Source organism: Nicotiana tomentosiformis, chromosome 11, assembly GCF_000390325.3.
Source record: "Nicotiana tomentosiformis chromosome 11, ASM39032v3, whole genome shotgun sequence".
Taxonomy (NCBI): Eukaryota; Viridiplantae; Streptophyta; class Magnoliopsida; order Solanales; family Solanaceae; genus Nicotiana; species Nicotiana tomentosiformis.
In genome coordinates, this window is record NC_090822.1 from 122,631,483 (window position 1) to 122,703,571 (window position 72,089).

Below are 72,089 nucleotides of genomic sequence, written 5' to 3' on the forward strand. Positions count from 1 at the left end.
GAATTCAAGAATTAATATTTGACAAAGAATAAGAGAGAAATAATTATTATAATAATTAATTTTTGATTAAAAATAATTTATGATTTTTCAAGTAAGCAGGCAAATAATTAATTTGACGATGTATAGACACTCGTCACCTCGCCTATACGTCGTTCACATGCATTTCACATAACAAATAATTTAAGGATTCTATTCCCTCAAGTTAAGGTTAACCCCGACACTTACCTCGCTTTGCAAATTTCAATCAATTATTCAACCACAACGTTTCCTTTTAAGTATGCCTCTAAAAGCTTCAAATCTATTCACAAACAATTCGATATATTCAATACGAATCATAGGAATTAATTCCATATGAATTTACAAATTTTTCGGATAAAAATCCGAAATTTATTAAAATATTTGGCAGTGGGACCCACATCTCAAATTTCAGAAAAACTTGCGAAATACGAACACTCGTTCTGATACGAGTTCAACCATACAAAATTTGTCCAATTCCGATATCAAATGGACCTTCAAATCTTAATTTTTCATTTTTGGAAAGGTTTACAAAAATTCCAATTTCTTCCATCTAAATCCGAGATAAATGATGAATATAGACATGGATTTGTGAAATATAATCACTTTTGGTTAAAGAACACTTACCCAATTCAAAGTCGTGAAAATCCCCCTTGAAATCGCCCAAATCCGAGACTTAAAATTCAAAGATGAGTAAAAATGGCGACTTCCGAATTTATGGGTTCTGCCCAGTCATTTTCACATCTGCGGACTCGCATTTGCGAGACAAAGCTCGCATTTGCGATGCCAGGCTGCCAGGTGAAGTTCCGCATCTGCGGACACCCCTGTCGCACCTGCGACATCCGCATCTGCGAAAAAAGGCCGCACCTGCGAAGACCCCAGGCCAGCCCAGTCCCGCATCTGCGATGGAAGTCTCGCTTTTGCGAGCTTGCACCTGCGGTCAAAAATCCACAGGTGCGATTACACCAGAACCCAAAATTTCAGATTTCGCTTAAGTCCAATTTTTGTTCCGATTTCGATTCGAATCACACTCGGGTACTCGAGACCCCGTCCGAATATGCCAACAAGTCCCGTAACATAATACGGACTGACTCGGGGTCTAAAATCATGTCAAACAACACTGAAATTACAATTCACACCATGATTCGAACTTTGAGTTTTAAACTTTAAATTTGCAAATCTCGTGCCAAAACATATTAAATGAATCCGGAATGACTTTAAATTTGGCACACAAGTCATAAATGATATAACGGAGCTGTTCAAATTTCCAAAATTGGATTCCGGCTCCGATATCAAAAATTCAACCCCGTGGTCAAACTTGGAAATTTATAGCCTTTAAATTGCTAGTTCCGTTAAATGGTAATAACTTATGCCAGGGACCTCCAAATTAAATTTCGGGCATACGCCCAAGTCCCAAATTATGATACGGAGCTACTGAAACTGTCAAAACACTGATCCGGTTCCGTTTTCTAAAAATGTTGACCAAAGTCAACTCACTTGAATTTTAAGGCTCTATTTCACATTTTAATCCATTTTTCACATGAAAACTTTTCGAAAAATTTTACGGACTGTGCACGCAAGTCGAGGAATGATAAATGGTGCTTTTTGAGGTCTTAGAACACAGAATTACTTGTTAAATTTAAAGATGATATTTTGGGTCATCACAATGTAATGCACCGACTACCTTTCAGCGGTGTATGATGGCAATATTAACGGATATGGTGGAGAACTTCCTCGAAGTGTTAATGGATGATTTTAGTGTTGTGGGGGACTCATTTGAAGAATGCTTGGATAATATTGACAAAGTGTTGGCCCGATGTGAAGAGACCAACCTAGTGCTTAATTGGGAAAAATGCCACTTTATGGTCGAGGACGGCATTGTCCTCGACCATAAGATCTCAAAGAAATTGAAGTGGGAAAAGCGAAGATTGAGGTTATTTCAAAACTCCCTCCTCCTACTTCCGTCAAGGGAGTTAGGAGCTTTCTTGGGCATGCGGGGTTCTACCGAAGGTTCATCAAGGATTTCTCAAAAGTGGTGAACCCTTTGTGCAAGCTGCTAGAAAAGGATGCCAAGTTTTTGTTCAATGAAGATTGCATGAAAGCTTTTGAGCTTCTCAAGTATAAATTGACAACCACTCCCATCATTACCGCATCCAATTGGAGCTTACCATTTGAGCTCAAGTGCGATGCTAGTGACATTACTGTAGGAGCGGTTTTGGGACAAAGGGTCAACAAGATATTTCATCCGGTCTATTATGCAAGCAAAATGATGAATGACGCCCAAGTCAATTATACGGTGACCGAGAAAGAGTTATTAGCCATTATATTTGCCATGGAAAAGTTCAGTCCATATCTCATGGGTGCCAAAGTGATTGTACACACCGATCACGCGACACTCCGTTACTTGATGACCAAAAAGGACTCAAAGGCTAGGTTGATGAGATGGGTTCTTCTGCTTCAAGAGTTTGACCTTGAAATAATTGATAGAAAAGGAAGTAATAATCAAGTGGCGGACCACTTGTCCCGCTTAGAAGAGGAGGGGAGGCCCCACGATGGCCTTGAAATTAATGATTCATTCCCGGATGAACAACTCCTCTCCGTGTCTTTGAATGATATGCCTTGGTTCCCCGATGTGGCTAACTTTGTTTTGACCGGCATTGTCCCGAGTGAGCTCTCTTCTAACCAAAGAAAGAAACTCAAACGGGACAACTTAGATTATTATTGGGACGAGCCCTATCTTTTCAAGATTTGCAATGATGGTGTGATCCAGATATGTGTCCCGGAAGAGGAGCAAATGAATATTCTTGATGCTTGCCATTCCTCGCCTTACGGTGGTCATCATAGTGGGGCAAGTACTGCTTCAAAGGTTCTTAGCTGTGGATTTTATTGGCCTACCCTGTATAAAGATGCAAGTGAGCTTGTTAAGAGGTGTGATGAATGCCAAAGAGCTGGTGGAGTTTCCACGAAGGATGAAATGCCTCTCACCATTATTCTTGAGATCGATATTTTTGACGTGTGGGGCATAGACTTCATGGGGCCATTTGTGAGTTCATGTGGTAACACTTACATTCTGGTTGTTGTTGATTATGTTTCCAAGTGGGTTGAAGCTGTAGCTTTGCAACAATGAGGCACGGAGTGTGGTGGCGTTCTTAAAGAAAAATATCTTCACAAAGTTTGGCACTCCTAGGGCGATCATCAGTGATGTGGGCTCTCATTTCTGCAACAAGGCCTTCGACACTTTACTTTCCAAGTATGGTGTCAATCATAAGGTGTCAACCCCTTATCATCCCCAGGTTAGTGGACAAGTTGAGGTCTCCAGCAGGGAGATAAAGAGCATATTATCAAAAACTGTCAATGCAAACCGGGCGGATTGGTCAAGGAAACTTGACGATGCTTTGTGGGCTTATAGAAATGTGTACAAGACTCCAATTGGTATGTCTCCGTACCGGTTGGTATTTGGGAAAGCATGCCATCTTCCGGTTGAGTTAGAGCACAAGGCCATGTGGGCGCTCAAAAAGTTAAACCTTGAATGGGATGTAATAGCCAATCTCCGGGTAGAGCAACTCAATGAACTTGATGAATTCCGGTTTCATGCCTATTCCAGCCCGTCCTTGTATAAGGACAAGATGAAGTACTTACATGACAAATATGCCTGGAACAAAAAATTCAAGGAGGGTGACTTGGTTCTTCTTTTTAACTCTCGGTTACGACTGTTTCCGGGAAAGCTCAAGTCAAAATGGAGTGGCCCTTTTGAAGTGGTGCATGTAACTCCGTTTGATACTCTTGATTTGAAAAACAAAAATGGTGAAATCTTCAGAGTTAATGGGCACCGAGGGAAGCACTACCTCGGGAAGTTTGATGACAGCCACATGGTGGCCTTGATAAATTTCACATGATAATGGTAACATGCGTCGTGCCGCGACGTTAAATTAGGCACTTCTTGGGAGGCAACCCATGTGACGTTTTCTTTTTCTTTTCTTTCTTTTTAATTTTCTTCTTAAATTAGGCATTGTTTTGGACTAACTAGTTGTGAAGTTTGTGTAGGCATTGGTTGTGCAATGTAGGATTTTGACAGGGAAAAATCTGACTAAGTGTGGGAATTTTGCGGAGCGCGCTTAAAATTTCGCGGTCAGCGTTAGCATTTCGCGGTGGCACATTTTATCCGCGGACGCGTACTTGAAGAGCCCAAAAATATCAACTCTCTGAAGTTGAGTTCGCGTCCGCGTTCATAATTTGGCGGACCGCGGTGACATTCGCAGCCGCGCCCAGTTTTCCGTGGACCACGCCTAGGACTTTGCAGCAGCTCTTCGAAAGGTAAAAAGCGCGAACCGCGGTAGAATTCCGCGGACCGCGCTAAGGTAAGTCGGTGGGTCCCCATCGATTTGGCATATATAGAAAGTTCTTAGGACTTTTACACTTATCGAACCTCAAACTTCACCACATTAGAGCACTATTCATTTTCCTCTTCTTTGACTGTCAATCTCATTTCATATCAATCAAGAATCCATTTTCCTCTACAATTTCACAACTAGTATGCTCAAATCTTTGCATTGATTTGATCTCTTTCTTTTCTTTTCTTCTAGTTTTAATTTTTCTTTTTAGTTAGGGTTTAATACATGCCACAATCTCAAAATCATGCTTAGTTGATGCTTAAATTCATGTGGGTAATTGTTTTACAAGCCTAATGGGGGATATGGTTATTAGCTAGGCATGTTAATTGCATTAATTTTTGCACTTAGTGAAAATCCTAGGTTTCAAATGTTCCAGTGCCCATTTTGTTTGAACTCCGCGGACCGCGGTCCATTTTACGCTGTCCGCATTCTTTAATTTGTGAGAGCTGAGTATGGTTGCATGTTCGCGGACGCAGTGATTTTTTCGCGGTCTTCATTTGAACTTACATGGCCGCGTCCAATATTCGCGGTTCGCGTTCATGAGTTTGAGAGAGTTTTGGCAATTGCTTCCGCGGCGGCGTCCATTTTTACGCGGTCCGCGTTTGATCTTTCGCGGCCGTGTCCCAAATTATGCGGTCCGCGGAAGACCATGCTCAAAGAGTTGGTAGTCTGAGTCTAACCTCCTCGCAGCCGTGCCTATTTTTATGCGGTCCGCGATGGCCCTTCCGCGGTCGCACCTATTTTTCCGCGGTCCGCGGTGCATTATTTTGGGAAGCATTGTTTCATTTCATCTACATTTCTTTAAGGATTCATTGAACCACAATACTAATAATCTTTCACTAATTGTGTGTGCAGATAATGGTGCGATCTCGTGGTGGTCCCGGCAAATCAAAAGGGAGGGGAGAATCCTCCCGAGGCCGAGGCAAAGGGAAGCAGACTACACCCTTAGAATCTTAGAAGATTATTAGCAAAAAGGCCCCACCTGTGAGACCTCAGGCTGACTTCTCGGACACTAGTGAATACCTCCCTTCCTGGGAGATTTTTGAGGGAGAATCTGCACAACAACCCGAGGTTCAATCTCAACCTTTCCATCTCGTCAATTAACCCACCTCCTCATTTGAGTCGTCTGATAGCTCAGAAGGAGGTAGTGAGACTTCAACACCATTTCCCCCACCCACTGCAACTCCGGCCTCAACAACTGCTCCTATTGATATTGATGATGAAGAAGAGGTTTCGGATGGCGGGAGAGGAGGTGATACCCATGGGGGGGGGGGGGGTTGATTAGATCAAGGAAGCTAGCAGTTTGGTAAGATAGGTTCGTGAGTGAGAATGCCTACCACAAATTCTGGGAATGGTGGCCACAAAGGTCGCTCACCCTTGAGCGACATTTCATAGAAAGAGACTTTCTCCCTCACAACCCGAATGTGAAGAGACAATTTGATGAAAGAGTGGGGTGGAAATTCTTCACTAGAAAGTTGCCGGAAGCAAATGAGTACCTAGTCAAGGAATTCTACGCCAATGTTGCCAACATAAAAAACGGTACCTATGTGACTAAGGTACGAAATAAGAAGATCCGGTTCGATGGCAAAACTTTGAATACATATGCCAGGTTTGATGATGTAGACACTGCTCTATACATACAGAAGTTGGTATTAGATGAAGCGGCCCGTCCATGGGTAGCAGAGGTGATAGCCATACCAGGGATAACACTGGCCTGCCTTACACCAGGAGTCTCAATTACCAGAAACACCCTTAGCTTTGAAGCCAAAGGGTGGTGCACCTTCGTCTGCAGCCGCCTTGATCCGTGCCAGCATGGCAGTGACATTCCACTCTCCCGAGCGATCCTCATAGCGTCCATCATGGCGGGGTACCCAATAAATGTAGGGAACCTCATGGCCCAGAACATATCTAAGGCAACCGGGAAGGAAGAAATATCCTACCCTTACCCCAATTTCATCACTATGTACCTAGAGGACCAGAGGGTTGAGGGGAGATACTTTGACATGAAGGTGAAGCCGAAAAGGCCCTTCTCTTGGTATAACCTTCAGGGAGAAGACAACCCGAAGTCCAAAGGCAAAGCCACTACCTCCACTGGCCAGTCTGAAGAGCCAAGGGTAGTGGCCACTGGTTCTGAGCTTTCCGCTGCTATGCCACTTCCCTCATCCAGGCCATTTGTCACAGCCCCACTATCTGTGCCCTCATCTTCCGCATAGCCTCAGACTTCACTGCGGGTCTCTCAGACTCTATCCAGCGTCAACAACTGGTTGCAGGAAGCTACATCAAAGTTGTCTGTCTTATCCAGAGCAGTCGCAGCACAGGCAGCCCCAACACAACTTGAGGTACCTCTATCAGTGGAGGATTCATTGAAGGAGTTTCCGGACAACCAGAAGAAGCTCCTAGACAAACAAAAGAAAATCCTGGAGATATTAGATACTCATGGGAAGGTGATCAAGGAGCTGGGCAAGCAGGTCAAAAAGATGAAGAAGACTCAATCTTCAAAAGAGTCAGTGGAGCTGTTGAAGAAGGAGGTAGAGAAGTTCACTTCTACCGGAGATATTCCACTGGACCTGCTTATGGAGGAGACTACCCCTGCAGCACATACAACACAGGCATCAGACCAGGAGGCTGACAGAGAGTCGGTAAGAGGATTTGTGGTGCCCCAGTCAGAGGACCTAGAGATACAGTTGGAGGATCCGGAGGGAGTTGATGATCCTATGCAGTCCGAGGTCCCCACTAGTGAGCCTGACCACATGTAGACAGAGACCACATAGGGAGTTTTCTTTACTCTCTATCCCTTCCCTAATCGTATTTTTGCTTTTAGCATTGAGGACAATGCTATCTTTTATTTGGGGGGGGGGGGGGGTATTATTTTGATTTGATGACTGGCATGTAATAATTATGATACTATTTTCCTTTATTTTTACTTATCGTTATTTTCACATTCATTATTTTTCACTTTCGTTATTTTTCACTTTTAGTATGTATATAACTTTACCATTCCATGTATATATTCATCTCCATTTTATATATATATTCGGTTCACTCCGTTATTGTACATATTCATTTTACTTTCCATAGTTTACTTTATAACTTCTTTTGTATTTTCCTTAATAGCTTAGCTTCTTATTTCCTTTAGTAGCTTCTTTTTGAGTTTTTAGCTTCTTTTCACATTTTTGCGTGATCAATAAGCCTTTGGTTTTCTTAATGCCAGGTTCTTTCCAAAGGTGGATATTGTGTGAACCGGGTGGCTCTTCCCAACGATGGATGGCGTGACAACCTTCTTAAGGTATTGAGTCTGTTTTTCTTTTTCCTCTGATATGTAGTAGTAATGAATAAAAGTGTCTCAAGTAGGCTTCACTTGGTACTAACACATTTACACATTTACCTTCGACCTCATGGTTAGAAACAAGTTGATTGACAAAGAATAGCTCTAGTTGTGACCTTTAGACTCTTGAGTTGACTAAAACTATCATCAAGTGGTTTCTTTAAGCCATCTGTGATCTTCAATCTTAGCTAGGGTTGTTGTGGGCCCTCGACTCTGTTCTCTTTAACGATCCATTAGCTTGAGAGAGAGGTGAGGTATTGAATTACAAGTCCAAGTCCCGTGCCAATAAGTCTAGAACTTTCCCTGAATGTTTGTCTAGGCAAAATTCTAAGTGTAGGTCGACTTGAGAAGTGATTGTAGGCTCTCCTTGGTCCCATTTGAACTGTGAAAGCTTCTGTAGCCTACCAATATGATATCCCTAGTCAACCCCTTTGAGCCTAAGCCTTTTTCATTCAATAGCCACATTACAAGCCTTCATCCATTTTATAATGACCTTCTCTTGGCACCCAATCGTTTCTTAGCATTCATGATGAGCAATTAGCAAAAACATAAGTTTAGGGGAGAGACGAGGAATTTCAATGTGATGAAAGGTACAAATAACAAAAAGATTTGATTAAAAGGAAAGGCAAAGAAAAGGGTGAAGAGTTAAAAAGAAATATGTCAAAAAGAAAGAAAAGGTTGAAGGGATTCAAAGAAAACAATGTTGAAAGGCATGTAATGATGAGAAAAGGAGAAAAATGATTGTCATGAACAAGAAAGAGTGACAATGTGTCTCTCTAGTTCCCCTGAGGAAGAAGAAAATGACTCAAAGAGTCAAGAAAGTATGAACCGAAATGAAAAAATGGAGTGCTTAAGGAAAGATGAAACCATCATAGTTCATTATGTCATACCTTGATCCAAAAAGCCTTCATTACATCCCGCTAAAGCCCTATATGATTTCAAGTTGAGTGAGCTTATATTAGTGGTGATTTACATAAGGGGCAAGCTTATGGTACTTAGAGCCGGACTTGTGGCATTCTTTTGAGAGTGATGAGCGCACTTCTTTACAATCCTTGTTTTGAGTGTCACATTCTATAAAGTGAGATTTGCTCATGGAGAGTAGAGGAAGAGGAGTTTGGGATCCACAATGACCTACGTGAGAGAGCGAGCTTCCTTGATGAATTGAGTCAACTCTTAATGATTTTGTGCCACATTAGAACTATGGAACTCAAAAAGTCATAGCATGATGTTGTTGATAATGCATTTGTGTTGAGGGTAATTGTTAGTCGCAATTGATGCTTGATGAAGTCACCTTAGGACAGCTGAAACTTTTATTTTGTGGAGGTGGGAATTACCTTATTTTCTTGAGGACAAGCAAAAACTTAAGTTTGGGGGAGTTGATAAGTAGAGATTTTAGCCTATTATTTGCTCTCTTTTACTTAGGTTTTGGGCAAAAAATGTGTGAAGATATTTTCAGAAACTAACTTAATGTACTTGCTTACAGGGTTTTGTTCGAAATGAGCCAAATAAGCCATAACCAACTCATAAAGGAGTCAAACTTGAACAAAAACCAAGTCTAGACCAAAACTGTGGAACGCGGACCGCGATAAACAAGGGCAGCCGCGAAATTATCATCGCTGAGACGACCATTATTCCGCGGACCGTGAAATAGAGATTTAGAGAGGCTGTTATAAGCACTAAAATTGAGCGCTGAGATCGACAGAAAGACGCGACCGCGAAGTTACTGGCGGGGCCGCGGTTGGAATTTAGCGGACATCATTTGTCAAGGTTCAGAGACTTTACAAGATGGGCATAAATGAAGAAGGCAGTCCGCCTCCAAATTACGCGGCCGCGAAGGAATCTCATGCGGACGCAGTAAACATTACGCGGTCTGTGAAACAAAGATCTACCCAGGCCCAGATATGAAGAAACACGGACCGCGCTCACTATTACGCGGCCGCGAAAGCCCAAGCACGGACGCGGTCAGAATTATGCGTCCGCAAAACCTCCGCAGGGGCATTTTTGTCCGAAATTTTTAGCCTAGTATAAATAGATCCTTTTATCAATTTTAGGTTAAGTTTTGTTTAGCAGAGCACGTGAACGGCTAGTTTTGGCCTTTTTGGGCAATGTTAGAGTAGATTTACCTTCAAACTTTAGATTTTCATCTTGTACTTTAATATTATGGCTTATATTTCATCTTTATCTTTGATTTCTGCTGTTATTATGAGTAGCTAGACCTCATAGCTAGGGTTGTGACCCAACCCTATTGTGGGTATTTAATGGGACTTGAATTTTAGGGCTTAAGTTTTATGGGTTAGTGATATTTAGCCTAATTCATGCTAAAATTATAGAATTAGTGGTTGCAAACACTGACTCATGCCTTTATGACTTAGGATCTTCTTGAGAAAGAGGGACTAAGTCTAGGAAAATTAAGCTAACAAGGAATTGGGGTGAACTCAAGAGATTGATAACCCAATTAAAGGGTTAAACCTAGAGATAGTAATACCCGACTTGAGCCAATTTCACTTGTATTGTATGAACACCCATTTGGGCTTGAGAAAGCCTAATCGGGCAAAGTCACTCAAACTACCGAGAGGTATAGGGTGAGCACTTATGTGTGATGGTTATATCACGACCCCAATCATAACAATATTATCCTAGATTCTTGATACTCATTAGATATTCACCTAGGCGGAAGTCACTTCCCTAGTGCCTTTTAACACTTGAAAACTTTCACCAAAAAATATTGTACTTAGCTTACACTTAGCATACAATAGTATAAAATTAGAATAGAATCAATCGCAACAATGTTTGGAAGTGCAATTAGGAACAACACGCACATCTAGATTAGTTAGATACCCAACTCCAAGCCAAATTAACTCCCTGTGGAAAACGATCCCGACCTCATTGGGTAAAACTGCATCGACCATCCTCACTAATCTATAGTGGTGTAGGTTTGGCCTCGATCAAATACACACTAAATAGGCATAGTCGATTGGGGGCTCTTCAACCAACCACAATATAAACATAGTTGAACAAATAGAGAAAAACTACGACAAATCTATATTAACGTAACAGGAAAATCATCCTCCAATAGGTTCCATCAAAACCCTAGATTAGAAGTTTAGATACTCCTACTCATAGTAACAATATGCCAAGTATTTTTCATAAATAAATTACAAAGTAAAGATGAAGGAATGTAGAAATCGATGATTCTATCCCCCAACGGGTGTTCCACGAGCTATTCTTGCCTCCGGTCGTAAAACTTCTTCAAAAATGGTGTTTAGTGTCTATTTATATGTGTAGGAAAAGACCTAAATGACATAGCCCAAGTCCTAGTCCAACAAGGAGACGAAATAAGCCTTCAAAATCCGGATCAGGCTTGCCTCAGACCGTGCCTCGCGATGTAAAACGCGAAGTGCATCTCTCCCCAGACCGTGCAGTGCCAGGCATTCAGCGTGCTCATACTCGCCTTACCCCTCGTGTCGCCTGCTCCCACGCGAGCTCAGAGGCTCTCCTCGCCAGCTCTAACACGAGCTCCATAGCTCGCTTCGTCAGCTTCTTCATTTTTCCGCTGCTCACTTCTTTCTTTCTTCTTTCCAACTGTTTTCGAGCAATCTTTATACTTTAAATCTTCCTTTTGCTCTAATTTCATCTCTAATGTACCTACACATAAAATAGACTCCATTACGCACAAATAAAGTATAGTTTGGCATTGAAGCACCTAAAATGTAAGGTGAATAATGTACTAAAATATGAAATTATAGCCGAACATCAATACCCCATACTTAAACGTTGCTCGTCCTCGAGCAATCAAACTACACTTATAGACATGACCTTTTTAAGCAATTCCCTTAACTCGTCATACCAAAAATCTTTAAAATATACTAAGAACAAAGGTGTAACATCCTCACCTCAAGATTTGACTCACAAATACCATGAATTATTCATAATTTACTTACTTACTCTAACATGGAGGTCAACGACATTACCTCTCCATCATGAATCACGTGCCCTCACACAACAAAAGAGATTAGTTCCACACACAATAAGTTTTAAGATTGTAGGAACTCAAGATATGAAGAATTCACTCGCTCTCAGAAATAACATTCATATGCCATAAATGATGCACCATAGGCTTGCCCGTAGTGTAATACTCTACTAATCGAGCTCATTCAGTCTAGGATCAAGTAGGACTTTAACTGGTTGTAATGTAGGTTGCGGGTCGGGTAGGATACTTTTGGATATGAGTGACTACACCTCCCTTAAGCACTTTAATACATATACTTTAACACTCAAGCCCATACTTATGTCAAACCAAAACTCCACCTTCACATAAACGTATATTACCCCATACTTTTTTAAGCACAATTACATCACTAACCACCACCATCAAGAATTATTCTTTTTATACAATACAACTATATGTATTTTTTTTTTTTTCAAGTGGCTTTTATTGAAATATTTTTTTCTTCTTTCTTTTCAAAACGGTGCACCTTTCTCCTTATTTCATTTGTTCCACTCAAAAGCCAACCACCACCCCACACTTTAAGTTTTACATAATTAATCACAATTCAAGTGCTCATGAGAGGTGACAAGGTTCAAATATATGGCCAATTCAAACAAAGGGTAAGGCTTGTAATATGGTTACAAAAGAAACAAGATTATAGGCTCAAAGGGGTTAACTACGTTATATGACATTTAGGCGGGTAAACTATATATATATCTAGCTCAACAAAAAAATACCTATATCACTTCCTAGAATGAACAAGACTACTATTTCCCTTTACACACACATGGGGTAAGTTCTAGACATCAAATGCCATGCACAGAATACATACAGACCTCACACACACATGGCACATAACTCACTCAGGATTGGTTTTATCACGACACTCTAGTCAAAGCAGTTAAGCAAATTTAAGAATCTACGATTTAAGATACTTATACTAGAGTCAAAACAGTGAGCCTAAGTGTCACAACCAGAGTACTCACTATTCTCAAGGCATAACAAAGTCAAGAGATATCGCTGCAATTCAATTCATAGCACAGTGGTTTCTACTCCTAAATATTAAAACGAACTACACCTGGTTCAACTAAAACCCTTGGAAAAGAACCGTGGTATATAGAAAAACCAAGGGGGCATTACTACACTACCTACAAGAAAAAGTTTTTGGTTTTTTTTCTTTAGACTTAATTCCCTCAAGAAAATTGTCTAGGAGATCTATCGCCGAGAAGAGTACAACTTTTCTATTTTTATTTTATTTTTTTATATCAGGCTAAGAAGACACTAACTCAAAAAAATAACTAAAACAAGACTAATATTTACAAGCTACCACCCCACCCTTATTTCATGCAATGTCCTTAGTGCATACTCAAACAGACAAAACAAAAAAAAATAACAAGTAGGGTGTATGAAAACTCCCTGATCAAGCTTCATCATCGCCTTCATCCTCGAAGGCTGCACATTCCTCATCTTCCTCTTCATCATCATCATCCTCATCCGACTACTCCGGCTTGGCCTCGAACTGCTCAGCTGTGTTGACATCCTCATCCTCTGGGAGTCTGTAGCCATCACCAAGCCCAACCAACTACTGAGCATGAGCATTGAGCGGGAAACGCTCCTCCAATATGGCCCTCTCCTCTATAGTGGCCGAACGTCCCCCAATCTGAAGCTGCAAGTCCATCATCCCATATAAATGGGCCATAAAGCTGTCATCACGAGCATTGCACTCGGCACCTGTCATTGATGGCATGTCAGTCTCCTCCTTAACCCGGACGCTTGTAATATCCATTAGTCGTAGGGGCTGATCAATGATGTGATCGAAAGCTTTCTCCTCCTCCACCTCTTCTTGTCTCAAATACTCTGTTAACATATTTGCAAAGGGCATTCGATAAATTCTCTTACTAGTTCTTACTTGAGTCATCTGGTAGCAGATCAAATGACCCACCTTCACCCTCTGGCAAGTCATGAGGAAATATAGCACACACGTCCTCTCACAGTTAATAAGAGTCTGATGATTGCAAGGTAGAAGCCATGTATTAATCAATTTTAGCCATACTTGAGCCTCTGCCCTCATCTTCTTCTTGGGGAATTTCCTATGACGATTGGTTTTCTTATCCCGAACCCACGCCGCCATAGAATTGACACCACAAAGAGTGTCTCAGGTCTCGATATGTAGGACGGGTGATGAAATTGTCCAAGGGTTCCTGAGGAACATCTGGAACACCTAAGAAATTGCATATTGCTGAGGCTGAAAAATCTATCAACCTTCCCTGAATGGGCACCATTTGCTCAGGATCCTTTGGATCAAAACCGGCATAAAATTCTTGAACCAGATTGACATTGATATCCCCGGTATTTTTGAACACATAATGCAGGCCCAACTCATTAATACCTCTCCAGATTGCTTGGTACTTGGCTTGTAGGCGACGCTCATGAATAGCAGATTCCGGATGTATATATCTCGGCCTATAACATTTGTACCAGTCCTTAACATATGGAGGTATGCTCTAGAGTCCAAACTCCCTCTGTCCTTGAGATTGTGGGCGAGTGGCTGCTATAGCTGCCACTGCTTGCAGTCCTTTAACTTGAATTGAAGTGGCTTCACCCTTTTTCTCTTCTTCGGTAGAGGTGCGGAGGGAGCCTTAGCCTTAGACGGAGCAGTGGATGTGGCCTTGCCTTTACCGGTGTCCTTCCTTGGAGGCATGTTTGTATCTACACAAGTGAGCATTAATTAGTTTAGGACGCATTGCAAAATTCAAAACATGGTCTTGCGACCCCACACTTAAGAATTCAACACGTGATTTTCAACAATTTCTGAGGTTACTCAGACTTCACCTTATCTTTTCTTAGTATGAGAATCAAGCAATGACACATGGGTGCTTCCCCCAATTTCGAAGCATCGGGCTACCAGTGAGCCACCCCAAACTTCAAATTTTAAAGTGGTGCACGACTACATAGCACCAGTCTTACAATCTTGGAGACTCGATATTACATACCGTACCTTTCTACAGAGGATTTGTGACCATAAGACCCCGTAAGTTTAATAACCTTGATACCATTAGATACATTTTGATATGGTATTTATATTGAGTGGAACATTTTTGTAAAAAGTTTGAAAAATATGATTTTATATAGTTATTAATATTACTACTTTCGAATATATTTTAAATTATACACATAATATGAGAAAGTTTATGAGATTTTCTTTATTGTAAAAGTTAGAAATTATTTTCTCACAACAAAAGAAGGTTATCTTTTTACCATTTTAAGAATTAAGCGTACGAAAATTTGTACTCTTTATATGAGATTAGAAAAATTAGAAGTTGAGAATATATATATATTTTTACATGGATATTTTAATAAAATAATAGTATATATATATTTACACGGATGTTTTAATAAAATAATAGTGTATGTATTGATTTTATATGGTACCACATGACCACGATAGTAGGGTATATATAAAGTGTGTTAAAAGTGGGTAGTGTGTTAACTAATTTGAGATAGTTCTTAATTATGTGGATAATTAGTTAATTAATAATTTTTGTGAAAGATTAATTAGATAATCATAAAATTTTGGATCAGTCTTTTACCCCCCCCCCCAACGTGGCAGCCATATAAGTGACACTTTGATGGGTTTAAAGTATCTTAGATTCATGTTTTGATGATCTAACAAACTTATTGTTAAGAACCAGATAAAGGACCTGATGTACACTTGGTATATATCTCTATCAACGGACTCAAGCTAATGTGTGCTGTATGACTTCAGACAGAAAAGAATCAACTCAGGGACCTGATCCCTTTGAGTTTTCCTGACAGCAGTACGAAGTCAACTCTACAGTTGGAAAGTGACTGCCTGCACTGTACCATATACAGTGCAGAAATAGTGCAGCAGTCACTTCCCATTGGGAAGGGATTTTTTCACCAACCAAGTGTTTACATCATCCAAGTGATGTCATCCAAAGGATATTAACAAGAAGCCTTACAACAAAACATCACTTGGAACACTTGTGAAATAATTCAAGCATTCAAGATCTGATAATCAAGCATTGAAGTCACAAGTGCATCAAGAATAAAGTACAACACTACTACGGACCAGTTCCTACACTACTACGGACCAGTTCCTATAACAAGTCTTTTGTATGTCCTTAGTTGAGTTGTATCTTTATATTAGTTTTTCATTATAATTCATACTTTGCTTATTTAGAAGCTTTAACTAGGAACCACCAAAAATCATAAACCCTTAGAATTTGTGTCGTGACTAGAATTAGTCATGAGTTGAAGTCTTTGTAATAGGTGTATTGCAAAGTGGCTTGTAATAGGTGTATTACAAGTTAGTGAGGGATTAAAAGTTTAATTCCTAAGTTACAATAGGATGTAATCTAAAGATTGCTAAAGTAGTGAAGTTTAAATCCTACAAGTGTAGGTTGTGATTTTTTATCCCCTCGAGCAGGGATGTTTCCACGTAAAATCTCATGTGTCATTTACTTACTGATTCATTAGCTATTTCTGTGGGAATTGGTATAGGACCAGGTCTCTATACAGTTTGGTGGACTCATACATTCTATTAATTGGTATCAGAGCAGGTTCTTTCTAAAAGGTTAACACCTAGAGAGGATCCTCACCATGGCTGCTCCACCAAACTTCGAGGAAGGACAATCAACCTACAGGCCCCCGAGATTCAACGACCAATACTATGGCTGGTAGAAAACTCGAATGCATGACTTCATAATAGCAGAAGTCTCCGAGTTATGGGATGTTATTTGTGATTGTCCATACGTCCGAACAAAGAAGGTAGGAGAACCTGCTGTAATGGTGCCTAAAACCAGGAAAGAGTACAATGATGCCGACAGGAAAACTGTAGAAAAGAACTTTCGCGCCAAATTGTTTTTTGTGTGTGGCATAGGACCTGATGAATATAATAGGATCTCAGCCTGTCAATCCTCCAAGGAGATATGGGAAGCTGTACAAATGGCACATGAGGGAACCACTCAAGTAAAGCAGTCCAAGATCGATATGCTCACCACTGAGTATGAGCTCTTTAAAATGAAGGATGATGAATCCATTCAAGACATGCATACTCGATTCACTTCCATTATAAATGAGTTACACTCTCTTGGAGAAATCATTCCTAGGAACAAGCTCATGAGGAAAGTTCTTAGAATTTTACCCAGCTCCTGGGAGAGTAAAGTGAACGCTATTACTAAAGCCAAGAATCTGCAAACACAGACTATGGACGAGCTGGTTAGAAATCTGAAGACCTATGAGATGAAGAGAAAGAAGGATAGTGAAAGAAGAGAACTAAAGAAGGAGAAGAACCTGGTACTCAAAGCTGAAAACAATGATTCAAGTGAGGAGGATAGCGATATGGCATACCTTACCAGAAGGTTTCAGAAAATGGTTCAAAGGAATGGAGGTATACCAAAGGGAGGTAGTTCTAGCAAACCAAAGAATTATGACCTCTGTCATAAGTATGGAAATCCAGGGCATTTCATCAAGGACTGTCCTCTTCTGAAGCAAGTAATAGCAGAATAGTCATATTGTGATCAATAATTGATTGTAGAAACATATTAATATTATAGTTTGCGGTTGTTTGTGACAAGTTACACTTGAAAATTGATTATGAACTATAGCATAATGAATTATAATATAGTATATATTGTTACAACACAAAATGTTATAAAATATGAATTTGATTATAATATATCGTTAGATTGTTGTAGATTTATTTTGAAGTAATGATTCATGCATAATAAAGGTTTATAATGCATTTTTATTTAGTTGTATAGGTAGTTTGACGTTGTGATATGTATGGTTGTATAAATACTATGATGAAATTCATTCAACTTAATGTAAGACAATTACCACATATTGTCATGACTAATAATTGCACTGCTAACAATGGCTATCGTGATAACTTTTGGGATACTAACATAAAAGATATACGATTGTGTATATAGTTTAATATAGTATAACTATAATGTGTTAAGGTTGTATGATATTGATGAAATTAGGTGTTTTGTGGTGTAGTTTTAGATAATTGATTTTGATTAATTGTGATAGTAGATAATGACGTGTAATAAGTAATATAATTAATGTTATGTAATAAATATGATTAAAATGTTGAATGAAGTTGTGTATGGTATATGATAGAGAAGTTAATATTTATAATATAGTGATACATGTACATGCATCTTTAAGCATTTACCACCATGCTACGGCCGGTCGGGCAGTTACCACCGATTGGGCAGTTATGTATCATTGTTTACCGTCGGTTGGGCAGACATGCATATTCATTTACCACCGAGCTACAGCCGGTCGGGCAGTCATTCATTTACCACCGAGCTACAGCCGGTTGGGCAGTTATATATTTACCACCGAGCTATGGTCGATCGGGCAGTTACCACTGATCAGTTGGGCAGTCATGCATCATACGATATGGATAATAGTCTCAAAGAGAAGCATTGTATATATGTAAGTATAATAAGTATGCATATACGATGGCACTTCAAAAATTCAGGTTGATTCTTATATGTTTTTAATTAGTGTTGACTTACTGTTATGTTTCAGTTCTGCCTTACATACTCAGTACGTTATTCGTACTAACGTCCTTTTATTGGGGACGCTGTATTCATGCCTGCAGGTATAGATAATCAGTTCGACGGGCCCTCATAGTAGACGGGATTGGCATTCAGCGAAGGATCGGTAAGACTCCACCTCAATCGGAGTGCAACCGAGTCTATGAGTCATCGTGTCAAAGTTTTACCACAAACTTATGGGTAGGCCAGTACCCTATCCCATTTGATGTCAAATAATCTTAGAGGCTTTGTAGACAGAGGTTCATTTTGTACAGTATGTCAGAGGCCTTGACGGCCCATATGTATTCATGTTTTAAGAAAAATTGTTCAATGATACAGTGTTGCCCACTTACACTTGTACATTATGAGTTGTGGCCATGTTGGCCCATGATAGTTACAAAAGGAATGAGTTTAGCCAACTCGACCTATGTATGTTCTAGTTTTGGTCGAATGATCATGAGTTACATAGTGGTTCGCTCAGGCCAGCTCGGCACCGAGTGCCAGCCACGCCTCCCCAGGTTTGGGGAGTGACACTCGGGCTCCAATGGGGACAAAGAATTCCTTTGAGGCATTATGACAAATACTTAGCATGCACTAGTGCCATGGGAGTGCTTGTAGGGATGAGGAATTGCCTCACCCTCCCAAATCGGATTGGGAGTTCCATGCTACCACTTGTTCACACAATAACAACACCATTCCGATGGGGTTCATGGGGTTGGTACACACAAACACATTGTTACAATGAAGAACAACTCCAAAATTTGTATCCAATGACAAGGATTCACCCAATTCGAAATTGCCAAAGAATGGATGTAGAAATCATACCTTAGATGTTTAAGAGGAGGAATTGCCCTTGAATTGCTGTTGCAGGTGAAGGAAAGAGCAGAAAATGCTTGTCTTCAAAGGGTATGTGAGGGAGGGTTCTTGAGGCGTGAGTGTGTGAGATTGTTATGAGTGATGTTTGAGGCGTTTAGTTTATGTTTTAAGGGAGGGGTTTTAAAAGGAACAAAACAAAAGGATTAAAAGAAAACCGGAAAAAATACTTACCTGGCGATGCGAGGCTAATGGCGCGCTATACCCCGTGCGAAGCGAGCTCCAACGCGAGCTGTGGGGCGCGTGCTGCGAGATAGTACACGCATTGCACCTCGCTGTAACCCATTCCCATGCGAGAAATAATGATGGCGACGTGAGGTTTTCCGCCTGGCCAAGCTCGCTGGGGACCTGGCGATGCGAGGTCCAGTGCACGATCTACCGAAATTGCCTTCAAACATGTTAGTTCCTACAAACGAAAAGATAAATTCTAATTACTCTGAAAATCAACTACGAATTGGGTTGCCTCCCAATGAGCCCCTGATTTAACGTCGCGGTACGACGTAGGCAATCGACTTAAGGCTCGTTCAACATTGTTGGCTCTAGCAAATGAGTCACCGATACTACTTTCATCTCATCGATGCCCAAATAATGTTTTAACCTGTGACCATTGGCTCTGAACTTACGAGAACCATCTTCTGAAGCAATATCTACGGCTTCGATGGGATGAATCTCTAGCACACAAAATGGTCCTGACCATCTTGACTTCAATTTGCCCGGAAACAACCTCAATCTCGAATTGAATAATAATACCCGTCTCCCGGCTTAAAATTTTGCTCAAGAATGTTTTTGTCGTGCACCGGTTTCATTCTTTCCTTATATAACCTTGTACTCTCAAAAGCATGATAACGGAACTCATCAAGTTCATGCAGCTCTGTGACTCTACTAGTTCCAGCGGCCTCCAAGTCCAGATTTAATTGTCATAACGCCCAGAAGGCTTTATGCTCTAACTTTATCGGCAAATGACATGCCTTTCCAAACACCAATTTATACGATGACATACCAATCAGAGTTTTGAATGCAGTGCGGTAAGCCCATAGTGCATCATCCAATTTTCTCGCCCAATCGGTCCGAGTAGCATTTACAGTTTTGGTCAAAACACTCTTGATTTCTCTGTTTGATACCTCGACTTTCCCACTTGTTTGTGGGTGATACGGAGTAGAGACTTTACATATTTCTCCAACAACTTTGCAAAGGCTCGGTTGCAGAAGTGGGTGCCCTGATCACTGATGATAGCTCTTGGAGTGCTAAATCGGGTGAAGATGTTCTTTCTCAGGAAACCAATAACTACCTTTGCATCATTCGTTGGAAGTACCACAACTTCTACCCATGTCAAGACATAGTCCACCACTACAAGTATGTACTTGTTATTATATGAGCTGACAAATGGTCCTATAAAGCTGATTCCCCATACATCGAATACTTATACCTCTTTAATTGGGTTCATGGATATCTCATATCGACGAGAAATATTCCCCGTCCGTTGGCACTCATAACAACTTTTCACCCAGAAGTGTGCATCATTAAACAACGTCGGCCAATAAAAACCTGACTTCAACATTTTAGCAGCTGTCCTTACACCTCCAAAATGTCCTTCATACGGTGAAACATGACATGCCTACAAAGCAGAAGATTGTTCTATCTCGAGAATGCATCTTCGGATCATGTTATCAAGACAAATCCTAAACAAATATGGTTCATCCTAGAAATACATGCGACAATCACGAAAAAACTTTTTCTTTTGCACAGAAGACAAGTCATAGGGAACAATACCGCTTGCCAGGTAATTTGCAATATCTGCATACCATGGTGTAGCCTCAAGGCTCGTGGCTAAAAGTTATTCATCTAGGAAAGTCTCCATGATATCCTCCACCTCAACCTTCTTTTCCGCTCCTTCAAGCCTGGACAAATGATCAGCAACTTAGTTTCCTGTTCCCTTTCGGTCCCGGATTTCCAAGTCGAACTCTTGTAGCAGTAGCACCCATCGAATTAGGCACGTCTTTGACTCCTTTTTCTCAATTAGGTACCCGAGGGCAGCATGGTCAGTATAAATAATTACTTTTGAGCCTATCAGGTATGACCTGAATTTATCAAATGCGAACACCACAGCTAGCATCTCTTTCTCTGTCACTGTGTAATTCAGTTGGGCGCCGCTCAAGGTTCTACTTGCATAGTATATCGGATGCATAACTTTATCTTTTCTTTGCCCAAGAAATGCTCCCACAGCATAGTCGCTTGCATCACACATCAACTCGAAAAGTTTCCCCTAGTCGGGGGCCACTATGATTGGTGCAGTCACCAGTTTCTTCTTTAACTCCTCAAACGCTACCCTGCAGTCATCAAAAAACACAAAAGGGTGATCTTTTTCAAGCAGTTTACACAAGGGGTTAGCAATTTTGGAGAAAGCTTTTATAAAACCGTCTGTAGAAACCGGCGTGGCCAAGGAATCTTCTTATTTCTTTGGCGGAAATGGGTGGTGGTAGCTTTTCTATTACATCAACCTTTGCACGATCCACCTCAATGCCCTTACCTGACACTAAGTGCCCCAAGACTATACTTTCATGTACCATGAAATGGCATTTTTCCCAGTTGAGCACTAGATTAGTCTCCACACATCTTTTCAGCACTCCTTTCAAATTCTTTAGGCAATCATCGAATGAGTCTCCCACCACTGAGAAATCATCCATGAAGACCTCCATTATGTCTTCTACCATATATGTGAAGATGGCCATCATGTACCTTTGAAATGTGGTGGGTGCATTGCATAGGCCAAACGGCATTCTCCGGAAAGCGTAAACGCTATATGGACAGGTGAATGATGTTTTCTCTCTATCTTCCGGGGCAATAGAGATCTGATTATACCCCAAGTATCCATCCAGAAAGCAGTAGCAGGACTTTCCAGCCAATCTATCTAACATCTGATCAATGAACGACAAGGGAAAATGGTCTTTTTGGGTGGCCTTATTAAATCTTCTGTAGTCCATATAAATTTGCCATCCCGTGACTGTTCTTGTTGATATCAGCTCGTTGTTCTCATTTTGTACTACAGTCATTCCACCTTTCTTTAGCACATATTGAACTGGGCTAATTCAGTTGCTGTCGGATATGGGGAAAATGATCCCCGCATCTAACCACGTTATCACCTCCTTTTTTACAACTTCTTTCATGTTGGGCTTTTGCCTTCCTAGATGTTCTCTGGAAGGCTTGTGGCCATCTTCCAGTAACATCTTATGCATACAAAAGGCTGGGCTGATACCCTTAATGTCTACAATGGTCCAACCAATTGCAGTTTTGCACTCTATTAGTACCTGCAAAAGTTGTTCTGCCTGCACATCTAGCAAACCCGATGAGATAATACCAGGTAAAGTTGAGTTAGGTTCTAAGAAAGCATACCTGAGGTGAGATGGTAGCCGTTTCAGTTCCAACTGCGGTGGCTCTTCGATCGATGGCTTAGCTGGAGGAGTCTTTCTTTCTTCTAAGTGCAAAGACTCAAATTCGAGCTCTCTTTTCCAGAACCCTTGTCCTTCAAGAGCCAGCACCCACTCCGCCAAGTCCTCTCCATTTACTTCTTCTATGTTCATGAGATAGGCTTCTAGAGGGTCTTTAGCATTCAGAGTCTCATCTTCATCATCCAAAATTATGTCCACAACTTTTATTAGAGAGCAGTTAGCAAATTCACTTGGTCGCCACATAGACTTCTGCACATTGAATGTTATCTCTTCATAGTTCGGTATCATTTTTAGCTCTCCAGTTTCACAATCAATTATAGCTCTCCTAGTGGAAAAGTGTAATGACCCGACCGGTCGTTTTGAGATTTAGAGCCCTGATCCCCTAATATCTACTTTCCCCATATTTGTTTCTACTTTTGGGACTTGCCGGAGTGATTGGTTATGAGATTCTGAGAGTTTTGGGACACTTAGTCCCTAGTTGTGAGTTTAAGCCTTAGAGTTTGGACCGTAGTCAGAACTATGTGAAGACGGATCCAGAATGGAATTCCGTCAACTCCATTAGCTCCGTTGAGTGATTTTGGGGTTAGGAGCGCATCCAGAATGTCTTTTGGAGGTCTGTAGTAGATTTAGGCTTGAATTTGCAAAAGTTAGTTTTTCAGCGATTTCAGACGCTAGTGAAAATTTTGATATCGAGCTCGGAATAGAATTCCGAAAGTGGCTGTAGGTTTGTAGTATCATTTGTGACCTGTGTGTAAAATTTGAGGTCATTCGGACTAGATTTGATGTGGTTTGACATCGGTTGTAGAATTTGGAAGATTTTAAATTCTTAGGCTTGAATCCGTGCTTAATTAATGATTTTGGTATTGTTCGATGTGGTTTGAAGGCTCAACTAAGTTCGTATGATGTTTTAGGATTGGTTGGCATGTTTGGTTGAGGTCCTGGGGGCCTCGTGTGTGTTTCAGATGCTTAACGGGTGAAAGCTTGGACTTAGAGAAATTTTTGATTTTTGCTAGTTCTGGTGTTTTCGCACCTGCGGTGAGGAGTCTGCAGGTGAGGCCTCGCAGAAGCGAGAAAGTCGAGAGTTGGCCTGGGGTCGCAGGTGCAAGGAAGTTCTGCATTTGTGATGCCCGCAAATGCGCAAGATGCGCAGAAGCGGAAGGGATGTCCGCAGGCACGAGCGCGTAGGTGCGGCCCTTTCATCGCAGGTGCGAAGGCAGAGGGGGAAAGTGAGTTTTGCAGATGCGCACGTTTTCCGCACAAGAGCACCCGCAGGTGCGAGCCCAGGTTCCGCAGGTGCAGAAATACTTGGGTAGTGATTAAAACCGAAGGGTTTCACATTTTTTATCATTTTTGGCTTTGCAAACTCGGGTTAGGGCGATTTTTGAGAGCATTTTTGAGGCATTTCCTGAGGTAAATTCCTTGTGCTTATTTTTGATCAATAATCTTGCCTTGCCATGTATTTTCCCACCTAGTTAATATGTATTTAAGGTGGAAATTGGAAGTTAGAGGCTAGGGATTTGGAAGTTTAAATTGTGAATTGGAGGACCATTTGGTGTCGGATTTTAGTAAATTTGATATGGACTCGTGAGTGAATGACCTTTCTAATTTCGTGAATTTTTTCGGGTTTCGAGACGTGGGCCCGGGGGGCGGGTTTGAGCTAATTTCGGATTTTGGCCTAATTTTTGTAGCTTTTCTTGTGTGATTCATTCCATTAGCGCGTATTGATGGTATTGTACTGTTTTGAATAGATTCAGGACATTTGGAGTCGGATACTCGTGGCAAGAATGTGATATCAGGTTGATTTGAGCGGTTCGAGGTAAGTGGCTTGCCTAACCCTGTGTTGGAGACTTTTTCCCTTAGGATATCTTGATATTATTTGGTGTGTGGGCACTGTGTACGTGAGGTGACGAGTACGTACATGGGCTGTTATTGCAAAAATCTTATTTATCCTTTTTAAATCATAAATTGTCTCTCTTATTAAATTGTACTAATATGTTTAATTGTTTAGTTTAGACTAGAAAGGCATGCTTACGTGTTTTAACTGCCTATTTGACATTTTGTGCGCCATGCTTAGTTAAATCCCTATTTTCCTTATCTGTGTTCAGTATAAACTGTATAACTCGATGCCATACATGCCATTTCATCTTGCGTTGCATATTTAAATTGGGACTACGGACGTATTCTGGGAGATCCCTCAGCATTGCATATTTACTTTGGGACTACAGACGTATTCTGGGAGATCCCCCAGCACTGCATATTTACTTTGGGACTACGGATGTATTCTGGGAGATCCCCCAGCACTGCATATTTACTTTGGGACTACAGACGTATTCCGGGAGATCCCCCAGCACTGCATATTTACTTTGGGACTATGGACGTATTGCGGGAGATCCCCCTGTACTGCATATTCATTCGGAACTACGGGACGATATCCCGGGAGATGTTCTCACTGTGTTTACCTCGTTTTGAGCCGAGGGCTCCCTTAACTGTTAAATTTTCGAGAATTTCTTTAACTATGTTACCGTAAATTTCACTTATATCTTTTACTGTTTAATTTATTATATTTACTCCGATAGGGCCTTGACCTGACCTCGTCACTACTCGACCGAGGTTAGGCTTGGCACTTACTGGGTACCATTATGGTGTACTCATGCCCTTCCTGCACATGTTTTTGTGTGCAGATCCAGGTACGAGCTATCAGCCTTGGGGTTAGTGCGTGCTGCTGATTCTAGGAGACTCCAAGGTACTTCTGCTTGCGTCCGCAGATATTCAGAGTCCCTTTCTACTTCCTCGCCTAGAGACTTTCTTTATTATCTTCAGACTTTTGTATAGAGCTACATAGATTATAGCAGCTTGTGACTTAGTGATATTCCGGGTCTTGGGAAACTATTTTGTATATGCCGAGTGGTGCTACTCTTGGCTATTTATAATATGTTTTTTATCTTTAAAATGTTGTGTTTTATTTATATTTTTCGCAATATTAGGCTTACCTAGTCGTAAAGACTAGGTGCCATCACGACACCTTACAGAGGGATAATTTGGGTCGTGACAACAAGAATGGTCTTCCCAAAGTTATGGGAATCTCCTCGTCAACCCTGCAGTCCAGAATGACAAAATCTACTGGAAACACAAACTTTCCAACCTGCACTAGTACATCATCAAAGATACCTGATGGCCTCTTCACTGTCTGATCGGCTAGCTGTAGTAACATGGATGTGGGTTTTTTCTCTTCCAATGCCTAACCTTTTGTAGATAGCCAGGGGCATCAAGTTTATATATTCCACCAAATCACACAATGCTTTAGCAAAAGCATAGCTGCCGATTATGCATGGGATTGTGAAACTCCCTGGGTCTGACAACTTCTCAGCTATGGGTCTCGTCACGACAACACTACATGTCTGGGTTAGTGTAACAATGGCCAAGTCTTGAAAGTCGAACTTGCGAGACATTAAATCCTTCATCATTTTGGCATACCCAGGCATCTCCCTCAAGGCGTCAATCACTGGAATGTTCACCTGGATGTTTTTCAACATCTCCATGAATTTCTTATACTTCTCATCCTTCTGATATTTGGCTAATCTCTGTGGGAATGGTGCTGGAGGTCTCTTCCTTCCTGTGATTTGAGTTTTATCATGCTCAAGCAGTACTTCTTCTGTCATTTCTTGTGCTACCTCAGTCTCCTTCGCAACCTCTTTTTGTTTGCTTCTGCTCTCTTATGAATGTTGTATCGGCACCTCAGTTTACCTTGTTGAATCATCTACCAGAATGGGTACTGGCACAAGGGTTTCAGTTCGTCGGCTTTCGTGAGCAATTTCTTGCTCTAGATCTAGGTCTCTACCATTTCTTAGACGCAGTGCCATAAGTTGTTTCAGGCCCTGCGCTTTTAGATTGACTTGTGTGTCTGCAGGTAACGTCCCTTGGGGGCAATTATTCAGAGCCATTGATATCTGTCCTAATTGAATCTCAATGCCTTTTATCGTTGATTCGTGTGCGTCCACTCTCTCTTGCATTTTTCCATTGGACCCAATCAGTTGTTGCAACATTCCTTTAATTTCCGACAACCCATGATCTTGTCTCACTATTTGTTGTTGTTGAGGCTGTTGATAAACTAGTTGCTGATTTTGCTGGTTTTATCCCTATTGCCTTTGTTATGGCACAACTTGAACCTGTGGTCGCATAGCTCTAGGATTGCTACTATTATTGTATTGCTGTTGTACTGGTCTATATTGTTGATTCTGTTGCCCCCAATTCTGACCACCTTGCCTCTGTCCTCCATAGTTGGCCACATAGTTCATATCTTCCTGATAATGTTGGTTGTCAGTTTCTGCACTCCAAGAGCATACATATGGTTGGTTAATGCATGGTGTACATAAGCCCCCATTAGTCGCATCAACTATGTGTACCTGCTGCTTCTGGCCTGATTCATCGATCTTTTTGGTGAGGATAATCATTTGCGTCATCAGAGTGGCCATATTTTCGGCTATGGAGTTGTTTGGGTCCAAAGCCACTGAGTGAACGATATGCGTGATCATGGAGTCTCTTGTCATCCATCCTGAGTTTTGAGCCATTTTATCAAGTAGGATCTTGCATTCTCTGAATGATTTGCTAAATAATTCTCCACCTGCTGAAGCATCAACACTGGCCTTTAAGTTGTCTGCCAATCCCATGTAAAACCTCTGCCCCAACATCTGATCTGGAATGCCATGATGTGGACACTTTACCAACATACCCTTGAACCTCTCCCACGTTTCTTGTAGTGTTTCTGTTGGCCTCTGCCTGAAGCTCAATATCTCATCAATTTGTTTGGCAGTCTTATTGGGTGGGTAGAACTTGTTCAAAAATTGCTTTACTAATTCCTCCCAAGTAGTGATGGAGTTTATGGGGAGTGAATTAAGCCAAGTCTGAGCCTCTCCCGTCACCGAGAATGGAAACAATAACAACTTTATTGCTTTCGGTGTCACATTAGGTTGCCTTTGCGTGACACATATCGACAGGAAATTTTTCAGATGCTGTTGTGGTTCTTCAATGTAAGACCCTGAGAACAGTCCCTTGTCCTGCAACAAATTTAGTATGTTGTTTGTGATTTGAAATGATTCCGCTTGTATCTGAGGGACTGCAATTGTGGTTGCCAGATTTTTGGTGGTGGGTTGTGCCCAATCATACAATGCTGCTTCTGGCACAAAAGGCACCACACCTTGATTGTTCGGGCCATTTGCATTGTTTCTATTGTTTGGATTTTCTATTCTGTCATCCATGTCTGGTTCGATTTGTTCTGTTGAGTTCTGTTGCTGTTTGCCCTTCTTGTTTGCACGATTCAGTGCCTTGAAAACTTTCTCACAATCTGAAAATGCTTTAAATAATTCACTAGTTCTTGAGGAGTTTCTAGGCATGCACCTGTAACACCCAAGACTACAAACGTTAGAATTTCAATGTATTTAGTTTAAAATTAAGAAAATTGAATACTCTAAAAATTCTAGCACTTATTGTAGCTGCAATTAATAACACCATTAATTCCCCGGCAACGGCGCCAAAATTTGATCACGCCCAATTATGCCTTATAAAAAAGGACTAAGTGGTCGTTGTAAATATATTCCGGTTAACAAGTCCGGAGTCGAATCCCACAGGAAATTAACCTATTAAGCACAGCTACTAGACTCAACCAAATTCACGCAATCAATATTCAAAAATATGTAAATAACAAATTAGATGTTTACTAACTAAATATCACGTAATGAAAATGCAATAATTAATAACTAACTACGAACATGTTGTAGAAAAGAATTGGAATGGTCTAAGGTTCTGATTTCCCCTATTGTCGGAATCCTTTCCGCTACGTTTCCTATAAATTTTCCTAAGTTTTCTCTACCGATCATGAGCTCTCTGAGTGTTGTAATTCTCTCCCGAGTAACTACCACAATTTACTAGACATATTCTTCCAAATTACACTAGCTGGCACTAAGTTACGGATCACTCGGATCACACCAAGGTTTCGTTATTCCTAATCCCACCTTTAAACCCTTCGTATTGATCCCTCATATACGTTAGGAGTGATGTTGTTCAATAACTACCTAAATATGAACTCTCTTCCGAGTAATACACACTAAATAGGCACAGTCGATTGAGTGCTCTTCAACCAACCACAATATAAATGTAGTTGAACAAATAGAGAAAAACTACGGCAAATCTATATTAACGTAACAGGAAAATCATCCTCCAATAGGTTCCATAAAAACCCTAGATTAGAAGCTTAGCTACTCCTACTCATAGTAACAATATCCCAAGTATTTTGCATAAATAAATTACAAAGTAAAGATGAAGAAATGTAGAAATCGATGATTCTATCCCCCAACGGGTGTTCCACGAGCTATTCTTGCCTCCGGTCGCAAAACATCTTCAAAAGTGGTATTTAGTGTCTATTTATATGTGTAGGAAAAGACCTAAACGATATAGCCCAAGTCCTAGTCAAACAAGGAGATGAAATAAGCCTTTAAAACTCGGATTAGGCTCGCCTCAGACCGTACCTCGCGAGGTAAAACGCGAAGTGCATCTCGCCCCAGACCGTGCGGCACCAGGCATTCAGCGCGCTCATCCTCGCCTTACCCCTCACGTCGCCTGCTCCCACGCGAGCGCCATAGCTCGCTTCGCCAGCTTCTTCATTTTTCCGCTGCTCACTTCTTTCTTTCTTTTTTTCCAACTGTTTTTTAGCACACTTTATACTTAAAATCTTCCTTTTGCTCGAATTTCATCTCCAATATACCTACACATAAAATAGACTCCATTACGCGCAAATAAATTATAGTTTGGCATTGAAGCACCTAAAATGTAAGGTGAATAATGTACTAAAATATGAAATTATAGCCGAACATCAATTTACCTGAATGTTTTTTTGTCTTTCTTTTTTCGTCCCCCGGCTAAAGAAGACTCTTCTCTTCGGCCCCATATCTTCTTATATATTTATTTTAGCCCTAGAAATAATACAGACCAACGTATATCAAAGTATTCTCCAGAGTAAAAATAATGAGTAGTCGTATACTTTTTATTATATGATGCCTACTTATATATTAGTCATAAAAAATATAAAATACAAAAGTGTAAGTTATTGAAAATAAAATAAATAATACTCCAATAAAGAGATAATTTCACTTTTAGCCGGTCGGCTGAAACTTTTGACAAACTCTAGCCCACAAATCAATTATGCAATTTGAAGTCAAAAATTAATTATAATAGCTAGCCAAAAATCTTAAAGGTAGGCACACCTTTTTCCTTTTACAGCTTTTGTGTGTACCATCACAAGCCTTTCGTACCTCTTGTGCACTGCCTTAGCATTAAGCTCATCGACCGAGCCTCTGTCGCCGCTGACGGTACCACTGTCCTCAGCACATCATATAGCACACTTGCAATTTGATAGATCTTAGCCATCTCTTCTCTAATAAAGCAACCAATTATGATAGAAGGTTAGAATAGAAGGTTAGGTTATGTTTTTTGTATTCTTAGATTGCTAAATTTACAAGGTTATGACCCTTGATAAGAAACCGACTACCTTAACCTTCTACCCTAACTTCTGCTCTTTGTTTATCAAACACGTAAATTCTACAACTGATTCACCCTAACAACAAAAATCTTATGGAAACAAGAATGGCAAACAAAATTGACTTTACCCTGTTGGTTGCCATGAAGTTATCAATGGACTAGCATCACAAAATTGAGGTATAAAGTAATACTTGCATTAATTGAGGGGTCGTTTGGTAGGATATATAAGAATGGTATTGAATAGGATGTATGGTAATGTTGAGATTAGTAATATTGTGATTAGTTATGATGATTTTTTATCGATTGTTTGGTTTGGTGTATTAAACAAAACACACATTACATGATTTTTTTTTTTAAAACTTGTTAATATTCTCCAAAAACGTTGGAAAGGATTTCGAAAAGGTTTTGAAATGGCAGTTCTATCTTTATATATGCTTATTCATGTATTAAAAGTCATGGTATTGCTAATATCATGGTTTGCTATGTATAAGAATAGTACTAAATAAGGTGTATAACTAATACAATGTATTAGTAATACATAGGTTGAAAAACACTACCAAACACGGGATTAATTATCATGACCCAAAATCCCACCCAGGCATCGTGATAGCACCTAGTCTCTAAGACTAGGTAAGCTGATTTCAATTACATCTTGAAGCCATTTTTTAAATATAAACCAACAACGGAAATAATTACAATATACAACCTCCCAAGACTGTAGTACTGAGTCACGAACTCTAACTGAATACATGGATTGATCACGAGGACCGAATATACAATACTGCTTGATTAAAAATTAACAGTACAATGAAATGAAAAGACTCTAAGGGACTGCGACGACCAAGCAACTCTACCTTAAATCCTTACGATCCCGCTTTAACTCTGCTCAAGTCCGATATCTCCAATACCTGGCTCTGTACAAAAATATACAGAAGTGTAGTATGAGTACACCACGGTCGGTACCCAGTAAGTGTCACGACTAACCTCAGTGGAGTTGAGACGAGGTACAGTCAAGACACTCACTAGTCTAATAACCTGTGCAATATAATATACAAAATAATAGGAAACAAATAACAATAAGGCCAACATAAAACAACCAGTGATATGCACAGTAAGACAATAAAATCAACATTAATATCGCTCAATAATTGATAAATACAATTACACTCAGTTAAATCAAGTTCTTCAATTAAATATCTTTCGCATATAATTCTTAAGAATAAAACTCTTTTTCAAATATAATTTCCTCAAATAAAAATCTTTCGAATATAAAATTCTTTCACTAAATCTCTTCAAATATAATTTTCTCAAATAAATATCTTTCAAATACAATTCTTCCATATAATTCTTTTTGAATAAATATCCTTCCAAATAAATATTTTGAATATAATTCTTTCAATTAAAAAGTCACCATGTGACACCTCGTTTCATAATCATAAAAATATGGGTCTCAGCCTATTTTCATATTTTTCAAAAACACGTGTCGGCCCATTTTCATATTTTCACGGCACTTCGTTCCCATAATTAAATCATCATATTTTTCCGGCACCTCGTGCCCACTTTTCATATCACAGCTGCACGGACAGTTCACGTGCCAATATTATTATCATTTAATCACAGCACCTCGTGCCCACAATTCATATCACAACTGCATGGACAATTCACGTGCCAATATCTTCATTATTTACTCACGGCACCTCGTGCCCACATTTCATTTTATAATCCTTTTGGCAATAGCCACAGGCTCTCAATTTCAACATAAATCAGATTGTTATCAATTTACCAACAACAAGACAAATTGCACAAGGTATAAAATAAATACAAGAAAATCACAACATCACATAAAAATCACCAACACCACAACTCCACATCATAACATATTGTCCCTCACAATAGCCACCCTTATCTCTCCTATAGCCGACCTTATCACTCCTATAATAGCCACCCTTATCCCTCCGCCCTGACAATATCAATAGCCACCCTTATCGCTCCTATTATCACCTTTATCCCTCCTATAATAGTCACCCTTATCCCTCCGCCTTGACAATATCAATAGCCACCCTTATCGCTCCTATTGCCACCCTTATCTCTCCTATAGCCACCCTTATCGCTCCGCCCAAACAATACTCCAACAAACACAACGATAATGAAATGCCACCCTTATACCCATATAATATCAACAGTGGAATGACACCCTTATCTCCTCAAATTAACAACTCACACAACACAACAATTTAGACGAGAAATTATCATGGCAACATAATAAAAATCAATTCACATCACAATTTGCCCAATGGCCACAGTCAAATTCCAAAGATTCAACCAAATCAACTAATTTCACAACAAATAGTTGAAGGCTCCATACAATGTGTATAACACCACAAAAATAATTAACAGAGATAGAAATTATTCAGCATAAGCAAAGCCTTCAGTAATCCAAATTTAGGTAATTATGTTAGCACATATTCTTAAACTTGCTTAATTAATTATTTGCATAGGGAAAATTCATAAATGAAAATTAAATTCCAAGAATATCAATCATCAAACTCACGGAATTCACATAGATATACAAGTAATAATTACATCAAATTGTCATATAAAAATAAATTCAATAAATGTGATTTGAGGCATGGCAACTAGATAATTAAATATATGCCAACAATTATTCAATTTACTAAACAATATTTCCAAAACTTTAAACCAATAAAGTTTGCACATATAAGCCTGAGTACGTACTCGTCACCTCGCGTACACGGCTTTTCACATTTTACAAATGGCACATAAGACTTGATGCCTAAGGGGTAATCCCCCCACTCGAGGTTAAGCAAGATACTTACCTTTTTGAAGTTAGGCCGATATTCCAAAATAGCCTTCTTGATTGAATTGACCTCCGGACAGCTCAAATCTAAAATTCGCCCCTTAATAATACTACGATGGTCTACCACACTAAAACAAATTTCAATCTACAATAATGCAACACAATCGCACCAATATTAGTAAACAGATTTTCAAATTTTTGGTCATTTAGGCATTTTATCAAACACCTAGAGTACATAGCATTTTACTACCTCTAGTAATAGTATTTCTTCATCCAACAATCCCTCCCTCCCACAAACAAGAGATAATAAACCATCCTTTGTCTACAAACAACCTACTTTAGCACCATTAAAATCATCAATGAACTCGCATCCACCCAATTATTGCTAATTAATTCATTACAAAATCTCTACAACATCCAATAATCTAGTTTATGTATTTTTGGCTTCCAAGCACCATCCATTAAGTGTTAATACTTATTTCTTGCTCACATACTCATAATAAATCCATACATGTAAGTCTAAGAGTGAAGGATTACATTTTTGGAAGAAATCTTGCAAAAACCCTCCTTTGAGTTCTTGAAGAAATTTCTTAAAGATCTAAGTATTTTATGTGTAAATTTCATCAATACTAGTGTAGGAATGATGGAAATTCATACCAAGATAATGGGGATTGCTTATCTTGAAGAAGAGAGAAGTTGGTGGTCTTGAGTGAGTGGAGAAGAGCTCCGAAATTCGTCCAAATAAAGTGGGGAAAATGAACCCCGAAATTGTATCTATAGGCCTAGAATTTTGGGTTTCGGATGCTGCCCCGGATGCTATGGCAGCACTTCACTGCCAGTCCTTCACTCGGATGCTGCCCCGGATGCTTTGCATCCGCAGTCTCCTCTGCCAGCCTTTGGTAATTTGGTTATAACTTCTTGTAGGAATGTCCGATTGACGAACGGTTTAAAGAGTTAGAAACTAGACTCGAAGATCTTTCATTTGATAGGTGTTACATCACATAACTCCTTATATATATGTAAATACTCTCATCCTAAGTTAGGTCTTGTGCCGAAACATAACAAATCGATCCTGAATGACCTCAAATTTTGCACACAAGTCGTAAATGACATAACGAAGCTATTCAAATTTCCGGAATCGAAGTCCAAGTCCTATACATCAAGGTAAACTCCCGGTCGACATTTTTCTTAAAAACTTTTATTTTTTAACTTTCGCCAAAATACGTCAAATTGTCCCACATACTTCCAAATCCAAATCTGGACATACGCCTAAGTCCGAAATCACCATACGAAACTATTGACATTATAAAAATCCAATTACGGAGTCATTTTCTCAAAAGTCAAACTCCGATCAACTCTTTTCAACTTAAGGCTTCCAACATGGAATATATTCTTCCGAACTAATCCCGAAACACCTAAAAATAAAAACCGATGATTCACACACGTCATAATACGTCGTATGAAGCTATTCAAGACTTCAAATAGTTGGAAGGAGCATAAATGTTCAAAACAATAAGTCGGGTCATTACATTCTCCACCTCTTAAACAAACGTTCGTCCTCGAACGTGCTAAGACTTATTGTGAGGTTACCAAATTGATGATTTTAATTTTACACATATACTCACGGTTGATTTCACGTTACCGCATTCGACATAAGCCCGACAACACCATCTCAATTTAGATTATTCCTTTTATCCATATTTGTAAACTTGAAGACCAAATCTCTTACACTCCAAACATTTTCTAAAAGTCCGATTTTCACATCAACGCACGGTATTAGTCTCGACTGGCTATAGCTACTCGTGCCTATGCACACATCGACTTTCTTAATAGCGCTTAACTACTTCAAAATTTTTCAGGGTGTTATATTCTCTCCCACTTAGGATCATCCGTCCTCAAATGAGAAGTAGAGTCCGCCCTCAAACACATAACATAACTTATCTCTTCTTTCGCACTTCTCAATCTCCCAAATTTTTCTAACTCCCAAATTTTTCAGAAATTTCGGCATAGTCTCCCCTGTAATTGGGCCTATCCACCTGCCAGAGTAACACCAAAACAACTCCTAACAACACATCCACAATCCAACAAAGCACTACAATTTATATATTAATAACACTAATCTCAATATTATAAGCACTGCATTATCATAATGATATCTGAGCATGAAACACATCATATGTATGCCAATAACCACATCTCTGGTCTTAATAGTTATTCATAATTGATTACAACATCGCCAATTAACCTCATGTTAACAAAAATATTGTTTCAAACCTCCACTTTACTAACAATGAGACACGAGGCATGAAGACCTCATAATTATTTATCCGAATTAACGAGTCACATTTTACGCCACCTGGGCACTTACCTCGTAGGCTAAAACTCAATAATTTCAACACTAATTTGGCAAATTATGCACAGAGAAATTCATACAAGAATTTTCAAATAATCCTAACAGGCATGACTCCCTATAAGTATTATAGTACAAATTTAATTTCACAAAGGGAGAATTTAAACTCATAAATATTTCACCACAATGACCTCGTCCTTATATAACTTCCACCGCGGCTTGTAGCCCAGTTTAAATATTTTACATTATATAAAAATACGAGGATCTTGTCCTCAATTTCGAATCGCAACTATTTTGCACATTGTGCCAATTGAAATATTTTCATTCCCGTTCTTTCTCTCTTTTTTTTAAAGAAATTCCGTGAAACAATTTCACAACAGAAAAATGAACCCCCATACAGGTAGGGCATATAATTCACAAATTTTAATCAAACTATCCCGAATATATTTCAAAACCCATTGTAGTGAGCAACAGAAAGTCACTTTTGGACTTTTAGCCCTCAATAGTGAACAAAATAAAATGCTAGACACAGACTAACACCATCAAATCTCCCAACATGGATAAACACGTGAGTGGTGTACAAAATCACTAACTCACCATACATGGAGCATGATAGGAGGTTTCACCTCGATAATTGGAATTGAATCGAACTAAGAACAATGCTCCTCTATTATGAATTAAATCATACCTGTAACGACACCATCTGGTGTAGCGGCCTCAATCATACCATATAAATTATATCAATGGGCCGGGCCTCCACCTATTGGACGCCCTCTACCCGCCTGTCCTCCACCCCTAACTGACTATGCACGTGGGGTAGTAACTGCATTGGGGCCCACAACCTGAGTGTTCTGATAAAATCCGCCTCTCCCAAATCCGGGACAATCTCTCATGATATACCTAGTATTACCACACTGATAACAACCCCTCTACGGGTTCAGCTGCTCATACTGGGCTGTGCCAGATAACTGCAATAACCATTATAGGAACCCTGTGTCGGTGGTGCATTAAAAGAACTTACTGGAGCACCCCGAGTATTCCAAAATTGTTTTCATGACCCTGCTGATACTGAAATGTAAAATTATTAAAGATGTGGGAATACCGCAAGTCCCAGCATCATCCCATACAAATCTCACCTCTTAATCATATACAAGTTTCGGAGAACCTTTCAATACCACATAAATACTTCTCAGGCCAAAACTGATATAACACATGACCCCGCAATCTGATTGTTGATAGTGGACTCCCCTCACTTGGCGCGAAGCCATAGGACATATTCCGATGATCCACAATACTAACCTTCATCGCTCATAGGACACCGGTCATAAGACACCTCAAGCCATTTATTTGGTGCATGTCATCCTCGTGACAGTTAAACTCTCTTTCTACAGTGCCTTGGTTGCTAGTATGTACCCTTCGCTAAATAGAAATCCCATACGAACTAAATATTCTCTAATACCACCAACTATCTTCATATCTACATCCACCTCATGACCCTACCACGATTGTGACGATTAGGCAATTAATTAAACCTTCTTAAGATCATACTTATCAACCAGATGTCAGAACCCGTTGCACCCCCATGTGCATAACTGAATGATCTCTCAATACTTCCACATCCTTGATATGGATTACACATGGTAACAATGGTTGAGCAACCCTGGCTTCCTTATAACCCCTCTATAGTATCACGAACCGTTAGCGCATTGTTGATACTGAGTGCACAATTTCATACATGAGTGGATGCAAAAGAACATAAAATATATGCTTCAAGCTGAAAATAAATGCCGCACGATAAGGAATAAAAGAAGTGAAAATTTTCCTACTAGCTCTATAAACTCTCGAAGATAAGTACATACGTCTCCGTATCGATCCGCAAGACTCTATTAAACTCGTTCATGACTCGTAGAACCTATGAACCTAGAGCTCTGATACCAACTTGTCACGACACAAAAATTCCACCACAGGCGTCATGATGGCACCTAGTCTCTAAGACTAGGTAAGCTGATTTCAATTACATTTTGAAGCCATTTTTTAATATAAACCAACAGCGGAAATAATTACAATATACAACCTCCCAAGACTGGTAGTACTGAGTCACGAACTCTAACTGAATACATGGAATAATCACGAGGATCGAATATACAATATTGCTTAATTAAAAATTAACAGTACAATGAAATGAAAAGACTCCAAGGGACTGGGACGACCAAGCAGCTCTACCTTGAATCCTTACGATCCCGCTTTAACTCTGCTTAAGTACGATATCTCCAATACTTGGCTCTGCACAAAAATGTACAGAAGTGTAGTATGAGTACACCACGGTCGGTACCCAGTAAGTATCAAGACTAACCTTCGTGGAGTAGAGACGAGGTGCAGTCAAGACACTCACTAGTCTAATAACCTGTGCAATATAATATACAAAATAATAGGAAACAAATAACAATAAGGGCAACATAAAACAACTAGTGATATGCACAGTAAGACAATAAAATCACCATTAATATCGCTCAACAATTGATAAATACAATTACACTCAGTTAAATCAAGTTCTTCAATTAAATAACTTTCACATATAATTCTTACGAATAAAATGCTTTTTCAAATATAATTTCCTCAAATAAACATCTTTCGAATATAAAGTTCTTTCACTAAATCTCTTCAAATATAATTTCCTCAAATAAATATCTTTCAAATACAATCTTCCATATAATTCTTTTTGAATAAATATCTTTCCAAATAAATATTTTGAATATAATTCTTTCAATTAAAAAGTCACCATGTGACACCTCGTTTCATAATCATAAAAATGCGGGTCGTGGCCCATTTTCATATTTTTCGTAAATACGGGTCTCATCCCATTTTCATATTTTCACGGCACTTCATGACCATAATTAAATCATCATATTTCCCCGGCACCTCGTGCCCACTTTTCATATCAAAGTTGCACGGATAGTTCACATGCCAATATTATTATCATTTAATCACAGCACCTCGTGCCCACATTATATCACAACTGCACGGATAAATCACGTGCCAATATCTTCATTATTTACTCATGGCACCTCGTTCCCACATTTCATTTTATAATCCTTCTGGCAATAGCCACGAGCTCTCAATTTCAACATAAATCAAATTGTTATCAACTTACCAACAATAAGAAAAATTGCACAAGGTATAAAATAAATACAAGAAAATCATAACATCCCATGAAAATCACCAACACCACAACTCCACATAATTACATATCATCCCTGACAATAGCCACCCCTATCTCTCCTATAGCCGCCCTTATCACTCCTATAATAGCTACCCTTATCCCTCCGCCCTGACAATATCAATAGCCACCCTTATCGCTCCTATTGCCACCCTTATAACTCCTACAATAGCCACCCTTATCCCTCCGCCCTGACAATATCAATAGCCATCATTATCGCTCGCTCTTATTGCCACCCTTATCTCTCAAATTAACAACTCACACAACACAATAATTTATACGAGAAACTATCACGGCAACATAACAAAAATCAATTCACATCACAATTTGTCATGACACAAATTAACCCTCCATAAGGTGTCGTGATGGCACCTAGTCTTTACGACTAGGTAAGCCTAATATTACGAAAAATGTAAAGAAAACACAACATTTTTAACATAAATAGCATATTGTGAATGACCAAAAGTAGTACCACTCGGCATATAAAAAATAATTTTCCAAGACTCGGAATATCACTAAGTCACAAGTTGCTATAATCTATGTAACTCTATACAAAAGTCTGAAGATAATAAGGAAAATCTCTAAGCGAGGGAGTAGAAGGGGACTCCGAGGATCTGTGGATGCAAGCAGAAGTACCTTGATGTCTCCTAGAATCAGCAGCATGCACTAACCCCGTGGCTGATAGCTCGCACCTGGATCTGCACACGAAAACATGTGCAGGAAAGGGCATGAGTACACCACAATGGTACCTAGTAAGTGCCAAGCCTAACCTCGGTCGAGTAGTGACGAGGTCAGGTCAAGGCCCTACCGGAGTAAATATAGTAAATTAAACAGTAAAATATATAAGTAAAGTTTAAGGTAACATAGTTAAAGAAATTCTCAAAAATTTGACATTTAAGGGAGCTCTCGGCTCAGAACAAGGTAAACACAATGGGGAATCTCCCGGGATACCGTCCCGTAGTTCCGAATGAATATGCAGTACAAGGGGATCTCCCGGAAAACGTCCGTAGTCCCAAAGTAAATATGCAGTGCTGGGAGATCTCCCGGAATACGTTTGTAGTCCCAAAATAAATATGCAAGACAGGGGGATCTCCCAGAATAAGTCTGTAGTCCCAATTTAAATATGCAAGACAAGGGGATCTCCCGGAATACGTCCGTAGTCCCAATTTAAATATGCAACGCAAGATGACATGACAGGTATGTCATCGACTTATGCAATTTACACTGTTCCAAATGTACCCAATCGTAATAATGACCCAAATAGGAGAACTGTTCCGCAAGCTCGACGAGTACCACCCCGACGCAATGCTAATAACCCATCACACACCTCAGAACCATAACATACGAATCTTACACAAGGGATCATATTTCCACATAACCCTGCTGCAATAAGCGACCCTATCCAAATACTGGTCCATATGAAACACCTCAAGCCACCCTGCTAAAATCAATAACCATGCGCAATTCGACATCAAGTACCCAAAGTACATTACTATAACCACAGAGAAGCAAACGACACCATGCCACATAAAATCTGAAAGAACGTGACCAATACATCATCAACCAAGCAATATCCAATACTATTCTCGCTCAAATTCCGCTATAAGGCCATAATAGAACCGCACCATATGTGCATACAACCAACGAATCACAACTCTTTGTAGCATAGAAAAGTAACTCACAGATCATTCCAGAATACGAATAAGCTTCACATCAACCGAATGGCACATCCTTCAACAATAGCAGTACGGAGCCAATCAATCCGGCTCGGTATAGAATACACATCCTAATTGGGCCTACCAATGGGCCCCGAATCAACTATGGTCAGCCACCAATAGATAAACAACCTCCGAACGTCCACAATGACGGAATCATAACACCTTCTATCATCTGGTTAGCTCTGGCCACAACTTCACAGTCCACCACCATGAAACAATCTACTCATGAGAACTCCCAATCTTCAATTCCATAGAATACATGAATCACCCTATTTGATTCCACCTCCATCGCCCGAATGCCTAACACCTCTCTCATACACAATCCCCCCACGAGAAATACTTTGAAACTTCTTCCGTGCCACCTAGTCATCGGAAACCATTCATGCTGCCTAAGAATTTATGTCCTTCCCTTCAAAACTGAACTGTGACCTGGTACATGTAAATCCTATTCCCGCACAACACACCACATCTGCTATGCCATCATGTGACAAGCATAAGAATTCCATTATCAACTCTGAGTCACTAGCAAATTACATACATTATTAGTTAGAAACCTCTTTCTTGCTTCTTTCTAGGAGAATATCATAACACACAACACGCTCCGTATATCGGTAGAAATTATCTGGTTTAAACCATGGTAGAACCCATCATGAACACTTTGAAATCCATTTGCACATAATCAAGCTATCTGAACCGAATTCCTCTAACTTTATGAAGCCACACAAGTTGCCAAATCCGGGAGCATTGCCACGAAGCACCTGTAGATACTAGTCACGTCATAAGTACACAAATAACCGATCATACCCATTACTGTGCTACCCTAACCTACTTCCAAACTGTCCTTTTTCCCCAAGTCCTTTCCAAATTGCCTTCAAATTGCTATTTTATTTCCTTATTAGAACACTACTATCCTTAACTAAAACTTACCCCACGAACTCTAGCATAGAATCAGGTCGTCCTAAGGCTTATAAGCCGTCGAATTTCTTTTTCTTTTTTTTTTTTAATCCCAAAGGTTCCACAACCAAAAATTCTTACTCTGCAGAGACTTTATGTGAACCTAAAACTGTTTCCTTCGCCTTCTTGATACTGAAATGCATAATTCACAATGATATAAGATGCCACGAGTCTCAACACCGTTCAATGCAACTCCCAGTTTTCTAGCCATATTTATAAATCTTGAATCCATTGGAACCATTCTCGAGAATCATCCACTCTACTCAATTCTCGAATTAACCGACCAAACGGACTGAAACGACCTGTGCCCCATTAGCACACCAACACCTAAGGGAATAAAGAGTAACCCGCACTCCTACGCAACCGAGCAAATTCCCGCTCCATGTACACTACATTCTCTGCGAATAACCACTCAATTATTTTATGGTCCTCCTATAACCATAGAGCGTAATACAACTTATGTCCAGAAATTTCTTTACCCGAGTCATCCTCGACCTCGACCTCTGCAAGTCATAACTGATTCACCGGTATACCCCGAACCGAAACTAATACGACCCATAACCGTGCAATCAACTCGTCGATAGCAGACTCCCCCACTTAGCCTTAAGCTGCAATTATATAAAATTAGAATCTGTAAGGATTTCTCCTTCTCAATTACCAAGGTCTCGCACTGTTAACCTGCCAGACTCCTCGAAGTCTTTTATTAATCCTTTCATGAACATTCTGAATCTCCAACCAAAATCACATACGCGAACTCCTACCGGGTAGCGAGTAATATTCCTCGCAAATGCTTCATCAACATCATGCCACCGCTAGCTGCACACAGGAGATAACCTACATGTGGAATTCCTTATCGACATCTTCCAATGACACTGTATTGAGTGCAACAACCACTAAATCCGTAAATTCTCCTGAGTTCATGCTCGCCCACCATCCGTATAAGTCTGCACTTTCCCTATTGACATCAACTGTACGTCAACAATACCTTCCGAACTCAAGTCATATTGCATCTGACACGATAATCAGATCTTCACGCCTCTATTCATTTCAAACACACTCCTTTCTGCCATATTCAATTTACCTTTGTACACTTACCATCACTCCAAATAGAGTATGCATGCCTATTCACATACTAACATGATTCCAAGCCATTCTACACATCCTCAAGGCGCACGACTACCCTACTAGTGAATTCATATGCTAATTTGCCACTCTTACTTTGGTTAAATCATCTCTTTTAAGAAACCTCTCAACCTCTACTTTTCCTACTTGACCTGTTAGTACTTCAACCACCGCGAAATATTTCTCGTCATGTCTTCCCTCATAATTTGCTACCCAACTGCTGCATCAAATCGAAATGTATCTCTGTCGCACCTGAACCAATAAAATGTTATCGACTCTAAGTCTCTTCGAAGATCATCTTTATCGAGCCATCAACATCAAAAATACCCATTCGCAACCACAATACACAATCACTTACTCTTCTTGAGTCCAAACTCATTCACAAGACGTGAGAATTTAATTTTCCCCAACATTTAACAACGTGAAAGATCCTTCAAACACACGAGACCGTACGTCACATCAAAACGAAAATCAAGCGCCCAATGGCCTTTCTTTACATTTCAAGGAAACGCTTCTCGACACATTCAAATCGTCTTTACATATCCCGCAGTTACATCATACTCAACACAAAGCCATTCCACCGCTCATTGAGCCACGAATTACACTCGTAGGGGCATTATCGGACATATGAGTCCAAATGTATAGGTTACAACTGAAGCTACCGAGCCAAAACTACGGTTTAAACCTGGCCTCAAGTCCTCCAGACTAGCCCATCACCAAAACACATAATACACATCTCGAACCTCGTTCATAGAATCAAAACCGGCGATGCACAACTGATACCGAGCGCTCATGTGCACATACGAGATACGTGGAATGAATTCAAAGAGTTATGTCTCAAGCTGAATCGTTTTCGCACGATAGAATACAAGAATGTGAAGTTTCCTAAAGGTTCTGTAGCCTCTCGAAGATAAGTACAGACATCTCTGTACCGATCCGCAAGACTCTACTAAACCCGCTCATGACTCGTGAGACCTATGTAACCTAGGCTCTGATACCAATCTGTCACGACCCAAAACTAACCCTGTCGTGATAGCGCCTATCGTGGAACTAGGCAAGCCAATTCATTTCCAAAACAAACCGATATATTCATTTCAAAGATAATTTTAAGGTAAAAACCTCCATTTAAAGCGTTCAAATCAAATAAAAATAGAAGTGCGGAAAAGAAAAGTCCGTCATCGGGGTGTCACTAGTCATGAGCAGCTACTATAATCTGTCTAACAATATCAAGGCTAACTTAGCCGGAAAATAGCTAAATACAACTAAAGGAAGATAAGAGGGAGAAGAGCAGGGGCTGCGATCGCCAAACAGCTACCTTACTATCTCCAAGAAAATCTGTAACCAGAACACTCAATAACCGCTACCGTGTCCAGCTACACCTGAATCTGCACACAAGATGCAGGGAGTAACGTGAGTATGCCAACTCAGTAAGTAACAACAATAAATAAAGACTGAGCAGTAGTGACGAGCAACAAAGCATATAACGTTCATATCATGAAATCTCAATAAAGTACAACATGCTTAAAAATCAGTGTTTGAATCAAATCTTCTCGTTTAAACCGGGTTCCAGTAAAAATCATTTAAAGATATTTTTCCAACAGTTTTTCAAACAAAGGCTCAGCAAATGTGAGTAAAAATGATGAAATCATAAACAGCTCCTCGAGCAAACCTCACAGTCACTCTTGCCACTCGGGTATACCTTACAATCACTCTTGCCACTCGGGCATTCTTCACAATCACTCTTGCCACTCGGGCATACCTCACAATCACTCATCACTCGGCACTCGCACTCAGTAGGTACCTGCGCTCACTGGGGGTGTGTACAGACTCCGGAGGGGATCCTTCATCCCAAGCACTATAATCTGCACGGACAACTCACGTGCGATAATAATAAAGTATGCTGCAGGAGGGCAGCCCCGATCTACACTCATCCTCACAAATCAGGCCCTCGGCCTCACTTAGTCACAAGTATGCTGCAGGCGGGCAGCCCCGATCCACACTCATCCTCACAAATCAGGCCCTCGGCCTCACTCAGTCACAAGTATGCTGTAGGCGGGCAGCCTCGATCCACACTCATCCTCACAAATCAGGCCCTCGGCCACACTCAGTCATAAATATTTCAAGCCACTCGGGCATTTCAGTAAAACAGGGCATTCGGCCCAAAATATTTATATGCATCAAAATAGAGTCATAAGACTGAGTTATGCATTAAACAAGTATAACCATGACTGAGTATAGATTTTCAATCGAAAACAGTGAGAGGATGATACAAAACAGCCCCTAAGGGTCCAAACAGCATTGGCGCAAGGCCCAAACATGGCATTTAGCCCAATTTATAGAAATTCTTTCTAAAACATATAAGTATCAAATGGTTTCAACAAAGTATGCAACTTTACAGTTGCCATGGGACGGACCAAGTCACAAATCCCCAACAGTGCACGCCCACACGCCCGTCACCTAGCATGTGCGTCACTTTAAAATAATAGAATGATACGAAATCCGGGGTTTCACACCCTCAGGACTAGATTTACAATAGTTACATACCTCAACAGGATGATCCCAACATCGAGCAAGCTAATCAATACTCAGGAAATTTTCACTCCGTGCATATCCACCCCTGAATTCCTTCTTGTCTCCTCAATTCAATGCCAACGATTCGAAACTAAAATTCACCCCTTAATGATAATACAATGATCTACTATACTAAGCAACTTCAATCTACAATATCAACATCCATTGGACCAACATTAGTAACCCATTCCATAGTTTCATTGTATTCATAAATTTCATCGCCAAGATTACCATTCACCTTCTCTCTTATTTTCTCAAAAGTACTATTCATGCCATGAACTAGAGTTTTATAATCCAATCTTTCAACCATTAAAACTTGTAACAAATGCTTCAAATACTTCTAACTACTCATAATAAACGAGTTTGAAGCATTGGAATTACCTCTAGTAGATCAATCTTGAAAAATCACAACTTTGGTGATTTTTGTGTTCTTGAGGATTTGATGATGAAATCTTATATTTGGATGTAAGAATGATGTTAGAAATCATGTATATTGAGTAATAATCAACCCAAAACATCATTAACAGCTTACCTTGGTTGATTGGACTTGATTTGAGCTCAAAATCATCCCTTCACCTCAAGAACCCTAACCCCCAAATACTCAAAATATCCCCCTTCCCCGACCTTGTATTTATAGGCCCAGATTTCTGGGTTTCGGATGCGGCCCTGGATGCTTCGCATCCCCACTTCACTCCTCTTTGAAGGTCGGATGTGGACCTGGATGCTATGGCAGCACTTCACTGCCAGCCTCTCTTTCGGACGCGACCTCGGATGCTTCGCATCCGCAGGCTCCTCCCCCAGCCTTTGGTAATTTGGTCATAACTTCTTGTAGGAATGTCCAAATGACGAACGGTTTGAAGAGTTAGAAACTAGACTCAAAGATCTTTCATTTGATTTTTAATAAACCATATAAAACTTCGTATAATGAGAGTTATGCTCAATGGAATTTAGGTCTTATGCGATCACTTGAAACTTTAATCTTATGAAATTTCCAACTTCCAAACTTCTCATTAACCATACGAAATCATCCCGAGCCCCTCGGGACCTTAACAAAATATACCAACAAGTTCTAAGATATCATATGGAGCTATTGGAATCATCAAAATTAAATTCTGAGGTCGTTTAAGCATAGATCCATATCCTGTCCACTTTTCTAACTTAAATTTCTCAATTATGAGACTAAGTGTCTTATTTCACTCCGAGTTCCTTTCGGACCCAAACCAACTAACCCGATACAACTCAACACAGCTGAACAACATATAAATAAGAATAGATGGGGGAAACGGGGCTATAACTCTCAGAACGAACGACCGGGTCGTTACATGGCATATCCTTCTTCGCGTCCGCGAAAGTCCTCTCACTAATGGGAAGAGTAATCTGGTGAGGCTGAGAATTTCTTCTTCGCGAACACAAAGGCCTGGTCACGAATGCGAAGTGATGGGGGATTTACCCTTCGCGAACGCGACCTGACCATCGCGAACACGAAGCACTTGGGGACCTGGGGGAGGGTTGGTCATGTTCTTCTACGCGAACGCGTCCAATGGGTCGCGAACGGGAAGGCTAGGGGGGAGTTGCCTTATGCAAATGTGAAGGAATACTCGCGAATGTGAAGGCCTTAGGCCGTTGTGCATCACGATCGTGACAGGCCTCTCGCGAACGCGATGAAGGCCTGTCCAGTGACTTAAAACAGACTCCAAACACGGGTTTGAGCCATTTCTTCAACATTTTTCAAGAACCAAACGGGTAGAGGCGATTTCCAAGAGTCCTTTTCTTCCCCAAATTGTTGGTAAGTGATTCTAAACCATTTTCTTTCAATTACCCATTACATTTCTTGAATTTTTAACCTAAAATCTAGAGTTTTCATAGTAGAATTAGGGGTTAGGGTAGAAACTAGGGATTTCTGGAATTTGGGAATTTCGACCACAATTTGAGGTCGGATTCCACAACCAATTATATATTTAGGCTCGAGGGTGAATGGGTGAATGGATTTTGGTTAGAACCTCGAGTTTTGACCAAGCGGGCCCGGGGTCGATTTTTTGACTTTTTTGAGAAAAATTTGGGAAATTTAATTTATGCAATATAATTGATTCCTTTAGCAATATTTGATACTATTGAGTCATTTTTGAATAGATACGAGTGGGTTGGAGATAAATTCCAAAGGAAAAGTTGTGATTGAGAATTAAGTGGCCTTCGGAGCGAGGTAAGTGTTGTGTCTAACTTTGGCCTCAGGGAATAGGTATTGTGTGAGTATTTGCTACGTGTTTTGTTGTTGAATACGACGTATAGTTGAGGTGGCGAGCATCTATACGTTGTGGTCGAGTCATAGCATGCGAGTGAAATTCCATTTCTTGCAATTTTGTAGCCTTAAATCTTGCTATCCATGCTTATTGTTGTTGTTGAAATGTTGGAAGACTTGTATTCGGTTCCACCAAGGTCGATAAAATTGTGAATAATGATTCGAGGTTGAGATGCTAAATTGTGAAAGTAATCATTTATGAAATATTGATTTCTTATGAAATTTCTCTCTATCCATTGTTATTGATTTTGTATATTGTGAGGAAGAGTGTAAAGCACGAAGGGTGATGTCGTGCATAATTTAATTATATTGTGAGGAAGAGTGTAAAGCACGAAGGGTGATGCCGTGCATAATTTAATTATATTGTGAGGAAGAGTGTAAAGCACGAAGGGTGATGCCGTGCATAATTTAATTATATTGTGAGGAAGAGTGTAAAGCAGGAAGGGTGATGTCGTGCATAATTTATTTATATTGTGAGGAAGAGAGTAAAAGCACGAAGGGTGATGTCGTGCAGTCTTATTTGTTATTTGGTGAGGTTGAGAGTAAAAGCACGAAGGGTGATGCCGTGCAGTTTTCCTTGCTGTCTTGATTGCTCAATTCGTTTAAGGATTTTCGATTGAATTATGTCCTTTCAGTATTCTCACTCATTATGTTGTATTCCTCCATTGTATGTTCCCCTTCCATTATTTCTACATTATTGTTTTACTTATTGTTGTTGCCTCTAGCATGATTATACTGTTCAGGTTATATGTGGGTGTCTTGTCTTAGCCTCGTCACTACTTCGCCGAGGTTAGGTTCGACACTTACCAGTACATGGGGTCGGTTGTACTGATGCCGCACTCTGCACTTTCTGTGCAGATTTTGATACTGGCTCAGGTTGATCGAGATTTGCTACTGGTCTGCTGCCCGGAGACTCAAGGTAGATCTGTCGGTGTTCACAGACCTTGAAGTCCCCGTCTATCCTTTATGTCTTACTGTCTTCTTTCGTTCAGACAATTGAATTTCTTTTGAGACTACTACTTGTTGTAAATTCTAGAATGCTCGTGAATTGCGACTCCAGATCCGGGTGATAGTAGTTAATACAGATTTATGATATTCCGTAATTGTTATATTTCATTGTAGTTAATTAATGTTAATTACTGAATGGAAATAAGAAATTGGTAAATGATTCTCTAAAGTTGGCTTGCCTATCAAGTGAAATGTTAGGCGCCATCACGGTCCCGTCGGTGGGAAACTTCGGGTCGTTACAATTAGAAATCAAAGACATGCCAAATATGTCTTGCTCAAAGTTCTAACAACATTCAAGATCCAAATGGAGTGTTGCTATATGCTTCTTGATCATCAAATACATCAAGGAGATGCATATCATCCTATGTTCGAGAAATACGCCGCTAAGGCCCTCGAATTATGGATAACAAATCGGAGGGAAGAATCAAGGGATAAACAAAGTTGTAACCTACAATGTTTATTAATAAAATCTTTTTCTTTATAGTTGTTTGTGATTGCAATTTTATTTTTTTGCACAAATTTATTACAAACAAATTGGCATGCCCAGTGGGACCAGATCTGCCCTTCATCTCTTCCTCCTGCTTATCAAAAACTTCAAGTTTCAAGATTATCTGTTGTGATGGTCGGGTACTTCAAGTCTCGTTTTCATGTTTCAGCAAGCCTACACCTCTACAAACCTTGAAGTAGGGGGCATTTGTAGATACTAAAATTTTAACAGATCAAGATAAATCCAAAATTCAAGACGACTCTTGAAATATTAAGAGTCTATTAGGGTTACTTGGTGGCTACTCCACCCAAACCATAATTCATTCCCATAAATAAGGCTACATATGTCCTTCAAAGAGGATCTCACAAATCTCATAGTGCACAAAGAGATCACATATACGAAAAATTAATGAAATATTCATTAGAGATCAAAGACATGTCAAATATGTCTTGCTCAAAGTTCTAGCAAGTGTTGCTATATGCTTCTTGATAATCAAATACATCAAGGAGATGCATATCATCCTATGTTCGAGAAATACGCCTAAGGCCCTCGAATTACGGATAACAAATCGGAGGGAAGAATAAAGGGATAAACAGAATTATAACCTGCAATGTTTATTAATAAAATCTTTTTCTTTATAGTTGTTTGTGATTGCAGCTTTATTTTTCTGCACAAATTTATAGCAAACAAATTGGCACGCCCAGTGGGACCAGTTCTGCCCTTCATCTCTTCCTCCTGCATATCAAAAACTTCAAGTTTCAAGATTATCTATTGTGATGGTCGAATACTTAAAGTCTCGTCTTCATGTTTCAGTAAGCCTACACCTTGACAAACCTTGGAGTAGGGGGCATTTGTAGACACTGAAATTTTAACAAATCAAGATAAATCCTAAATTCAAGACAACTCTTGAAATATTAGGAGTCTACTAGGGTTACTTGATAGCTACTCCACCCAAACCCTAATTCATGCCTATGAATAAGGCTACATATGTCCTTCAAAGAGGATTTCACCAATCCCATAGTGCACAAAAAGATCACATATACAACTTCGAAATTTCATAAAAATTAATGAAATATTCATTAGAGATCAAAGACATGTCAAATATGTCTTGCTCAAAGTTCTAGCAACATTCAAGATCCAAATGGAGTGTTGCTATATTCTTCTTGATAATCAAATACATCAAGGAGATGCATATCATCCTATGTTCGAGAAATATGCCTAAGGCCCTCGAATTACAGATAACAAATCGGAGGAAAGAATCAAGGGATAAACAGAGTTATAACCTCCAATGTTTATCAATAAAATCTTTTTCTTTATAGTTGTTTGTGATTGTAGTTTTATTTTTCTGCACAAATTTATTGCAAACAAATTGGCACGCCCAGTGGAACCAGTTCTGCCCTTCATCACTTCCTCCTGCATATCAAAAACTTCAAGTTTCAATATTATCTATTGTGATGGTCGGGTACTTCAAGTCTCGTCTTCATTTTTCAGCAAGCCTTCACCTCGACAAACCTTGGAGTAGGGGGCATTTGTAGACACTGTAATTTTAGCAGATCAAGATAAATCCTAAATTCAAGACGACTCTTGAAATAGTAGGAGTCTATTAGGGTTACTTGATAGCTACTCCACCCAAACCCTAATTCATGCCTATTAATAAGGCTACATATGTCCTTCAAAGAGGATCTCAACAATCCCATAGTGAACAAAGAGATCACATATACGATCTCGAAATTCCGTAAAAATTCATGTAATATTCATTAGAGATCAAAGACATGTCAAATATGTCTTGCTCAAAGTTCTAGCAACATTCAAGATCCAAATGGAGTGTTGTTATATGCTTCTTGATCATCAAATACATTTAGGAGATGCATATCATCTTATATTCGAGAAATATGCCACTAAGGCCCTCGAATTACGGATAACAAATCAGAGGGAAGAATCAAGGGATAAACAAAGTTGTAACCTGCAATGTTTATCAATAAAATCTTTTTCTTTATAGTTGTTTGTGATTGCAGTTTTATTTTTCTGCACAAATTTATTGCAAACACACGTGTAATCCCTGCAATTATTATTAAATTTATATGAAAACTAATTATAAACTTTTAACATAATATATCATTCAAAAATATTTTATTTAACTTATAAGTTAAAACTTAAGCATATAGGTAGTGAGAGTTCCAGATCTTGTTACTTTTAATTGTTTTAATTAAATATATTTTCAAGTTATATATGTTACTTTTAATTGTTTTGATTAAATATATTTTCAAGTTATATTAAAATTTATAAGTAAAAAGTAAAGCACAAAAATAGTGAGAGTTCCCGTTATTGTTAGTTTTATTTGTTTTGATTAGATACATTTGAAGTTATATTAAAATTGGTAAGAAGATATCAACTTGACAACAATATATCTAGGAATGTCGCATCTAATAAATATTGTGATAATTTATGTTACATTCCAAAATAAAAAACAATTCATTAAAAAATATAATATAATAGATAAAAAATAATGGCGGTGCTAAGCATGTGCTAAATATCAAAGAGTTCTATGCGAGGTCTAATGAATTTGAGGTGACAAGTGAGGTTTGCTCAGTTGGTAAAAGCACCTCCATGTACGACTGTTAGGTCCTGGGTTCGAGTCACGCTGGAGGGAAAGTGTGGAAACTGTAATGACCCAACCAGTCATTTCAACTTTTAGAAACCTGTACCCTAAAATAAAACTCCCCGAACATGCTTTTATTAATTTATAACTCGCGGGGATGGTTGGTTCGGGATTTGGAAGTGTGTGGGTTGAAATCGGAATGCTTGGTTCCTTAAGTTAGCTTTAAATGGACAAGTATGACTTCGGTCAACATTTTGAGAAAATAACCCCGGAATCGGGATTTGACGGTTTTACTAGGTTCGTATGATGATTTTGGACTTGGGCGTATGTCCGAATCGGGTTTTTGATAATTTGGGAGCGTTTTAACGCTTAATAGTAAAAATCAACTATTTGAACGTTTAAAATTCTTTAAATTTGGTTTGGGGTAGGTTTTTGAGTAATTGAAGTCCGTTTGGAATTTCGAGTTTGGGAATAGTTCCGTATAGTGATTTAAGACTTGCATACAAAATTTCGTGTCATTCCGAGTAGTTTAAGTATATTTCGGTGCATTGGAAGTAAATTGAATAACTTGAAATTCTTAAGTTTGAATCAATTTGGTTTAGGGTATAATTCTTAGATTTGATGTTGTTTTACGCATTCCGAGAGTTCGAGCGAGTCCGTTTTATGATTTCAAACTTGTTGGTATGTTCGGGCGGGGTCCCGGGGGCCCCGAGTGTCAATTGGACGAGGCTCGGACCAAGTTGGAAGTTGAGAGCCAAAACTGAAGCTCCCAGCTACTGTCAGAATCGCACCTGCACTTGGCCAGTCGCAGGTGCGACATTTGCAGATGTGACAGGAACTCGCAGGCACGACACTCGCAGATGCGAGATTTCTTCACAGAAGCGAAAAAGGAATGGGAGGCATGCCATCGCAGGTGCAGAATATTTGGCGCATCTGCGAACGCTCAAGTGCGAGGCTAGACGCGCAGATGCGAGAATTGGCCAGCCGAGTGAAACTTGCACCTGCAAGGATTTTTCGCAGGTGCGGAGCTGCAGGTGCGGAGCCGCAGGTGCGTTCTAACCTCCGCAGGTGCGAAAGGCCTGTTTGGCAGAATGCTTAAAAGAACGGGAATCCACTATTTTTGCCCGTTTTCTCTTCACATTTGGGCGATTTCAGGGCTTTTTTTTGGGGGGGGGGGGGGGAGGGTTTCAACTAGCAATTTGAATGTAAGTTAATTCTACACACTTTGAGTTAAATACATAGATTATAGATAGATTATGACTAGTAAATCTTAAAAATCAAGGGTTTAGGTGAAAAACCTAAATTTTTATAAAAGTGAGATTTTAACCACGAAAATAGTTATGGAATTTGGTAGAAATTATATATTTGAGTTCTTGAGGTTATGGGCAACGTTTTCATCTGAAAATTTTCGGAATCCGGGCACGTGGGCTCGGGGTGAATTTTAGGAATTTTACCATTTTGGATAAGGTAATTTATTTAGTAGATAAATTTCGAATCATTTAGCATATATTAATTATTTTGTATAATATTTGGATAGTTTCGGATTTTTCGGCGTCGAATCGAGAATTCAACGCGACGTGGTAATCGAAAAGTGGACTTTGAAATGAGGTAAGCCTCTTGTCTAATCTTGTGAGGGGAAAATTACCCCATAGGGATTAAATTGAATAATTGTTGCTAATTACGGGGGCTACGTACGCACGCGGTGACGAGAGTCCGTGCGTAGCTACTATTAATGCTAAAGTCCGGGTAGTTTAGGACTCAAAGCATGAATTACCTGTGTAAATTGTATTCTTTATTTAATTAATATTAATCGATATATATGAATATATTGTGAATTGTTAGAATAAGATATTAAAGGATGGAAATCTCATATGCTTAATTTTCTGTTTAATTAAATTAATTGATAAAAGAAATTATTTTTCCTCCCGAATTTATCTTATTATAAATATACTCTCCTTCCGGAGGTACATAAGAAAATATCCTCCTTTCTTGTGGAGTGGGCCGAATGCTATCGGCAGGATAGATGCATCTATGGATCGTGTCGCACGTCCCTCGGCAGTGTACACGACACTCTGGATCGGGTCGTACGACCTCAGCAGAAATCATGATAAATAATAATAATTACACGATACTTTAATAGTTTATTTCAGCTTGCGAAGCTAATTAATAAATTGGAGAATCCTTGAAATTTAATGAATTATTATTCCTTCTTGTTAAGGAATTAATTATTATTCCTGTAAATGAGATTAATTGATAAATTGAAAATTATTTGAATTGAAGGAATTTAATTTATATATTGAGAATCGTTGCATCTGAAGGAATTTGATTATTTTCGCTGGTTAAATAAATTATTATTAATTCTGTGAATCATGCTGATTTAGATATTCTAGTTATATTTCAATTATTATTATTTACCCATAGTGAGTGTCAAAGTCGGCTTGTCTCTACCACTTCGATATTAGGCTTGATACTTACTGGGTACACGTTGTTTACATACTCATACTACACTTGCTGCACTTATTTGTGTAGGACCTGAGGCAAGTACTAGTGGGGGACCTATCGTCTTATACCCACGTTATCCAGGGGCATAATGGTGAGCTGCCTTTCTGAGCCGTTCTGCAGCTACTAGTGTCTCTCCTTGTATTTTTCATTCTGTCTATTTTTATTTCAGACAGTATTTGAGGTTTTGTATAATCTACTAGATGCTCATACACTTATTACACCAGGTCTTGGCACACATATTGGTAGAATTTGGTATTTTTATTATTTTTCTTGGTTTAAATTTTGTCAATATATGCTTAATTTATTAAGTTGGCTTGCCTAGCTGTAGTGTTGGGCGCCATCACGACCTATAGGTGAAATTGGATCGTGACAAAAATACTATAGATCCTCCTAATTTGGGAGGGGTTTAGAAAAAGAAAAAAATGATTTGAGGTCTAATGAAAAGAAGCACATTACTCAAAAATGAACCAAAAACTCTCCCCACGTTCTTCTAGCCTCCGAGAGGAGGAATGGCAGTAAGGCCACCCCATATAATTGAAATGAAATCTCCATTAAGGAGTGGATATAGCATTACGACATGAGTTTATGCCAAAATATTTATTAATATTGCACACAAATAATAGATTTGAACACATAATTAAAAATATATTATGTTTCATATTAAGAACATTAAAGGTTGGACCCATAAAATTTAAATCTGTCACGCCCCGAACCTAGGAGCGAGACAAGCACCCGGTGCCTCACCTAACCTGGCGTACCAACTTGCGACTAAGGGACTCTGAGCACATAATGTCATACTTTGGCCATGGGGCCACCTTGCAAGACAATTTGCGAAGCAAAATATAAAACTGAATGGAAACTAGCGCTAACTAAACATCAATATAAAGCTAGGCTGAAAAGGCCGTCATAGCTATTACAGCTGACAAACCACCAAATTATACATACCAGGCCTACAAACCCAACATACTGCACTAACCAATAGGATATGTCTACAAGCCTCTACTGATAGATGTACTATGATCGGAACAGGGCCCAGACCTACCCATAACATATATACAGATATACATAACAAAAACTCTAGACCTGGAAACTCCGAAAGACGTTGAGCTTACCGATCAGGCTGAACTCGGGAAACACCTACTCAGGAGGTCTACCCGTCTGTCTGTCTGAACCTACACGCATGAAATGCAGCGCCCCCAGAAAAGGGATGTCAGTACAAAATAATGTACCGAGTATGTAAGGCAATAAAATAACTGAAAGCTGAAACTGAACTGATAATATGATAACTGAAATTAACTGGGAGTCAAAGATGGTCTGGAGATATACTTACCTGCTGATACTGACTCAACTCTCTCAATATATTAAGTAAAATAAATGTCCGGCCCTATAAGGCTCGGTACGTGTAAATGCTCGGCCGTAGTAGGCTCGCTCATAGGCGCTCGGCCATACTGGGCTCTGTATCTCGGCCATCCTGGGCTCGCTCATAGGCGCTCGGCCACAGTAGGCTCGGTATATATATAACTTACCATCTGATCAGAGGTTGCCCAATAGGGGCCTGCCCACCGATTATAGCTCGATGGTGGTGAAAATAGTGTAATACTGTATATATATATAGACCCTCTGCTCTCTTGACTGAATAAAGACAAAACTAAACTGAATATGAAGTCCCGATAAGGAATAATATTGTAACTTATGAGACTAGAATAATGTGAATAAATTCATGAATACGAACTTCTCTTTATGTCTCATTATTAACACATGTAGCTACGAGATCATGCCAAAATGAAGGAAGGGCTTAGCCTTAACATACCTTATCACAATCTTTCCAATCACCAAGTTGAACTCACCTCTTCGCACCTTAATCTACAAGAATGATAATAATACTATCGTTAAGTTACGAAAGGTACAACTATCGCACAACGAACGACAAACCTATTTTGTATTAAAACGGGCAGCATCTCCCCTATAATCCTTACTTCCTCCAAATTCAAGATAACACCAACAATACAAGAACAGAACAATAACAACATATATACATCATTTTCCAGCCCTATATACACCATCAAATACTACAAAACAGCCCAACACACCCCAATCTCTTCGTACACAAAACGACCACCGTAGTAGTGTCAAACGACCCGAAAATGTTATGACGAACGACCAGCCAACCACCCTACATTTATATGGTGTTTATAAACCCCCTTCCTCCTCCAAAACTCCACAAAATAGTAGTAAAACACGCAGCCCAACAGCAACACAAAACAGTCCACAAAACAGTCCGCTACAAGTGAATAACTCGAACTCACGGCTTCCGATCACCGTCCCGTGAGTTCTTACAAGTATAGAACGACTTACCATGAATTTACAGAAGAAAAATTGGATGAAAGAGAGCAGTAAACTCACCTTATTTGTTGGATAACTCAGCTCTTATCTTGGTTCTTCAAACTCTAGGTTTTACCTCCAATTAGAACTTGAAAGGGAGAGAAAATCAATTAGGGTTTGTGGGAAATTTTTGGGAGGATTCTTTGCAGAGCTTATGTCTGGTTATTATGCTCTATTTTAAGTCTAATATATGAAGAAAATAGGCCCTTAAAAGGCCTCTTTGGACGACCCGAAATGGCCCATTTTTGGGCTTTCATTTAAGCAAGTAGGTGACACACCTACTTGTCACCTAGCAGCTTGCGCAGTATCGCACAAATGCCCATATCTTTCTACTCCAATATCATATTGACAAACGGTTTAATGCGTTGGAAAATAGACTCATAGATCTTTAATTTGATGGGTGGAACACCCCATAACTCTAAGTATATTGGGAGAAAATTGCAGTTACATTTGACCCAAAGTTTCAGTAAAACTTATGAATGTAACTTGTGATGACTTTCATCGACTTTTGTTCCACAACTCGCTTGACTTCAAAACATAACACACGGATGTCATACGACTAATATAAATCATAACATAATCTCCTTATCATGTTAATCACCCTAGTCTCACCCCAAAGGTACATGTTATAACATTTCCAACTTGTCGACTTTCGATGAAATATTGTTTTATTTAATTGCTTTAGCTTCTGAACTGTCCAACCCTCTTTGTACTTGTTGTTCATGATCTTCAATATTTGTAACCTCAGAGGTAACATGATTAACTTACTTTATATACTTTTAAATATTATCTCATTTTTGGTCCTACATTAGTTTGCTTACGACGCATTTTTACGTACGAAAATATAGGGTGTAACAAAATCCTTGCCCCACTCTATTTCCAATAGCCGAACTATTTTATGTCCATAACTTTTGTGTACTTCTCATTGAAAGTAATAAATATTTGATGTGTTATGGAGATGTAACGACCCGACCGGTCATTTTGAGTATTTGCACTTCGCTCTGTAGTTTACGGGTATGAGTAGCTCCGTATGATGTATTTTGGCTTGTGTGAATCGTTAGTTTTGATTTTCAAGTTATTCAGAATCGAATTGGAAGAAAGAATTTCATTGTTGAAGCTTTAAATTGGGAGAGTTGACCAAGTTTGACTTTTAGCATTTGACCACGGATTAGAATTTTGATGGTTCCGTTAGCTCCGTTGGGTGATTTTGGACTTAGGAGCACGTCTGAATTTTAATTTGGAGGTCCGTGGTTGAATTTGGCTCGAAAAGGCGAAAGCTAAAATTTTGGAAAGTTTGATCAGGAGTGAACTTTTTGATATCGGATTCGGATTATGATTCCGGGAATTGGAATAGCTTCGTTATGTTATTTGATACTTGTGCGCAATATTTGAGATCAATCGGATGTGATTTGATAGGTTTTAGTATCGGTTGTGGAAGTTTGAAGTTCAAAATTCATAAATTTTGATTTGAGATGTGATTCGTCGTTTCGATGTTGTTATGCATGATTTGAGGCCTCGAGTAAGTCCGTGTTATGTTATTGTACTTGTCAGTATATTTGGACGGGGTCCCAAATGGCTCGGGTGAGTTTCGGATGAGGTTCAGATCATTTTCATTTCATGTTGCATTGCTGAAGATTTCTGGTTCTAGTGTTTCCGTATCTGCGGAAATATGGGCGCAGATGTGAGTCCACAAATGCGGATAATTGGCCGCAGAAGCGCAGCAGGCTTGGCTGGAGGTCATCGCAAATGTGGAGGAGGAGTCGCATCTGTGAGTGCGCAGAAGCAGAAATTATTCCGTAGGTGTGAGTGGTCAGCTTGTTAGTTATGGCCGCAGAAGCGAAACATTTACCGTAGATGCGGTGGTCGCTGATGCGACTATTTATGTGCAAATGCGGAAATTGCTGGGCAGAGGCTATAAAACAAAATCAAGGTTTTTGGTTCTTTTATATTTTGAGTTGTGGGACTCGTATTGAGGCGATTTTTGGAGCAAATGTCATCACAAAGATTGAGGTAAGTATTCTACACTTGGTTTTGATCTTATTCCATGAATCTATCTTCATTTTTGGCAATTGGTTGATGAATTTTAAAGAGAAATTGGGGGGTTTCGCCTAAAGTTTCCTAATATGCATTTTTGAGTTTGAACATCGAATTGGAGTCGGATTTGAGTGAAACTAGTATGGTTGGACTCGTAATTGAATGGATTATTGGATTTTGTAAATTTTGTTGGGTTCCGAGGTGTGGGCCCGAGTTGGGTTTTTGGTTGGTTTTGGGCTTTTGATTCAAGATTTGATCTTTTTCAATCGGGATTGGTTCCTTTAGCATTATTTGATTTACTTGAGTTGTTTTTGGTTAGTTTTGAGCCGTTCGGAGGTCGGAACGTGCGGGATGGCATTTTGGAGCATCGCTTGGTTTGCTCGGTATTAGAATTGGCTTGTTCGAGGTAAGTAACTCTTCTAATCTTGGAGCTGAGGGTATGAAACCTCGAAATACGTGTTAGGTGATTAGTGTTGAGGTGACGCACATGTTAGGTGACAGGCGTATGGGCATGCACCATGTGAATTGAGACTTTGTTGTTCCCATGGTACTATATAGTGGTCCTACTTTGTTGATATCCATGTTTTCATCATGTGATAAAGTAATTAAACTGTCAATCATGCTAGATATCATGTCTAGGCATTATGCTGATACTGTTTGGACCCATAGTGGTCGTTTCTTACTGTCATCTCAATGATTTCATTGATATTTCATACTCAGTCATATCCATGCATTCATACTATATCTCAGTTTCAATTATTATTTATTGATACATCATATCATTATTGTCGGGCTAGTTATAGTTTCATGATATTGTAAGCCCGTGAGTGAGACTGTAGAGATTGATGACTGAATGAGGTCGAGGGCCCAAGTGAGAGTGATATTTTGGGATCGAGCTGCACGCTGCAGCAAGTTATATTTATCACAATTATGGGATCGGGCTTCATGCCGCAACATGCTATATTGATTTATGCCTGGATCTGGCTTATGATAGCGCTTGGGCTGTAGGAGCCCCTCCGGAGTCTGCACACCCCCAGTGAGCACGGTTGATTATATTGAGGAATGGATCTTCCCTAGACATAGATCTTGTCCGAAGCATTTATATACCTGGAGATGGATCTTCTCCATGGGGCCGGATTGGCCTTCCTCGGTACTGAGTGACTGATGGTCAGTGATGTATATATTCCGGGATAGATCTTCCTTGGGCCGTATGGGCCATATACAGTACCAAGTGATTGAGCATGATGAGTGGAAAGTGTGAGATAGTGAGATTGAGTATTCTGAGAGTGTGAGTACATGATTCATCTCTAAGATACATGGCCTTGGCATGCACATATGACATACAGGCATAAAGATGCATTTTTCCTCATGCTGTACGAAATCACATCATTCATGACTTTTTACATACATTGATATGTGGGCATAGAGAGGTATTTCACACTTGCTATATGGAAAGAAAATGAAACATCTTATTTATTGTGGAAAGGAAATTTGGAAAAAAAATTATAGTTTTCAAACTTACTCATATTTTTGGTATTTTCGATAAAAGCTTTGGATTTTCACTAAGATACTTGAAAAGCATGACTATTTTCTGGAACTGTGAACGAGCTGAGCATTTTACTTCTAAGATACATATTTTATTACTTGTATTATGCTGTTCTGAACTGTTGTGGGATATTGGTATTGGACCCGATCTTGTGTTAGCTCGTCACTATTTTCAACCTATGGTTAGGTTTGTTACTTATTGAGTACATGGGGTCGATTGTACTCATACAACACTTCTACACCTTGCGTGCAGATGTTGGCTGTTGATGTTGTTGTGCTCGTTGGGAGCTGGATCTGAAGATGTACCTGCACTCCGATTGTAGCTGCCTCTTGTTCATGGTAGCTTTAGATTCATAAAACTATGTTTATGTACTTTTCAAACAGATAATGTATTTATGTCACGACCCAATTTCCCCTCTGTTTGGGTATCATGATGGCACCTAGTCTTAGGGACTAGGTAAACCTAACAATAATTAAAACAACATTATTTAAATAGAATCTCTTACAATTCCCAAAACCGGTAGTACAAGTCATAAACTCTACAGAGTGTTTGCTAGAAAACTTCTAAATACAACTGTCCAGAAATAAGAATAAACAGTGCAAAACAAAAACTAGAAGGTGACTCCAAAGCCTGCGAATGCAACAACAAGTTTACCTTAAGTCTCCACAGCAACAGTCCACACAGCTAGCTAACGAACAATGCACCTGGATCTGCACAAAAAATGTGCAGAAGAGTAGCATGAGCGCACCACAGCGGTGCCCAGTAAGTATCAAGACTAACCTCGGTGGAGTAGTGAAGAGGAACAGTCAAGACACTCACTGGTCTAATAAACTGAACAGATATAAGTACATGAATAACAGAAGTATGATGTCTACATAAAGACTATGCAATATGGCTCACGGTATAGTAATGGCAATAAGGAAGGACAAACAACAAGTATCAGCAGAATATCATGAAAATGACATAGAAAGGTGAATGGAACACAACCTAAATCCGGAATCACAAATACATCAAGGACAAGTAATAACTCAGCAACTACAAACCCTTTTACATAAGGTTTTAGCCAACAACTCCACGAGGTACCGAACCTCGGACAAACTCACAACTCACGGGTCTCAATACCTGAACCCTAACACTTGGCATCATGTGCCCTCATAAAACCTCATAACCGCACTGACGACTCACGTGCCAATAGAGCTATTCTCACATAGAAGGCAAGTAAACAAAGGTGAGCATCTATGCTCAACAATATCAAGAACATCTCTTATCCGATAAGAGTGCTTAACTACGTGTATGCTTCAGAAAGTGTCCTAACATAGTCCATACCAGCAAATAAGCATAAGGAAGAAGAAGAACAGACAACACATAGAATATTTTCTCACAACTTTCACAAGATAAAGCTCACACAGGTACGCATACCACTACACAAATATTAACAACAAGAATGCCCCCATGCCATAAATTATCACAAATCAATCCCTGACATAACCCACCTTGTCTCGCCACTTGTGCAATAGTAACATAAATGCCCGCTTTGTCTCACCACACATGCATAATAATGTTCCTACCTTGTCTCGCCACATGCGCAACCCACATTTATATATACATATCCCGCCTTGTCATGCCGCATGTGCAAATATCAATATTAACAATAGCACGACAGAAACCTCGTACAACCCCACAACAAGTACCACAGCAACAATGACAACAATACAAAGTACGATAAGTAAATCAATTCGAGAACTATAATTCACAAGGGAACGGTAGAACCAATTCAAAAGGAATAACCACAATAAGGAATGCTAGGCATAAAGAGAACAATTCAACAAAGGGAAACTAATGTATATCAATGATCCCACAATATACATTTCAACAACAGGGAAAACTAACACGAGTCAAATAATTCAAAATAAAACAAGTCGACTAAGATATAGGATATCCAAAACTTCTTTTAAGGTTGAGGAATTTCTAAGGATTTTCCACAATTTAATTAAGGATAAGCAGCGGAAAGATAATCATAACCTCAATTAAGACTGAACAAATTATAAGATGATATAATAATAATTTCAAATAAAGATAAGCAGTTATGAAAAGATAGCATGAAAATAGAGGAGGTAAAATCTTCAGTTAAGTCAAATAAGAGTCAAATAGGAAATAAGAGTGAATCCTGAAAGCAATTAATTCTAATTAAAACACGTAGAGGTGAAACTAGTAAATAGGAACTTAATCATATCAAGAACTTCATACTCAGTGAACATAAGGACCTAAGAATCCTAAAAGGCCAACTTTTCACAAATACGTCTGAGCACGCACTCGTCACCTCACGTGCATGGACTACCATCAATATAGAAGACTCAAATCCTAAGGGGAAAATTCCCCACAAAAGGTTAGGCAAGATACTTACCTCGAACCAAGCGCAAACAGTCCGTAAGAATGCCTTCCTCAATTATTCGACTCTGAATTGTCCAAATCTAACCAAACACAATTGCATATCATGAATACAACGATAATAGACTCATCTAATTAATGAAATCAATATGTTAACAAAAATTCCGAAATTTGCCCTAAAATGTCAACCCGGGCCCACGTCTCGGAATCGGGTAAAAATCACAAAATATTAACACCCATTCACTCACGAGTCCAACCATTTAAGAATTACTCAAATCCGATCACAAATACCCTTTCAAAACTCGAAATCTTTATTGAAGAAGTTTTTCCAAGTTTTCCCAATTTCAACCTCAAAAATCCGAAACTAAATGGAGAAAACAACTATAGATTAATGCAATAAAACCAAATTCGAGTAAGAAATTGTTACCCATAAGATTCCTCTGAAAATCTCTCAACGAATCGCCTTCTCCCGAGCTCAAAATCAAAAATGGAGTGAAAATGAAATAACCCTCGATACCAACCCCTTTCTGCCCAGCGATCCTCGCACCTGCGACCATTTCTTGCACCTGCGCCTACCGCACCTGCGGTCTAACCAGTCGCACCTGCGGAAGTCACTAACTCCCACATTCTCTGCACCTGCGAGCCTTCTGCGCATCTGCGGTCATCGCAGATGCGGAACTTCCTCGCACCTGCGACCCCAGGCCAACTCTCAATTCTCGTATCTGCGCTTCCATCTCCGCACGTGCGAGTCCGCTGATGCGCACAAATGCTCCGCATCTACGGAGGATGCCAAGTCCAGCTCTTCTCGCACCTGCGCCTTCATCTTCGCATCTGCGACCATCGCACCTGCGCCCAAGGTCCGCAGGCGCGATTACACCAGAACTCAGACCTCCCCAAAACCATGGAAATCATCCGCAACTCGTCCGAAAAATGCCCCGGGCCCTCGGGACCCTGTCCAAACATACCAACAAGTTCTATACCCTAAAACGGACCTGCTCAGGGTCTCAAATCACATCAAACAACGTCGAAACTCCGAATCGCACCATGAATCGAACTTATAAATTTTCAAATCTTTCAACTTCTAAAACCCGTGCCGAAACCTATCAAATCAACCCGGAATGACATCAACTTTTGCAGGCAAATCCCAAATAACATAACGGAGCTGTTCCAACTATCGAAATAGCATTCCGACCCTGATATCAAAAAGTCCACTTCCGGTCTAAATCTTCAAAAATTCGACTTTCACCATTTCAAGCCTAAATCAGCTACAAACCTTGGATTTATAGTCCGGACACGCTCCTATGTCCAAAATCACCCAACGGAGCTAATGGAACTGACGGAACTCCATTCCGGAGTCGTCTTAACTTAGTTCCGACTATGGTCAAAATTCTAAGACTTAACCTTCCGTTTTAGGGACTAAGTGTCCCAAATCACTTTGAAACATCCGGTAACCGAATTCAACCATGCACGCAAGTCAATACACATAATATGAAGCTGCTCAGAGCCTTATGCCGCCGAACGGGACTTTAATTCTCAAAACGACTGGCCGGGTCGTTACATCATTCCCCTCTTAAATAAGCGTTCGTCCTCGAACGTGCTAAGCATCACCTCGAAGTCTTGAAATCACTTACCCAACACACACCCGTGGGTGACCCCACGTCACCCCAATCCACATAAGCCTGACGACACCATCTCAACTATAATTTATCCTTTCTGCCAACACCGATAGGTTTTAGAGTCAAAAATACACACCTTCCATTTATCTTCAAAAGACCCCATTCTAAATCCATAACCGATATCAGTCTCAACCAGCGGTAACAACTCATGCCTACACCCACAAGGTACGACCACACAACAATACACACCACATATAGGCCCATATCCGTTAGTAACCCGTTTCAAACCTCCACAACACTGACAATTATGCAAGAAACACAAAGACCTCATAACTATACACCCGAATCAACAAGTCACAACTAACACCACCGGGCACACACCCCACAAGCTAAAACTCGAGAAGCACGGAATGAAAATGACTGAATATGTAAAGAGAAACACATAAGGGAAATATCAATCAAGCCCGACAGGCTCAACTCTCTAATAGTATCATACTACGAATCAATTCAAAAGGAAAAATCAAAGTACATGAACAAATCATAAGGATCTCATCCTGGTATCACCCTCCACCCCGGCACGCAGTCTGGCTCAAACATATCAAAACACATGGAGTCGCGAGGGTCTCGCCCTCAACTCTGAATCACAAGTCGAATACACATCATACCAATGGAAATCCTCCACTAACTCAATTCTGCCAATAAAATCTCAAACCTTGTTAAATTCTCATGCCGGTAGAATATCAAATCACAAATTATAACCAATTTACTCAGGAATGACATCAAACCTACCATAATGGACAACGTGAATTCACTTATAGTCTCGTAACTTTCAATAATGTATAGAAACAAACAATAGACATGGCTATCACTCGTAGAATCTCCCAACGGGGTAAACATCTAAACATAATACTAAGTCATAAACTCACCCATAGGTGGGATAACAAGTAGGGGAACTCGTCCCGATAAGCAGGAACGAATCAAAATACGATTGGTGTCCCTATGTAACAAATCAAAAGCATACTTGTATGACATCATCTGGCGCAGTGGCCTCAAACCTACTATATGAAACACATCAACGGGTCGGGCCTTCCCCTCTTGGGTGCTCTCTACTCGCCTGAATACTCCGCTGTGGTACACCTATCTGGAGTCTAGAACAATCTCTCAACCTGTGGCTAGTATCTCCACACTCGAAGCAACCTCTCTGCTGACGTGGTTGTGGGAACTGTGCGGTACGGGTACTCTGAGACCCATGAGCACCTGAGACACTGTGTGAAGCCTGAAGTGCAAACTGAACTGGCTGACCAACAAAAACTCTACCATGTATTACCCTGCCTCCAAAATAAGGACCAGTAGATCTCTCCGGTCTACGAGGCCTCCTCACCTCCCTATCCTCTCTCTCCTGATCTCGCCTGTACTCTCTCTTATGGCCCCGTATGTCCTCTTTCTCCTGATCCCACATGCCCTCTACACAGCGAGCGATCCCTACCACCTGCTGAAACAAAACATATGACTCTAACTCCCAAGCCATGCTGAACCGAATATCATGTCTGAGTCCCTCAATGAATCTACGGACACGCTCTCTAACTATGGCGACCAAAGCAGGTGCATGCCTGGCCAAATCACTGAATCTCATGGCATACTCTGACATTGACATAGTGCCCTGGAACAACTGCTCAAACTCCGCGCACCATGCATCTCGAACGGACTGAGGTACAAACTCTCACAGGAACATCTTTGAAAACTGAACCCATGTAAGTGAAGCTAACTCGGCTGGGCTACCCAACTCATATGCCCGCCATCACTAGTAAGCCGTTCCCCTGAGCTGGAACATAGTAAAAGCAACCCCGCTCGTCTCCACAATACCCATAGTACGGAGAATGCGGTGACACTCCTCCAGAAAACCTTATGCACTCTCTAAAGCCAAACCACTAAATGTAAGAGGGTCACATTTCTTGAACCTTGCAAGTCTAAGCTTTTCTTCCTCAGATGTTGCTGCCCTAACCACAGGCTGAACTGGGACCACAGGCTGTGTCGCCATGACACCTGGAACTTGACCAACATGAACTTGCTGCTCTAGGGTGTGGGCGGCGGGAGTCTGGGCTCCTCCCCCGGTCTGTGAAATAGCTGGTGCAACTAGAATCAACCCCGCCTGAGCCAATGTACCAAACATGCTCAGGAACTGTGCTAAGGTCTCCTGAAGTCCGGGGGTAATAACAGGCGCCTCCGGTACCTGCTCCCCAACTGGAACTACTGGCGGCTCCTCAACTACTGCCCTGGTAGGTGCTCTGGCTGTGGCACTTACCCCTCGTTGGCCTCTGCCTCTGCGTCTAGCGATACCTGCCCCAGGAGCAGCGTCGTCGATAACTGCAGCTCGTGTCCTCACCATCTGTGAGAGAATGGAATGATAAAAGTTCAAACTCCGAGATTAATAAGCTCGCACGATAGGAATGAAAGAAGTGAAAATGTCCTAATAGTTCCGTAGCCTCTCGAAGATAAGTACAGACGTCTCCGTACCGATCCGCAAGACTCTACTAAACTCGCTTATGACTTGTAGCACCTATGAACCTAGGGCTCTGATACCAACTTGTCACGACCCAATTTCCCCTCCGTTTGGGTATCATGATGGCACCTAGTCTTAGGGACTAGGTAAGCCAAACAATAATTAAAACAACAACATTATTTAAATAGAATCTCTTACAATTCCCAAAACCGGTAGTACAAGTCATAAGCTCTATAGAGTGTTTGCTAGAAAACATCTAAATACAACTGTCCAGAAATAAGAATAAACAGTGCAAAACGAAAACTAAAAGGTGACTCCGAAGCCTGTGAACGCAGCAGCAGGTTTACCTTGAGTCTCCACAGCAACAGTCCACACAGCTAGCTAACGAACAATGTACCTGGATCTGCAAAAAAAATGTGCAGAAGAGTAGCATGAGCACACCACAGCGGTACCCAGTAAGTATCAAGACTAACCTCGGTGGAGTAGTGAAGAGGAACAGTCAAGACACCCACTGGTCTAATAAACTGAACAGATATAAGTACATGAATAGCATATGTACAATGGTATAGTAATGGCAATAATGAAGGAAAAACAACAAGTATTAGCGGAATATCATGAAAATGACACAAAAAGGTGAATGGAACACAACCTAACTCCGGAATCACAAATACATCAAGGACAAGTAATAACTCAGCAACTACAAACCCTTTTACATCAGGTTTTAGCCAATGACTCCACGAGGTACCGAACCTCGGACAAATTCACAACTCACGGGTCTCAATACCTAAACCCTAACACTTGGCATCATGTGCCCTCATAACACCTCATAACCGCACTGACGACTCACGTGCCAATAGAGCCATTCTCACATAGAAGGCAAGTAAACAAGGGCGAGCATCTATGCTCAACAATATCAAGAACACCTCTTATCCGATAAGAGTGCTTAACTACGTGTATGCTTGTGCAAGTGTCCTAACATAGTCCATACCAACAAATAAGCATAAGGAAGAAGAAGAACGGACAACACATAGAATATTTTCTCACAGCTTTCACAAGATAAAGCTCACACAGGTACGCATACCACTACACAAATATTAATAACAAGAATGCCCCCATGCCATAAATCATCATAAATCAATCCCTGACACAGCCCACCTTGTCTCGCCACTTGTGCAATAGTAACATAAATGCCCGCCTTGTCTCGCCACACGTGCATAATAATGTTCCTACCTTATCTTGCCACATGCGCAACCCACATTTATATATACATATCCCGCTTTGTCACACCGCATATGCAAATATCAATGGTAACGATAGCACGACAGAAACCTCGTGCAACCCCACAACAAGTACCACAGCAACAATGACAACAATACAAAGTACGACAAGTAATTCAATTCGAGAACTCTAATTCACAAGGGAACGGTAGAACCAATTCACAAGGAATAACCACAATAAGGAATGCTAGGCATAAAGAGAACAATTCAACAGAGGGAAACTAATGTGTATCAACGATCCCATAATATACATTTCAACAACAGGTAAAACTAACACGAGTCAAATAATTCCAAATAAAATAAGTCGACTAAGATATAGGATATCCAAAACTTCTTTTAAGGTTGAGGAATTCCTAAGGATTTTCCACAATTTAATTAAGGATAAGCAGCGGAAAGATAATCATGACCTCAATTAAGACTGAACAAATTATAAGATGATATAATAATAATTTCAAATAAAGATAAGCAATTATGAAAAGATAGCATGACAATAGAGGAGGTAAAATCTTCAGTTAAGTCAAATAAGAATTAAATAGGCAATAAGAGTGAATCCTGAAAGCAATTAATTCTAATTAAAGCACGTAGAGGTGAAACTAGTAAATAGGAACTTAATCATATCAAGAACTTCATACTCAGTGAATATAAGGACCTAAGAATCCTAAAAGGCCAACTTTTCACAAATAAGTCCGAGCACACACTCATCACCTCACGTGCATGGACTACCATCAACATAGAAGACTCAAATCCTAAGGGAAAAATCCCCCACACAAGGTTAGGCAAGATACTTACCTCTAACCAAGCTCAAACAGTCCGTAAGAATGCTTTTTCCTCAATTATCCGACTCTGAATTGTCCAAATCTAACCAAACACAATTGCATATCATGAATACAATGATAATAGACTCATCTAATTAATGAAACCAATATTTTAACAAAAATTCAGAAAGTTGCCCTAAAAAGTCATCTCGAAATCGGGTAAAAATCATAAAATATGAACACCCATTCACTCACGAGTCCAACCATATAAGAATTACTCAAAAACGATCACAAATCCCCTTTCAAAACTCGAAATCTTTATTGAAGAAGTTCTTCCAATTTTTCCCAATTTCAACCCCCAAAAATCCGAAACTAGATTAATGCAATAAAACCAAATTCGAGTAAGAAATCGTTACTCACAAGATTCCTCTGAAAATCTCTCAAAGAATCGCCTTCTCCCGAGCTCAAAATCAAAAATGGAGTGAAAATTAAATAACCCTCGATTCCAACCTCTTTCTGCCCAACGATCCTCGCACCTGCGCCTACCGCACCTGCGGAAGTTACTAACTCCCACAGTCTCCGCACCTGCAAGCCTTCTGTGCATCTGCTGGCATTGCAGATGCGAAACTTCCTCGCACCTGCAACCCCAGGCCAACTCTCAATTCTCGCATATGCGCTTCCATCTCCGCACGTGTGAGTACGCTGATGCGCACAAATGCTCCGCATCTGCGGAGGCTGCCAAGTCCAGCTCTTCTCGCACCTACGCCTTCATCTTCACATCTGCGACCATTGCACCTACGCCCAAGGTCCGTAGGTGCGATTACACCAGAACTCAGACCTCCCCAAAACCATGGAAATCATCCGCAACTCGTCCGAAAAACACCCGGGGCCCTCGGGACCCCGTCCAAATATACCAACAAGTTCTATACCCTAACACGGACCCGCTCGGAGTCTCAAATCATATCAAACAACGTCGAAACTACGAATCGCACCATGAATCGAACTTATAAATTTTCAAATCTTTCAACTTCTAAAACCTGTTCCGAAACCTATCAAATCAACCCGGAATGACGTCAAATTTTGCAGGCAAGTCCCAAATAACATAACGGAGCTGTTTCAACTCTCGGAATCGCATTCCGACCCCGATATCAAAAAGTCCACTTCCGGACCAAATCTTCAAAATTCGACTTTCGTTATTTCAAGTCTAAATTAGCTACAGACCTCGAATTTACAGTCAGGACACGCTCCTAAGTCCAAAATCACCCAACAAAGCTAATGGGACTGACATAACTCCATTCTGGAGTCGTCTTCAAATAGTTTCGACTACGGTCAAAATCCTAAGACTTAAGCTTCCATTTTAGGGACTAAGTATCCCAAATCACTCTGAAACATCCGGTAACCGAATTCAACTACGCACGCAAGTCAATGCACATAATATGATGCTGCTCAGGGCCTTATGCCGCCGAACGAGACTTAAATTCTCAAAACAACCGGCCGGATCGTTACAATGTATTTCATACCAGCTTTGTATACTCTATTCTTAGAAGCTCATAATTTGTACTACCAGTTCTTTGGGAATGTATATGATTAAGATTTTTCTTTACTTAAATTACCTTAATAATTGTTATTGGAATTGTATAGTTGATAATTGGCTTACCTAGTGGGTTGGGTTAGGTGCCATCACAACTAGTTGGATTTTGGATCGTGACAGGAAATAAATATTCAGACTTACCAATGGTCAAATAGTATTATGTTCACAAAGCTTTCAGAAATTTAACGGAAAAGAAAATAACATGGATCCCCGATTTATTTCTTTAAATATTATAATACATAAAATTCGAATATATAATTTATTTAGAAATCTATTTTTAACCAAAATATCATATAGATTTATTTTAAGAATAGTGTAATTAACATTTAGCCTTCGTGCTCTTTTATAATCGGGTTTTGGTATCCTTTTGTAGTGAGAATTTTGATAACCTTAGAATTCGCTACTCTACTATCCGCTTTCACGTTTCAATTCTCCAATCTAAAAATAAAAAATGTCCTTACACGTAAAACCAATAGACACTGACATATTATATGGTACAAAATTAAAGTTTTTGGAACTCTTCTTGAGGGAATGTACTGTGTAATAAACAACAAACAACATTCATTGCATTGCCTAAAATTCAAAGTAATACTAAAAATTTTAATTTCAATATTTATTACAATATTTTGTATAAAAATATAATTAAGCTAATTAAAAAATCAACTTAATTTTAAAGGAAAATTAAGCTAAAAATAAAATTTCCATGGGAGCATCGCAATGTGTGTGTCATCTTTTAATCTTTAGAAGAAACATATTCTCTTCTATTTTCCTCATCTTGTAAAACACAGCGTCATAATGTAAGTTATGTTTTATTCATGTAGACTTTTGAAAGAATCCTAATATTTATGGTTAAAGGGTGCAGAAGTCAGTATATGAGTCTAGCAATTCAATAATTAGTCTCAAATAACTAAGAAATTGGAATTTAATTAATATTAGAAGTCCATGAAATCGTAGTATTAAGCAAAGTTTAAAATATCACTTTTACCCTACATGGTATTATTTGTCAATTAATATCCTGGGGATATTTTGGTAAATCAATATTATATTCATGCTTTAATAATAACTAGTATCTATAAACGTGCGTTGCACGTTAATAAAGACACGTGATGATTTAAATATTTATTTATATAAAGGAACAATAAAATTTAATTAATGAGATAAATTTTATGTATAATAATACAACAATCTTCTAAATGCCGAAAAATATTATTACGTTAGCATAATACATGAATTTAAAATAAAAGGACATCGTCAAAACTTACACAAATGATCAATATTTTCATGTTAGAGATTTTCTACTCTCGAACAGTTGTATTTAGAGATTTTCTATTAAACTCTGTAGAGCTTGTGACTTGTACTACCGGTTTTGGGATTGTAGGAAATTTCTATTTCAGATTATTCCAGATAATTGATTACTTTATTACCATTCAAACTGAACTGTTAAAAACGACTAAAATTATTCTAACGTTGGCTTGCCTAGCAAGTGAAATATTTGAGTTGAGGAAAAAAGGGAACTAAGGAGAACAAGAGATCTCGAGGTTCTGGAGAATGCAGTGGGTGCTACTCTGCAGCTATAACTCATTATGGTGGAGACTCAAGCAGTCGGTCAGCTCAGTCCGCACATTAGATTGCTCGGGGTGCACCAGTAAGTTCTTTTACTGCACCGCCGAAATGAGATTCCTATAATGGTTATTCTAGTTATCCGGCACAGACTCAGTATGAGCAACAGAACCCGCAGAGGGGTTGTTATGAGTGTGGTGATACTAGGCACATCATGAGAGATTGTCCCAGACTTGGGAGAGACATATTTCATCAGAGCACTCAAGCTGGAGGCTCCATTTTAGTTGCTACTCTACCTACATATTCAGTTAGGGGCGGAGGACAGGCGGGTAGAGGGCGTCCTAGAGGTAGAGGCCCGACCCGCTGATATAATTGCTATGAATTGGCTGAGGTCGTTACACCAGATGGTTCTGTTACAGGTATGATTTAATTCATAATAGAGGAGCACTATTCTTATTTTGCTTCAATTACGATTATCGAGGTGAGACCTCCTTTCATGCTCCTTATATGGCGAGTTTATGAATTTTCACTCTACTCCCGTATTTATCCCTATTGGGAGATTTGTTAGTGTTATCCCGTGTCTATCATTTTTGTTTTGTACACTATTGAGGGCTATGAGTCTAAAAGTGACTTTCTGTTACTCACTACAGTGAGT

The 72,089-nt window shown here is 39.7% G+C and overlaps 2 protein-coding genes and 1 non-coding gene across 3 annotated transcripts; 2 read left to right on the forward strand and 1 right to left on the reverse strand.

Moving 5' to 3' along the window:
• Positions 1 to 16,432: 16,432 nt before the first annotated feature.
• LOC138902104 (uncharacterized) lies at positions 16,433 to 17,251 on the forward strand. The gene has a single exon (XM_070189916.1). It carries the CDS (start codon positions 16,433 to 16,435, stop codon positions 17,249 to 17,251), a length of 819 nt encoding a protein of 272 aa, XP_070046017.1.
• An 8,520-nt stretch (positions 17,252 to 25,771) lies between these two features.
• Positions 25,772 to 26,272, reverse strand: LOC138902105 (uncharacterized). Its single transcript, XM_070189917.1, has one exon. The coding sequence runs from the start codon at positions 26,270 to 26,272 to the stop codon at positions 25,772 to 25,774; it is 501 nt and encodes a 166-aa protein (XP_070046018.1).
• Positions 26,273 to 27,311: 1,039 nt separating this feature from the next.
• LOC117274345 (small nucleolar RNA R71) lies at positions 27,312 to 27,418 on the forward strand. Its single transcript, XR_004504454.1, has one exon. It is a non-coding gene; the product is annotated as a small nucleolar RNA R71 (small nucleolar RNA).
• The last annotated feature ends 44,671 nt before the right edge of the window (positions 27,419 to 72,089 follow it).

Excerpts from the sequence above, each read along its gene's own strand:
- LOC138902104 (XM_070189916.1), top strand. The coding sequence starts at position 16,433 with ATGCATGACTTCATAATAGCAGAAGTCTCCGAGTTATGGGATGTTATT.
- LOC138902105 (XM_070189917.1), bottom strand. The coding sequence starts at position 26,272 with ATGACAGAAGAAGTACTGCTTGAGCATGATAAAACTCAAATCACAGGA.